General features: G+C 35.1%; 1 protein-coding gene and 3 pseudogenes across 1 annotated transcript; 1 reads left to right on the top strand and 3 right to left on the bottom strand.

The window, feature by feature from the left end:
- Positions 1-15,719: 15,719 nt before the first annotated feature.
- On the top strand, positions 15,720-16,193 carry LOC149570185 (uncharacterized). Its single transcript, XM_089817111.1, has one exon. The coding sequence runs from the start codon at positions 15,720-15,722 to the stop codon at positions 16,191-16,193; it is 474 nt and encodes a 157-aa protein (XP_089673237.1).
- An 11,510-nt stretch (positions 16,194-27,703) lies between these two features.
- On the bottom strand, positions 27,704-31,513 carry LOC149570184 (glucan endo-1,3-beta-glucosidase-like; annotated as a pseudogene).
- Positions 31,514-36,416: 4,903 nt separating this feature from the next.
- LOC149570183 (glucan endo-1,3-beta-glucosidase-like) lies at positions 36,417-37,445 on the bottom strand (annotated as a pseudogene).
- A 486-nt stretch (positions 37,446-37,931) lies between these two features.
- Positions 37,932-47,550, bottom strand: LOC149570182 (glucan endo-1,3-beta-glucosidase-like; annotated as a pseudogene).
- Positions 47,551-72,089: the final 24,539 nt, after the last annotated feature.

Raw genomic sequence — 72,089 nt, 5'->3', positions numbered from 1 at the left:
TTTTAGAGAACTTTCTAGTGATGATGATTGTTTTTCTAGATTTTTCTCTAGGCACATTCTATTTTTTTTTTGCATTTTTGCATTCTAGTGGATATCTTGGTTGTTTCAGGTTTGAGGATCAATTTTATTTCTTTAGATGATTCATAAGGATTGCACTATTTCATGTATTAATCTTATTTCTCTTCTGGTCTATTTAGACATTATTTGTATGTATTCTTTCAAACACATTAAGATAAAGTTACATATTACATATGTATTTTTGTTTCACTTATTTTTCCTTATTTTTCTTTCTAATTCGAGTAGTGTCATTTGAGGACACTCATGTAGATTATTATATTCTTGGGATTCACTATATCTTGTGCCTTATTTTACATGCACTACTATAATTAAAGTGTTATGGGTGGTTGATTTTTTTCCTTTGTTTGTCATCTACCTTTGTCCAATAAGTTTTTCTTCCATGACATTAGCCTCATGACATGTCTGAGATTGATCACCTCATTCACACATATGTATTGTTTTGTGTATCTTGATCATGGTTCCTTGACATGTAGTTCTTTTGGCCCACTTTCCCAGTTGTTTTTCACCTCACCCTTGTTTGCATTAGGGGCGGGAGGGGGAGGGCAGTTCTTCTGTTGATTCTTATGCTTCCTTGGTTCAACAAAGTAAGCTATGTATTTAGTTTTTGTTCCTATGTACTAGGCGGATACAGTGGTTGGGTAGCTATATATTTTGGTGAGATGGGTCATTTACCATATAGACACTCTTCTTTTTTATCTTACTTTGGATATAACTTTCCATGTTCAATCGATCAACTCTTTAGGGTTTTGTGTTTTATGTCATTTGTATCTTCAAGTTCAGTTGTTTGCCTTTGTGTGCCTCCTGATTTGAGTAGTGTCTTCTAAGAGAACTCATGTAGATTACAATCTTCTCTACCTAGTCTTTTTCTATTTCCATGGAGGTTCTTTAGATCAAAAATTATTTTTGACAGAGCTTTGCAACTTCTACATAATCATCTTTTGTTCGTATCTTCTGGGACATTCCCTAGTTTGGAAGCTTCTTCAGTCCTTCACAATTCCTTTCAACATTCTTTCCATCTCTTTTTGGAGTAGGGTTTTTCCCATGTTGTTTTCTCTATTTCTTCTCTTTTCAGAGATTTCGTTATGCTAGGGTACCTCATCAAACTTTTATTTTTTGGGAGTCAAATTTACGTTTAGGAGTAGTTTCTAGGTTTTTAGCTCTTTCTATGTTTATCTTATGCCCAGGGGGGGGTGTGGGTGTTAGAGTAATAAAGTATTTTATTATTAATTAAATCATATTTATTCAATTATTAAGTCTCTTATTATCTCTAGTTTACTTAAGCTAAACTTTGGACATATAATAATTAATTCAATTATTGATTCTAATCATGTAAACTAGGTTAGCTTCTTGTTAGGCTTTTGATCTCTTTTATAAGGATGATATCTCTTTATAATTATTACATTGATTTATTTTTTATTATAGAAATCTCTCATTTTTCTCATCAAGAAATTCTCATCTATGGATCTATGAGTTCCAACCTCCATTGGTTTTGCTCCTCTCTTTCTGTGATAGGTGTTTTCATTCAAGTTAATCTTGGGAGCTATGGGGGTTAATCTTGGGAGCTATGGGGTTGATCTTTCATCAACTTCAACACTTTCAATAAACTAACCACTTCCTCTTGCAATTACAAGTTTGATCTTGACATCCCATTGTTGACACCAATCTTTTTTTTTATGAAGAAGAATGTTTAAGAGACAATCAAAACCACATTCATGGTGTAGTCAAGGGAACTAGATGGAATGCCCTCCAAAATAATCCTCCATTGTCTATACTCAAGTATAGTTTAGCCAATTTAACCTCACCATAAAAACATTTAAAAATAAAAGCTTATTGTTAAGAGCCACAATGCAAATTTACAGTCACTGGAAACCATCCACTTAACTAATATTTGAACTTTGATTAACTTTATATCCAACATTATAAAAGGTTTATCAAAAACTCATTAACTAACAAGGTTGTAACCCAGGTTCTCAAAGATTGTTGTACTTTGCAAAAATATACAAAACTACAAACAACAATATTTTTAAACTTCTAAAATGGGTACAAAAGTCAAATTTCAAACAAAAACACCATACAAAGTTAATTTGCCCTTATACAACAAAAACCTAAGCTTATCACAAATAAAAATTTACCATATATAGCTAAAATCAAAAGATTCTACAAGATTTTTCTGTTCTTGTCCTCCCTTCCTAATTTTTCAAAAATTTCAACAGAAAGATCTTTTGCTTATTTTTTCATAAATTTATCCATAGCTTTATAAATAATCAAATTGTATTGCTCCATGATAATTTGTCTGGGAAAAAATTATAGATTCTCACAAAAGATCTATTACTTGTCTCGTATTTTAACTCTCTTGCTTAAAGAAAATCGTCCCTTGTAATATGCTTTTGGATATTCCCTAAAAATCAAAAGATACAACAAGATTTATGATTTTGCAGTCACTTACTAAATTTTCCAGATATATCATCAAAAAAAGTAGGTTTAACCAGAATTGATAGATATCACAAAAATTATGCTAGTCATTCAATTTAGATGCAAAATGTAAAAATATCCACATTAAGTCTTTTCCAAGTGATAGTTGCATAAATTCTTAGCATATATTAACTCATGCATAAAAATAACATGTTCATTTTCAAGTGTCAAAAGTGTAGAAGGTCTCCTACAAATTACTACATCACTATCTATTTGATAATCAAAACTTTGTAACCAAGCCTTCCTCAGCTTAACTGCCTATACAAGTGTTTCCTGTATCAACAAGAAAACATATGTCAGTATAATATTTTATGACCAACTCTTTAGGAATCCTCATTCTCCTTTTCATCATTTGCTTAAATTCATCAAAGTAAGCATTCATTACATTTTTGAAATTTTCTCCCAATTAAGTAATGTACTCATTGATCTTCCTTGTCATTGGTTTGTCTTGCTCCCATATAACATCCCCAATACTAGGAAAATAATTGTAGATATAAAAGAAATACAAACAATGAGGGATCCAAACTTTGATGTAGGAGCAACTTGACATAGTTGGCTATCTTGCATGATTAAGTGATTTTAGTAGGGTTGAGTGGACCTATCTAGGTCTTGGGTAATTAATTTTGATGTATTCAATAAGTAAATTTTAAGACTTTAAAGGTATTGGGTATTTAATTTCTATTGGAGGCTGACTTCTGGCTCTTCAAGTATTTAATGTTAAGTTTATTTAGTTTTTAGCTTTATGGGCTGAATTGTGGCTCTTCAAGTATTTAATGTTAGGTTTATGTAGTTTTTAGATTTCTGGGCCAACTTGTGGCTTAGATTGGTATAAGTAGGGGTTGTAATGAAGTCTTTAGTCATTATTTATTCATTTTGGAGAAGAGGAGGTGGTAGAGGAGAAAATTTTGAGAAAGGCTAGTAGTTCAGGCTTGGCAAACAAGCAGATTGCTTGGTGGGCTTGTGAGTACTAGTTGGATCTTCCTTAGAGGTTTCTACTAGAGTGTGGATCTAGACTAGCTAGGGTTTGGATTCTATCTTGAGAGATCTTGCAAAACTATTACTTTCTTTATATTTGGCAATAACTAGGAAGGCCTTACAACTTAACAAATTGCATGCAATCAGTTATATCTATGAATAAATTATTGTGACTTGGCTTCAAATCTTGCATTGTGTGATTCTTTGTTGGGGGCTAGGACATCTCCTTTGGGGATTCTCCTACCTTGCACTACATCAAGTGGTATCAAAGTGAAGGTTGTTTCGAGTGTGTAGACTGAGTGCCAAAGTTGAGGCAGTTTGCACCAAGGCCTTGTGAAGTGGATTTATTAGGGTTTGCAAAAAAATATTTGAAGATTCCTCCAAGAAGATTAGACCCTAGGGCGATTGATGATCTTAGTGGTATTGTGGAAGAAAAGGATATTAGAGAAGGTTAAAGAAGATTTTAGATTTGAAATGGAGTAGGTTAAAGCCCCTTTCAGATCTGAGATGAGATTGATGAAGAGTGATATGATCGTTGAGATTATAACTACTATAGGTGGTGTACCTTGGCATATGGGTACTGAAGATGGTTATGAGGAAGCTATTGAAGACTTTGAAATTGCTAGATTGAATGGTGAGGCCAAAAACTATCGTGTGGAGAGACCTATGGTAAATAGGCTTGGTTACTTTGCTAGACCTGGATCTCAGTTGAAGTTGAAGCATAAGATGGAGGTTTCTAATTTCTCAGGTACTTTGAATTTTGAAGACCTAGTTGATTAGATTGGTGAATTAGAAGACTACTTTGAGCTTAAGGATATTGAGGATCCACTCAGAGTAAGGTTGGCACAAACTAAGCTGAAGGGACATGCTACTCTTTGGTGGAAGGAACTGCAAAGGGATAGAGAAGAGGAAGGTGAAATAAAGATCACTAGATGGAAGTTGATGGTGACTAAATTGAAGGCTAAGTTCATTCCTACTAATTATGAACTTGAGTTTTTTAAGAGGTTGGAGAATCTAAAGCAGAAGGATATGACTATGAAAGATTATACAAAGGAGTTCCACAAGTTGATTATTCAGTTTGGGCATAGAAAATTGTCAAAGGAGAAGGTAGTGTGGTACATTAATGGTTTGAGATTCAATATTTAGGATGAGGTTGGTATGTTGAATATTTCATTGATTGAGGATGCTTGTTAGTATGCTTTGACAATAGAAGAGAAGCTGAATAGGAAGAATCAAGGTAGTTCTTGAGGGAAGGAGAAGCAAGACTACTCAACAAAGGCTAAACCAAGTACAGAAGATGAACCAAAACCTATTAAATAAAAGAGAAGGATAAGTAGAGGTGAGTTTAAGGGCACTTTTTTTAGATGTCATGATGAAGGACATAGATCTTATGAGTTTTCAAAGAAGGATGGTGATAGAAGAGTTGTTGTTGTGAATGAGTTTGAAGACCATAAACCTGAGTAGAGAGAGAGTTCATTGGCTCAACAAGTATTGGTTGGTCAGAGGGAATCTTATCAAAGGAGTACTTTGCTTAAGACTTGTTGTAAGTATGGTGGTAAAGTCTACAATGCCATTGTGGATGGTACTAGTATTGATAACCTTGTTGCTGAGGAGATGGTTCAAAAACATGGTTTGAAGAGAGTGAGACATCCTTATTCTTGTAGGATTGGTTTGTTGTGAGGTGAACATGCTTTGGAAGTGAGAGAGCAATGCCTTGTTAATTTCTAGATTGGGTAGTATAAGGATCAAGTGTTGTGTGATATTGTGGACATGAACAATTGTCATGTGTTGCTTGGCAGACCTTGGTAATATGATTATAAGGTTGTGCATAATTATGTCAAGAATTTTTTTTACAATTGAGAAAGGAGGCAGGAAGCATTCCATGATTCCTTTGTAGAATGAAGGGGTTGGTAGAAGGAACTTGAGTATTGGCAGCCAAGTTGACTTGGAAAATTTTGAAAGGGTTAGTAGTCAGTGTGGACAAAAAACTTGTGGAACACTAAGGATGGAGGCGAAGAACCAACAAAAGACCAAGGGAAAAAGTGTACAAGTTGAAGACTTGGAGGACATGTATTTGAAGAAACAATTTTGGATTTATGTGTTGAATCCTAGAATATGTTCTTCCAGCTACTGAGAACATCTTTTCATACCTTGGGAGTCTAATGCAGGAACATCCCAGGGTAGTTGGCTATCCTACATGATGAAGCAATTTTAGTAGGGTTCAGTGGATCTATCTGGGTCTTGGGTAATTAATTTTGATGTATTTAATAAATATCGTAAGCCTTTAAAAGAATTTGATATATAATTTCTATTGGAGGCCAACTTGTGGCTCTTCAAATATTTAATGTTAGGTTTATTTAGTTTTTAGCTTTCTAGGCTAACTTGTGACTTAGATTGGTATAAGTAGGGGTTGTGGTGAAGTCTTTAGTCATTATTTATCCATCTTGGAGAAGAGGATGTGGTAGAGGAGAAAATTTTGAGAAAGGCTAGTAGCTAAGGCTTGGAAAACAAAGAGATTGCTTGGTGGGCTTGTGAGTACCAGTTGGATCTTCCTTGGAGGATTCTACCAGAGTGTGGATCTATACTAGCTAGGGTTTTGATTGGATCTTGAGGGATCTTGCAGAACTATTACTTTCTTTGTATTTATCCATAAGTAGGCAAGCCTTATAGCCTAACACATTGCATGTAATCAATTATATCTATGAATAAATTATTGTGACTTGGCTTCAAATCTTGCATTGTTGTTTATCTTCTATTGTGTGGTTATTTGCTGGGGGCTAGGACATCTCCTTTGGGGATTCTCCTACCTTGCACTACATCAAACCTACACATTGAGTTCTTTTCTTTTCTTATTGATGATAGATTCTCTACAAGTTGTAACCTCTATATCTTGGCAATATCATACTCATGATATTTTATCACAATCTTCCATGCTTGATCCATAGCCATAGAAGGCACACTGTTCAATCTACTTGATTGATAGAATTTGTGATCAATAACTCTTACTGACAATTCAATTAAGGGATTAGAGATGTTTGTAATGGACAGACCATGTCCATTCCACTTGTCTCCTACATTCTTCTCAATTTCTTCATGGCTCAAACATTGCATGGTTTTCTTCTTGTCTAGGGTTGAATAGCCCATACCCTTATGTATCATTTTCTTTGTGATCTCCACTAGTCCATTTTGTAGCCAATAATTCATGTCATGAATTTTACTCAAAATAACTTTAATCCACTCGATTTTGAAGTTTATCAAAAATCTTAGGGCACGAGTTGACCCTTTCCTCTCAACAATTTGGAATTTGTCTTTCAAGATTCCTTTATTTCATAACTTCTCATAAGCTTCCCTGATTTTATAATCTCCCAATTTTCCAATTTTTCACATATAAAATCTTCTAGCATCATGGATCAAAATAAATTTAGTTGGAATCAAAGATAATGCACCCATTGAGTCTCCTTTCATAGCAATGTTTGGAATAGCACACAACTTTGGTGGAGGACAAGTGTCACTCTTCACCACTTGGATTCTACTAACCTCTTGACTCATTCCAATGGTTGATGAAGTTGCAATTAGTAGCTAGGGTTTGAAGTTCTTGATTGTCTAGATACTCAACACAGTTTAGATTCTCCACTCATTCAAGTTTCTTGATCAAATCATTCTTGAAATCTTTGTTGGTTGCTAATAATTTCCAAATTGCTCTATGCTCTAAAAGATATTAATGCAAGGTGTGAAATAATGTCTTTGAAATTTTCTATATACCTTCTTTTGATCAATTTAGAGTCTTCATTAATGTTGTGTACTTAGGTGAATGGAAGCTAGCTATCTCAGTCAATATTGATGCCTTTCAAATAGGTCTTTGTATTACAACTCAGTCTCTTTCATATTACTTGCTCTCTATCATTCCTCTTTTGAAGTGCTTGGTCTATGTTGCAATGCTAAGTAAACATAGACAATTTTATTGACACTTAGTAACCTTTCATAAATTTTTTCTTATGTATATTATGTATGCAGATATGAACTTTTGGCACATTTACATGTAAGGAACTGATGTATAATATATTAATTAAGTATACAATTCCCATAAATACCTCTCTTGCTTAGTTTGAGATGAAATGATCACCTTCTCCATTGGATTGGGTGACCTAAGCTCCATTAGCTCCATCTTCTTATTTCCTTTTCCATTTCTATTTCATTTCATTCCTAATTTCCTCAATATCCACTTTGCTTTTTCCTTTGTCCTTTATCCAATTTACTGAATGTACTTGAACCCTGCAATTCTTGCTTTGATGTCCAAACTTGTGGCATTTGGAACATAATAATTCTTTCTTTGATTTGTCTAATAGGATTTTTTCTATGATCTTCATTCATATGCTCTATGCCCATATTTGTGACAATTATAGCAATATCCTTCAAATCTAGGTGTAGCAGGTGCATTCCTTGTTCTAGACCTACACTCATGTATTTGTGTCCTTATTTCTTCTAGTAAAAATAGTAACCATTAAAATTAGGTTTAGGATTTTTCATACCATGTTTTCTTTGACAAATATTTCTAGTATGACCAATTTTTCCACAGTGATAGCATGTTGATTTTTCCTTTGACTTTGCATTCCTTAGTTCTCCATTTTCGGATGTGTTGCTCCACCTTTTCACCTTGTACCAATTTTACAAAGTAGAGTACCTTGTGGCTTGTTTTATTCAGTTGGGTCAATAAATCTTTACTCTCTTAGGTGATGAGTTTCCTCATCGGGTTTTTACCTTTGGCCTTCTCCCTCACGATGCATAGCCGGGTGGGTTGCTTTGATTATCATGAGTCGTGTGGGTAGTTTAGATCCTTACTGGATGAAGACTCTCAGACTGTGCTATATCATATGGTCTACTTGCAGTCTTTTCCAATCTGGACAAAGAAAGTGGGATTGGCAAAAAATCAAGTATTGCCTTCTCCTTGGCAGATTTCACACCCCGAAGGTTATTTTCCACAAGGCCTTGTATATGCAGTCAAAAACTTAATCAGTGTGAAGTAATTTGTGTTTTTTTTTTTGAAACATCCTTCACACATCGTCATGATCTCATCACCTGGATCGATCAAAATTCAATGAAATGATTGAAAGGATGATCGGCAAAAAACGAGGAGAGAACCTCTCTGTGGCGGGTTTCAAAGTCAAAAGTCAATTTTCTGCAAAGGCTTTCACAAGAAGGGAAACCGACATGATGGGTCCCACCTTTTCCACGGTGAAGTCACTTTGGGATTTTCTGAAAGGATATAAATAAAGCAACTAAGGTAAGGTGAGAAAAGGAAAGGCATCGGCGGAAAATCAGAAATCGGCTTCTCCATTGTGGGTTTTCTACCCTCATAGGCAATTTTTTGCATTGGGTGAGAAATCGTAACTGTAAGCATGGTGAGTATGTGAATTGATCATGGATTGTTTTTGGGAATGAATTGAGAGAAGATCAGTTGAATTCGTCGAGTTATCTCAAGTAGAATTAGATCGTGTAGATTTTTCCCTAGGGAGTACTCTGTTTCCATTTTTCTGCAGAAGGGTTAAAACGGGAGGTAAGACTGTAATTAATGAAAGTTGTCGTTAAAGCCAACGGGAATAGTGAAAGGACAAAGATAAATTCGTTAGAATTTTTACCTTCACTGATCCAATAGATTCAACCTTAAATTCACTCATGTGGTGCGATTTATGAAATTTAATGGACAAATCTAGGGTTTTCTATAAAGAGCAATATAAGAGACTTTCAAACTCCTGCTTTACTGTGATACTATTTTGATTGAATAGTGTTTGCAATAATTTTCAAACTGCTGAGTGTTCTTCTTATATCATTTTCAACTGTCGATATCTATTACCACGCATCAAGCAAAATGGCAGTAAGATTTGCGGGTTTCGATGGATTGGGCAAAATGAAGTCTGCGTGGTCGACAATCACGGATACTTCACTCCGTTTCTACAACATGCAGGACTCTCAAAGGAGATTGAGAATAGAGCTCGTTCATCCTATCATAGAGACACTTAAAGGAAGAGGATTAGTGGAAGTAGTCAGATTCCCTGTAGTAGTACAAGCCCTGGAAATGATTCTAGAGTGCATCAACCATTACAACCCGGACACAACGCAGATTCTCTTGCCCGATCAATTAGTTTTGATTTCAATTGATAGGCAAGCAATCGTAAATTGTCTGTGAATTCCCGAGAGAGAAATTTTTTTTGACTTAACAATGATAGGGGCCATGTCAGAATTCTCTCTAAAGAAGATGGTCTGGACGAGGGAGATCATGAGTTCTTGGTTCCAGAAACCAAGGGGAGAAAAGAGTAAGGTTCCTAAAACCCTTTTTGGTACTAACCTCAAGCCAGAGATTGTGGACATCCTAGCTCTGTTGCATCGACTCAAAGGTGAGGTAGAAACCTTTAATTTTGTAGAATAGTTTTTCTTTCTAGTGCAAGTTATCTGCTCGGATACACAGTATATAGACTGGGCGCATGAGGTCAGTGAGCATCTTGCTAGGGCTCTTGCTGCAGCTAAGTTTTACAATTCTTTTTACATGTCTTCTTTCCTAATATACATGTTGGCTTCCCTCCAATTATGGCCGAGACTCCCTAGAGTTGAAGAGTTTCTTAATGATGTTAAAATTTTTGAGTTTTACCCATGCTTATAGTTACAGAATAGTTATGCGGACTTTGTCAGAGTTAATGATGCTTTCACTATGAGAATTTGCAGGGAACTTCAAGGACGCCCAGAACGAAGATTCATCCCAGAAGGAATGGTGGCCATCAGCCAATTTGGCTGCTATTTCATACAATTCTCATCCTTTTCTTATCTTCATCTTGCAGCTTTTGATGGCTTCCCTATGAAGCTTCCCAGGTACCCAAATGATATGATCGTGCTCGAGGAGATCGTGAGACAAGCTATTCAGGTGAACGTGTTGAGCGCAAGTCTGCGGAAGAAGGGATATGAATTCCCCATTAAGGTCGAAGCTTACAGCTACGAGGCCAGAACAGATGCAAAGAATATTCTCAAAGTATTTGAGAGTAAGTATAAATTGGAGGAGTATGGCATTGAAAGGCCTATGTTCGATCCAAATGGGTATGCCCGAGATGTGCTTCAAATTGGGAGCATGATCAAACATGTAATCACCATGGAGGATTACTGGGTGGACTGCAAGAACGAGTTGGAAAGTCGTGATCGTGCATTTTCTAGATTCATAGTGGACCAAGTGAAGATGTATGGCATCAATTTGGACGTGGAAGGAATAGAAGATGATGGTCAAAATATGTATAGCAATACATATTTAACCAAATTGAGAGATACACTAATCAGTTTTGAGCCATATGTCAACATTGAAGAAGATTTTGATGTTATGATGGCAAGAATCATCAACAGAACCGAAAAATGGGTCGAATGGATAGCTAAGAAGGGTCGAAGCAGAAGTAAAGCTACTCAAGCTTCTCCAGTTGCAGCTACCCCTACTTCATCATAGAGTGCTACTCCAAGTGCCACAAGTACAGTGGTTCAAGGACCAACTCAGTCTACAGGAGGAGGCGATCAACCCCCGAAGAGGAATATTCAAATAACTCCAACTTGCCAAGGTGGATCGCTACTAGTCATCGGAGCTCAAACTAAAGCAGAGGAAAAAGGAGTCGAAGAGCCGAAGGATGGAGCTACTGCTCAAATTTTACCCTCCTCTGCCACTCTACCTCCATCTCCACAATCTTCCCCAATTCCATCACCTCATGTAGCTCCTATTTTACCTTCTCATCAGAGCCCTATTCCATCTGTAGCTACTCCCCTTTTAAAGCCTACTAATTGCCCTGTTCAAATTGTGGAAGTTGGAGATGATCAGAGTAGTAGCAACGAATCCAATTAGTCTAAAGAAGCTACAAAGAAGACTCAAGAAGAAGGAAAGGCTCCTGGTTCATCCCAGCTTCTCTCTCAAGATCCGAAGAATCCTTTTTCAGCAGCTGCAGTGGCGACAACTCAAGTAAAGAGGAAGATGTTCAGCATAGAGTCTCTTGGAGCTGCCTCCAAAATAATTAGCACGGAATCTTGTCTTGAAGATACTCTGGAGAAGAAAAGAAAGAGGAAAGAGGAAAGTTCTCCTGCAAAAGATATTGTATCTCAGGCAGTTCGCACAGGATCTGCAATAGTGAAAACTAAGAAACAGAGGACCCTATCGATACTAGGATGGAATGGCTTTAATTGACCAAATTGGCAATGCAATCATCTGGTTAGAAACGAAGAAAGATAACATTATGACCAATAGTAATATCTTAGCTGGAGAAGAGGCGATAGGTGTTGAGTGCGTCTCTCTTTTAAAAGTGGTCATTCAAATGAAAGCCAAATACGTAGTTGAAGTAAAGATTTTGAAGAAAGGAAACGAGCCCCTGAATGAATGGCTCCAAAGCATGCAATTCAAGCTAGAGATGATTCAAGAAGCTGAAAAAGGTCTCAGAGGAACATTGGATAAAGCTAGCAAAGCCCAAGAAAAATCATTTCAGCTCATGGGAAAAATGCACACTGAATCACAAACCAGTGGGCAAGGGAAATCCCTCACTAACATAGAAGTAATGAAAAACAACTTTTCTATGTATTTGAGCAACCTGTCCGGGATCACTTCGAGCAGCCAAAATAGAGTATCAGAATTACAAACACTTGGTGGGTGTGTGTACGTGGCTACTAAAGAAACAATAAATTTGCAGAATAAGGTAAAGGAGTTAGCTCAAGAACATGCAAGATGGCTCCTGAGATTCACTAATGTACACGTACCTAGCCATTATGAATTAATTCCAATCATGGTAGCTGCTAAAGCATATAGGGCGAAAACTGAAAAGGGAAAGAAGTCCAAATGATTCAAGATTCCCCTCCTTCTCTTTTCCATTATTTAACTTTGTAATTATGTCAAAATGATAACATTGGCATCTTTGCCATCTATCATCTGGAGGAGATGAATCGATTAAAATTCTTTTGTAACAGTCATCTCTCTCACCCTATATGTAAGAAATTGAATGATTAATAAAGGGTTGACAAATTTTTGGTGCGAATGGGGTTGCAGAGACAACGAAGTTTTGTGCCATTTCTTTACTAGCCACTTTCCCATCTGTGTATGTTGTATTTCATTTGATATTAGATTGGAATGGTTTCATGAACAGAGTTTCATTTCGTTATTTCAGTTTGATAGGGCTAGTAAATCAATCAGAGAATTGGAACTGGTTGTGGGAAATGTTTCTATTAACTTTCGTTTCTATGTGCATTTTATCATATCTTTCTAATCTGTTCTAAGTTAATTTCTTAAGCATCATGTTACTCTGTTGTGTATCAAAAACCATAAGATTGTGAGATTTCGAATACAATAGTATCTGTCAGTTTCTCCATCTGCATTATCATACCTTCATACTCTGCATTTCATATCATCATGTTATGAAATTCATAAGACTATGAAGATCATCAACATAACACCCTTACATTTAAATCCCTGCTTGAGTTTCACTTGTCTAGGTGAAACTTGGTTTCCTCTCCTGCTCTCAGGTTAAGAGCGTACCCCAGATTAATCTTGGGAATAAAACATAATTCCTTGCATACCATTCATATAGGGAGCTGTACCTACCAATTTAGAGAAAATCCAGTAACCATAGAACGGCTTTTTCATCTGTTGTAAATAGATATTGTTCATTGATTGGGCATTAAGAGTCACATTTCCACAAAAGATTGAAGAGAACAAATCTATTTACCAACAAATTTTGGCGACTCTACCGGGGAGACGAAGAGTCACTTGATCAAAGGCTTATGTCATGAGGAAAAATGGTACTCCCTCATGAAAACATTATCCCAATTCTCCAACTTAACCTTGGTTTTCAAGACAACCAAGAGGATGTAATTTCTTCACTTAATACCTTTGTTTGGAGACATAGAAGGAATATAGAGCATTATAGGAATGCCAGCTAGGTTTTGGAAGAAGAAGAAAATAGAGCTAAAGCCTTAGAAAGAGCTATCCTAAGAAGAAATAACAGAAGAGTGGAAAGATAATTGAGGTAGGAAGCTCAGAAAGAAAATAACCCAGCACCCTGGAAAGTTTTAGGTTCCTCAGAAGTACCAAGGGACAAGGTAGGAAAGATCCTATATTTGACAAGCTTGAAGAGCTCGAATTTCCTATCTTAGAAGTTCCAAAGTGGAAAAGTGAAAATCAAGGTCGAAGCAAGCCATCTTCACCTATCAAAGATAAAGACGCTAGTACCTCGCACTCTTCCTGTCAGGTGTTAGCATTACACAAGGTAACACCTCCAACAACTATAAGTTTTCCTCCATATAAGGCTACAGTAGTTATGGCTACTCCATGGGCTGCAGCAACTGAACCCGTAGCCTTGAATGCTTATCATCCACTCCCGTCTGGGTCAAGGAAAAACTTCCCTAAGTTTTCAGGAGATGGGAAGGTTACTACTGATGAACATATTAAAGCTTTCTTTGCAGCTACCCACATCCTTGGTATTGGGCATGAAGATGTTGTTGTAAGATTATTCATAGAAACTCTCACTGATAGTGCTACGGATTGGTTTTATCACCTAGCTGATGGTTCAATTACTGATTGGGACACATTGAGAACTACATTTGAAGATAGGTTTAAGACTGTGGAAGATGAACATGCCCTGTTGACACATCTTACATCTATCAAGAAACAATAGACTATGAGTATGAGAGACTTTGCTGCAAGCTTTAATAAAATTGTTAGCAGGATCCCAACTGCTACCAGACCAACTACAAGTAATTTAAAAACTTTCTTCATAAGTGCAATGCCTCCCAATATTAATTATGATCTAAGAAGAGCAAGACCCACTGATTTAGCTGATGCACAAAAGAAAGCTATTGAATGTGAAGATGATTTAATTTCTACGAGAAAGTGGAAACGTGAACTTCATGCTAAGGGAAGTTCAAGAAACTCTACATCATCTGAAGAGATGATACAAAAATTATCAAATGAGCTTGTGGCTATAAAGAAACAATTGCCAACATTGAACAATCCTTACCAGCGGGGTTACTAGAATCCACCCGGGAGTAACAATAAGAGTAAGTTTCCACAACTTACAGGACCGCAACCTAGGTTGCAAATCGAAGCAGCACCAAAGAAGGGAAATATGTGCGTCTTTCATCTAACCATGGATCATGACAATGAAAGTTGCCAGGAAACAGCCCGCATGATGCAATTACTGTCTACCAGTGAGCTAAGTAATGCAACTAATGTTTTAGAAACTGATTCCTATCACAATGGAAACTCTAGAAATTTATTCTTGGAATATGAATCAGATTCTAAAACCAAGGGAGAATGTTACGCAACCATTGATGGGACTTCCTACACAGTGCTCACTCGAGGATAGAAATAGAAGAGTCTGTCTTCAAGTCATGCTCAAAGAAGTGGCTCTGGACCATCAACAAGTAATGCACCTGCTAGCGATGAGGTACCTGCTTCACATGTGGGTAAGTTTGAATCATCTTTTGACTTTATCCATTTCTGTGAAGAATCAAAGATTCAAATTTTTGCCATTGATTATTTAAGGACACATCCTATTGAGCTTAAGAAGTTAATAGACTATTGTAAAGGAAATTCAATGGATGCAAATTATAATGTAGTGGTTGAAGAGGAGGAAACCTTAACATCTGGTATATTTGATAAGAAAGACCCAATAATTTTGACAACTTCACCTGGGCAAAAACCTGAGCCTTTTTACATTTCCTTGTATATTAATGGGTGTAAGCTCAGTAATTGCATAATAGATTCAGGTGCCTCAAATAATGTCATGCCTTATTCTGTAGCCAAAGCCTTAGGTCTTAACCTTACTAAGGTGCATAGAAGATGTTACTCAATGGATTCTAAGCAAGTCCCTTTGCTTGGACAAATCAAAGATGCACAAGTAGCTCTAGCTGCACACCCAGAAAAGAAATTACTATTAACTATCCTAGTAGCTGATATTCCAACAAGTTATGGGCTCCTTTTGAGTAGAAGTTTCTGTCAAGACTTAGGAGGAGAAATCAAGCTAGACTGGTCTCAAGCTGTGATACCCATTGGTAATAAGAAGGTCAAGTTGGAACCCGAGGAAAAAGTGAAATTTACGGTCTTAAAGTCGGATGACCCCAAGGCCCAAATTCTATATCAGGAAATGGATTTTGGAAATTATATGTTGTTTAATGAGGAAGATTCATGTAAAAAAATGAATGAAAGTCTAGATGAGAAGGTCCCTGGTGAAAAAAAAGATGTTTCTGGCATTTGGACACTTGAATTTGATAAGAGTTGTGCTTCCTCAGGTTCTGGAGCTGGTGTAGTATTGATATCCCTAGAAGGAGAAACTGAGCCCTCAGCCTTCAAACTAGAATTTGGGAACACCAATAATATAACGGAATACGAAGCTTTGATATTAGGGATAGCTACTGCAAAAGAAAAGGGAATAAAAATCCTAAAGGCTCAAGGTGATGCTGAGTTGATAGTAAGGCAGGTCAAGGGACAATATTTAGTGAAGAATCATAAGTTGAAGAATTACAAAAATAGGGTGTGGGACAAGATAGAAGGTCTGGACGCTTTCTCTATTAAAGCTGTGCCAAGAGAGATGAACACAAAGGCTGACTCACTTATTGTTTCTGCATCCTTGTTGTGGCCTCATCCAGATTTTAAAGATAAGAAATACTAGATTGAAATTATATATCGATCTGCTATCCCAAATAATTCAAAATCTTGGAAAGTATTCAATGATGATAAGAGTTTGTAACTATTCTTGGAGAACGACCAGTCCAGTTCTGAATCTGAGTCTAGTGGAAACGAAAAACAGAGCAAAAATGGCAAAATTCAGTTGAAAGGAAACATTATTCCCCCATATTTTGTAGCCTTGGAAAAGCTATTCAACAGACATGATGCTTATATTAAATAGAAAAGAATAGAGAAAGGCTCTACCTCAAGCGAATATGAAGGAGTTAACATTGGAGATGTTGATAATCCTAAAATAATTAATATTGGCAAATGTTGTACTCCAAAAGAAATTGAGGTTGCAAAGGAGTTATTCGAAGAATATAAAGACATCTTCGCTTGGAGCTATGAAGACCTGAAGAGCTACAGGGGAGGAGAGGTGAAACATCAAATTCCCCTCAAACCAGGTGTAGTACCCTTTCAAAAAAAATAGAGAAACTATAATCTGAAAGTCACAAATTCCATCTTCTGAGAAGTGGACAAAATGTTGAAAGCAAGGATCATTTATCCCATTCATCATTCCACCTGGATTTCCAATATTGTGCTCGTCAGGAAGAAGAATGGAGAGATAAGGATTTGTGTTGATTTTCAAAACTTGAATCAAGCATCTCTCAAAGATAATTTTTCCCTTTCGAATATGGACCATTTGTTACAAACTGTCACTAGATTGGAGATGATGTCCATGCTCGATGGCTTTTCAGGTTATAACCAAGTTGAAGTTGAAGGGAAAGATCAACACAAGATGATGTTCACTACCCCTTGGGGTACATTCGCTTATCACAGGATCCCTTTCGGATTGATTAATGCTGGAGCCACATTCCAAAGGTGTATGAGTAAGACCTTTGCTGATATGAAAGACAGGATTATAGTCATATACCTAGATGACCTTACTGTGTTCTCAAAGAAAAGGAAAGATCATATGGAGGATTTAAGAAAAGTGTTACAGAGATGTAGAGAACATGGTATTTCCCTCAACCCAAAGAAGTCAGTTTTCTGTGTGACTGAAGGAAAACTCTTCGGACATTATGTGTCCCAGGAAGGCATTAGAATTGATCTTGATAGAATAGAGGCCATCTAGACATTAAGTTTTCCCATAAATAAAATAGGGGATAAGTCTTTCTTCGAACAAGTGAATTTCCTCAGGAGGTTTGTTCCTGATTTTGCATAAACCACTAAACATATAGTGGATATGATGAAGGGGAATTCAAATTTCAAATGGAATGAGGCGGGAAAATGAGCTTTTCAAGATATTAAAACTGCAATTGCTACTGCTCCAGTGTTATGCCATCCTAATTATAAACAAGACTTCATTATTTATTGTTATGTGTTAGAACATACATTGTCAGCTATCCTCGTGCAGGAGAATGATGAAGGAATCCAAGCCCCCATTGCTTTCATGAGCGTACCCTTAAAGAGTCACGAACAAAAGTATTTGCAGATTGAAAAGCATGCTTTTACAGTGGTAAAAGCTCTTAAAAATTTTTGTTTCTATATTTTGCATTCACATTCAATAGTCCATGTCCTAGATGTAGCTATGAAGAGCGTGTTGACGCAGCAAGATATAGAGTGTAATGCAAGAGGAGCATGGGTGGCAAAGATACAAGAATATGATATCGAGATTAAACCTACTAAGCCGATAAGAGGGAATGCTCTATGTAGAGCAATTGCAGAGAACAAGACCACTAGAGAACCTAAAGAATCGAACGGGAAGCAGTTGGTGCTCACAGTAGGCCTATACGACTCTTGGTTTGAGAATATTTCTTACTTTCTAACATATGATGAATGTCCAGAAGGTCTAAATGCAAAGCAAAGAAGAGACCTTAGATTGAGAGCTGCCAAATATGTGATTTTGGATGGTAAGCTTTTCAAAAGGGCTATTGATGGTATATTCCAGAGATATGTAGACAAGCCACAGTAAGAGAATTTGTTGAAGATGTTTCATGATGAAGCTTGTGGAGGAGACTTCTCTTCTTTAGTCACGGCCTTCAAGATATTGAGACAATGTTATTACTGGCCTGGGATGTTCAAAGATGCATATGCCTAGGTAGCAAGATGTGAAAAGTGTAAATTATTCTCTGGACGTCCTCAGTTAGCCGCCTTGCCACTGAGACCCGTTGTTATTGAAGGCCCTTTCCAACAATGGGGTCTTGATTTCATTGGTCCAATCACCCCTATATCTAGTGTCAGTCATCAATATATAATCACTGCTATGGACTACTTCACCAAATGGGTAGAAGCTAAAGCAATGAAGAAGACTATTGCAGAAGTGGTGTGCAAATTCATAAAGGAGAACATTCTAGTCAGGTTTGGAATTCCCATTAAGTTAGTGATGGATAACGCATCCTATTTTTCATCAGTGGAAATCACTAACTTTTGTTTTGAGTATGGGATTACAATTAGCCATTCATCTAATTATTTCCCTCAAGGAAATGGTCAAGCGGAGTCTAGCAATAAGAACTTAATCAACATTGTCAAGAAGCTAGTCTCAAATAATCAAAAAGTCTGGCACAAGAAGATTCATGAGGCACTCTGGGCAGATAAGGTGACACCTAAGAGGGCAATTGGCATATTCCCATTTGAGTTGGTTTACCGGACTAAGGCCAATCTGTCTTTACCTTTGGAATTAGCTACAAGTAAACTCAGAATAGTAATCAAAGATGATACTTATAAAGACGGTCTGGAAAAGAGGATCCCATATCTGAGTAAATTGGAAGAAGAGAGAATGGAAATGGTTGATCACATCACACACCACCAAATGTGAGTGAAAGAACTTTTTTGATAAAAGGACAAGGCCTCGAAAGTTTATGGTAGGGGACATGGTGTTGCTTTGGGATAAAAGAAGGGCTCCAAAAGGAATGCATAAGAAGTTTGACACCCTATGGAAGGGTCCTTTCAGAATTCAACAGGCATTTGAAAATAATTCTTTCAAATTGGTGTATTACAATGGCGAAGTACTACCCCTAACTTATAATGGTCAGGATCTTAAGCTCTACCAAGTTACCAATTGAAAACAAGTAACCCCTATGCTGTGCTATAGTAGGTTAGTGTTTTGTGTGTTTCTTACTTAGCGTTTTCCTTTCAGTTTCATTTTCCTTGATGTTTGTTTTGTTTCAGTTTTGTTTTTTTGCCACCTTTTATTCCTATCCTTTTGCGAAACCAGAGATCCTAGGTCCCTAGCTTGGGTATAGTTCTACCCAAGTCCCCAGTCAGAGCCAGATGTTGCTCCACCTTTTCACCTTGTACCAATTTTACAAAGTAGAGTACCTTGTGGCTTGTTTTATTCAATCGGGTCAATAAGTCTTTACTCTCTTAGGTGATGAGTTTCTTCATTGGGTTTTTACCTTTGGCCTTCTCCCTCGCGATGCATAGCCAAGTGGGTTTTCTTTGATTATCATGAGTCATGTGGGTAGTTTAGATCCTTACCCGATGAAGACTCTTGGACTGTGCTATATCATATGATCTACTTGCAGTCTTTTCCAATCTGGACAAAGAAAATGGGATTGGCAAAAAATCAAGTATCGCCTTCTCCTTGGCAGATTTCACACCTCGAAGGTCATTTTTCGCAAGGCCTTGTATATGCAGTCAAAAACTTAATCGATGAGAAGTAATTTGTGTTTTTTTTTTTAAACATTCTTCATACATCATCATGATCTCATCACCTAGATTGATCAGAATTTAATGAAATGATCAGAAGGATGATCAACGGAAAATGAGCAGAGAACCTCTCCGCGGCGGGTTTCGAAGTCAAAAGTCAAATTTTCACAAAGGCTTTCACAAGAAGGGAAATCGACATGATGGGTCCCACCTTTTCCACAGCGAAGTCACTTTGGGATTTTCTGAAAGGATATAAATAAAGAAACTAAGGTAAGGTGAGAAAAGGAAAGGCATCAGCGGAGAATCAGAAATCGGCTTCTCCATTGTGGGTTTTCTACCCTCATAGGCAATTTTCTGCATTGGGTGAGAAATCATAACTGTAAGCATGGTGAGTATGTGGATTGATCACGGATTGTTTTTGGAATGAATTGAGAGCAGATCAGTCAAATTCGTTGGGTTATCTCAAACAGAATTAGATCGTGCGGATTTTTCCCTAGGGAGCACTTTGTTTCCATTTTTCTGTAGAAGGGTTAAAACGGGAGGTAAGACTGTAATTAATGAAAGTTACCGTTGAAGCCAACGGGAATAGTGAAAGGACAAAGATAAATCTGTTAGAATTTTTACCTTCATTGATCCAACGTATTCAACCTTAGATTCACTCGTGTGGTATGATTTATGAAATTTAATGGGAAAATTTAGGGTTTTCTATAAAGAGCAATATAACAGACCTTCAAACTCTTGCTTTACTGTGATACTGTTTTGATTGAATAGTGTTTGCAATAATTTTCAAACTGCTGAGTGTGCTTCTTATATCATTTTCAACTGTCGATATTTGTTACCACGCATCAAGCAAAATGGTAGTAAGATTTGCGGGTTTCGATGGATTGGGCGGAATGAAGTCTGCATGGTCGACCATCACGGATACTTCACTCCGTTTCTACGACATGCAAGACTTTCAAAGGAGATTGAGAATAGAGCCCGTTCATCCTATCACAAAGAAACTTAAAGGAAGTGGATTAGTGGAAGCAACTGGATTCCCTATAGCAGTACAAGCCCCAGAGTTGGTTCTAGAGTGCATCAACCATTACAACCTGGACACAAAGTAGATTCTCTTGCCCGATTAATCAGTTTTGATTTCAATTGATAGACAAGCAGTCATGAATTGTCTGCAAATTCTTGAGAGAGAAGATTTTTTTGACTTAACAATGACAGGGGCCATGTCAGAATTCTCTCTGAAGAAGATGGTCTGGAGGAGGGAGATCATGAGTTCTTGGTTCCAGAAACCAAGGGGAGCAAAGAGTATGGTTCCTAAAACCCTTTTTAGTACTGACCTCAAGCCAGAGATTGTGGACATCCTATTTTTGTTGCATCGACTCAAAGGTGAGGTAGAAGCCTTTAATTTTGTAGAATAGTTTTTCTTTCTAGTGCAAGTTATTTGCTCAGATATGCAATATATAGACTGGGTGCATGAGGTTAGTGAGCTTCTTGCTAGGGCTCTTGCTGCAGCTAAGTTTTACAATTCTTTTTACATATCTTCTTTCCTAATATACATGTTGGCTTCCCTCCAATTATGGCCGGGACTCCCTAGAGTTGAAGAGTTTCCTGATGATGTTAAAAGTTATGAGTTTTACCCATGCTTACAGTTACAAAACAGTTATGCGAACTTTGTCAAAGTTAATGATGCTTTCACTATGAGAATTTGTAGGGAACTTCAAGGATGCCTAGAATGGAGATTCAGCCTAGAAGCAATGGCAGCCATCAACCAATTTGGCTACTATTTCATACAATTCTCATCCTTTTCTTATCTTCGTCTTGCAGCTTTTGATGGCTTCCCTATGAAGCTACCCAAGTACCCAGATGATATGATCATGCTCGTGGAGATCGTGAGACAAGCTGTTTAGGTGAACGTGTTGAGCACCAATCTACAGAAGAAGGGATATTAATTCCCCATTAAGGTTAGAGCTTACAGCTGCGAGGCCAGAACAGATGCAAAGAATATTCTCAAAGTATTTGAGAGTAAGTATAAATTGGAGGAGTATGACGTTGTAAGGCCTATGTTCGATCCAAAGGGGTATGCCCAAGATGTGCTTCAAATTGGGAGCATGATCAAACATGTAATCACCATGGAGGATTACTAGGCGAACTGCAAGAATGAGTTGGAAAGTTGTGATCGTGCATTTGCTAGATTCACAATGGACCAAGTGAAGATGTATGGCATCAATTTGGACGTGGAAGGAATAGAAGATGACAGTCAAAATATGTCTAGCAATACATATTTGACCAAGTTGAGAGATACACCAATCAATTCTGAGCCATATGTCAACATTGAAGAAGATTTTGATGTTATGATGGCAAGAATCATCAAAAGAATCAAAAAATGGGTCGAATGGATAGCTAAGAAGGGTCAAAGTAGAAGTAAAGCTACTCAAGCTTCTCCAGCTGTAGCTACCCCTACTTCCTCACAGAGTGCTACTCCTAGTGCCACAACTACAGTGGTTCAAGGACCAAATCAGTCTATAGTAGGAGGCGATCAACCCTTAGAGAGGAATATTCAAATAACTCCAACTTGCCAAGGTGGATTGCTACCAGTCATCGAAGCTCAAAATATAGCAGAGGAAAAAGGAGCCGAAGAGCCGAAGGATGGAGCTACTGCTCCAATTTCACCCTCCTCTACCACTCTACCTCCATCTCCACAATCTTCCCCAATTCCATCACCTCATGTAGCTCCTATTTTACCTTCTCATCATAGCCCTATTCCATCTGTAGCTACTCCTCTTTTAAAGCCTGCTGATTCCCCTATTCAAATTGTGGAAGTTGGAGATGATCAGAGTAGTAGCAGTGAATCCACTAAGTTCAAAGAAGCTACGAAGAAGACTCAAGAAGAAGGAAAGGCTCCTGGTTCATCTCGACTTCTCTCTCAAGATCCGAAGAATCCTTTTTTAGCAGCTGCACTGGCGAAAACTCAAGTAAAGAGGAAGATGTTCAGCATAGAGTCTCTTGGAGCCGCTTCCAAAATAATTAACACGAAATCTTGGCTTGAAGATACTTTGGAGAAGAAAAGAAAGAGGAAAGAGGAAAGTACTCCTACAAAAGATATTGTATCTCAGGCGGTTCGCATAGGATCTGCAATAGTGAAAGCTAAGAAACAGAGGACCTTGTTGATACTAGGACAAGATACAGAAATAGGGCATTTGACTATGGAAATGGAAAAACCAAACAAGGCAGGGAGAATTGAAGATATGACACCAGGAGACTTCACCCTACATTCTATTGATCTCAGAGAAGCCAGGCACAATACCAAGGTGGGCCTATGGAGATCGACCAATGATGTAATAGAAGAACAACTAGAGAACCTCAAGTTGTCAAAGATCAAGATGAAAGCAGAGATTGAGGAATTAAGGAAGTTTATCAGACAGCTGGTTGTACCATTGGCAACTATTACTAGTGTGCCCGCTACTAAGAATCCTTCAGCAGAGGAGGTGCAATCTTTCATATCTCAGTTACAAAAAGATAGGCATTTAGGCCAAATTGGGAAAGAATGGATTGAGAAGCTCAATGTAGATGGAATGGCTTTAATTGACCAAATTGGCAATGCAATCATCTGGTTAGAAATGGAGAAAGATAACATTATGACCAATAGTAATATCTTAGTTGGAGAAGAGGCGAAAGGTGTTGAGTGTTTCTCTCTTTTAAAAATGGTCATTCAAATGAAAGCCAAAGACGTTGTTGAAGTAAAGATTCTGAAGAAAGGAAACGAGCCCCTGAATGAATGGCTCCAAAGCATGAAATTCAAGCTAGAGATGATTCGAGAAACTGAAAAAGGTCTTAGAGGAACATTGGATAAAGCCAACAAAGCCCAGGAAAGATCATTTTAGCTCATGGGAAAAATGCACACTGAATCACAAACCAATGGGCAAGGGAAATCCCTCATTAACATAGAAGTAATGAAAAACAACTTTTCTATGTATTTGAGCAACCTGTCTGGGATGACTTCAAGTAGCCAAAATAGAGTATCAAAATTACAAAGACTTGGCGGGTGTGTGTACATGGCTACTGAAGAAATGATAAATCTGCAGAATAAGGTAAAGGAGTTAGCTCAAGAACATGCAAGATGGCTCCTGAGATTCACTAATGTACACGTACCTAGCCATTATGAATTAATTCCAATCATGGCAGCTGCTAAAGCATATAGGGCGGAAACTGAAAAGGGAAATAAGTCCAAATGATTCAAGATTCCCCTCCTTCCATTTTCCATTATTTAACTTTGTAATTATGTCAAAATGATAACATTGGCATCTTTGCCATCTATCATCTAGAGGAGATGAATCGATTAAAATTCTTTTGTAACAGTCATCTCTCTCACCCTATATGTAAGAAATTGAATGATTAATAAAGGGTCGACAAATTGTTGGTGCAAATGGGGTTGCAGAGACAACAAAGTTTTGTGCCATTTCTTTACTAGCCGCTTTCCCATCTGTGTATGTTGTATTTCATTTGATATTAGATTGGAATGGTTTAATGAACAGAGTTTCATTTCATTATTTCAGTTTGATAGGGCTAGTAAATCAATCAGAGAATTGGAACTGGTTGTGGGAAATGTTTCTATTAACTTTCGTTTCTATGTGCATTTCATCATATCTTTCTAATCTGTTTTGAGTTCATTTCTTAAGCATTGTGTTACTCTGTTGTGTATCGAAAACCATAAGATTGTGAGATTTCGAATACAATAGTATCTGTCAGTTTCTCCATCTGCATCATCATACCTTCATACTCTGCATTTCATATCGTCGTGTTATGAAATTCATAAGACTGTGAAGATCATCAACATAACACCCTTGCATTTAAATCCCTGCCTGAGTTTCACTTGTCTAGGTGAAACTTGGTTTCCTCTCCCGCTCTCGAGTTAAGAGCATACCCCAGATTAATCTTGGGAATAAAACGTAATTCCTTGCATACCGTTCATATAGGGAGTTGTACCTACCAATTCAGAGAAAAGATAGTAACCATAGAATGGATTTTTCATCTGTTGTAAATAGATATTGTTCACTGACTAGGCATTAAGAGTCACATTTCCACAAAAGATTGAAGAGAACAAATCTGTTTACAACTAGGATGATTCTCCTTGCTAAGTGCATGAATGTCCTAACCCATTAGAACAACTTGATGACTTCATAAATTATTCAAAGTTCTTCATTGCTTCCTTTGGTTTATTGAATTTTTCTATGGATTCTTTCTTAGTTTTCAATTCATTCTTTAGTATTTCATTATGTGATTTGGCATTTTCAATTTCCACATCTTTTGTGATTCAATTCTTGAATTGCAAGCATTAGGTTATTCATCAGATCCAGTTGAGTGTTTGTGAGCTTTTGTAGATCCAATATTCTTTTTTCAAGTTTGGTAGCCATTACCCTATTTTCTTCTTCATCCCTATTCCTTTCTTATTCATCATTCTTTCTTTGTTCAGTCACTACACATAGTCTTACGGATTGGATTTCATGTTCTCTTTTCAATGCTCTTATTTCTTCATTCAAGAGTTTGTTTTTGTTAAGTAGATTTGTAGATGCTTTTTCATTTGGATTGATTGATTCAAATAGTCCTTCAGTCTCAAATTATTAATAGGAAAATTGTTTTATTTGGATGTAAATTTCCTTTCTCCTTTTTAGGGAATCCTTCAAATCTTTTCTTGCCTTCTCAAGTTTTGCAGTGTGAGTTGGATGTCAATTAGCTGATTGTTAATAACCTTGTCTAGTTTGAATGCCTCCATCTCTAAGCTTTAATCTCCAAGCTCTTAAGCTTCTCTCAAATAACCAATGCTCTGATACCAATTATTGATTTATGGAGGAGTAAATAGGATAAACAAGATACTAAGATGAGGTGGCTGAGGTGGGGGAATGAATCAAAATCTTTAACACTTTTAAACTTTTCATCAATTCATTCACATCTATCAATAACTTGTGCATGTAAAACTTGTAATGTAAATTTGCTATAACATTTGATCAATCACATGCATGAAAATAAAACACATAACACAAAATTTATTACCTAGAAACCCTCCAAACTAAAGGTAAAACTGGGGTGGGGATGAAACCCACAAATCTTTAGTACTACAGTAATAAAGTTAACTAGTTAATATTACAATGTTTGATCATAAGATATGATCTACACTATGAGGAGTCTTCCATATTAAAGGCTTAAGAGACTACTAGGTCTCACCTTGTTAGAGGATTTAACACTTAAAACAAAGTAAGAAAACTATTAGGAGATTTAAAAATTTTTGTTAGTACCACTTTTTTAAGAGATTTAAACCTCGATTCAAGTCGATTAAAATTGATTTACTACTTGATTCTCAATTTTCTCTATAAGATGATTTTGAGTCTTGTCCTTGCTAAGTAGTCCTCTCCTCTCATCTGGTATCACTTATCTTTCCCTTTCACTTCAGTACCATGACTAGGTCACTTTCTCTGTTAGATGATAACAAAACCCTTCACTGACTTTTGATCTATTCTCAATCCTTCTCTTGCATATTACTTCTTTCTCACATGCATACACCTCTCTACCCTTTCTCTTACTCTGCATTCTTATGATCTATGTTAATATCATTGTTACTTAAAGGGTTTCGTAAATATTTTCTAGATGGTTCCATGTTTTACCTCTTCATCTTGATCATTGAACACACAACATAGGGATATGTGTTCCACGTCATGTAAATTTTTTGTAACAACCTTTTTAAGGATTAAATTTTCTATAAAAAAACTCTTCAAAACTTAAATATTCATTCCAACTCAGCCTGATATTCATTTTTCCTCAAACTCTATTCCATCCCTGATTTTTATGTAAACTCTGCATTGCTTGGTCTTTACTATTTCCTAACACTTGACATTGTTGTTGCTCAACCTATATTACCCTTCTGATGCTTAACGTGTATTTTTCTAGGCACACACACTATATAACTTGACACTTTTATACTCATAACTTGATTGTTCATTTTTGAGCTTCACTCATAAATAATTGATGACCATAAACTTACTTGACTCTTGTAAAGCTTGGTACATACTCTCTTATTTACATGACTCAACCTATATAGAGTAGCTTGGTCACAGTGATGACCATTTGACTTTGACTTATAAATGACTAAGTGGATGATACTAATAGACAAAAATGGTTAGAGATACCAACAACTAATCCATATATCTAATTGCTAAGGGAATCTCTAGATTCTATAAGACATCCAAATCATGTTGTTTAGCATAGTTATTTTCCACATAAAATGACACCTCCAAACACGTGTACAAAAACTCATTTTTAGATACTACAATGGATTTTGTAAAAAAAATTATTAATACAATCATTATAATCCACCTCTACAATTCTATAAATGTACAAAAAAATAGATTAAAAATACAACAAATTAAATTGATTTGTATTTTTTTAAATTGCATCATTTTATACCAAGAATAGTTAGAACTAACATCGTCTTCATAAATGAACCTATACCTATGTTTTTTTTCAATCACATAGCTAAATAATCTAAAATAATGTATCTATTCACTAATTAATATTCATAATATTCATATAATCATGATCAAGTATCATTCGATTTGATCTATATCTCTTTAATCAACTCCTAGCATATATTAACTGATGCATAAAAATAACATGACCATCTTCAATAGGTACATCAAAATAGAAATCCAATCTAAGATTTGAAATTAAACATGCATATTTAATTTATAATAAAAATTTCAAACATTACAATGTGTTTATAAATGACTTTCCAATAGAGAGTCTAGAGTAGAGACAACCTACGATTGACTTATAATGTTATTTGGGGTTTTCTTTTTTTTCTTACCAGTTCTGTAGTGATCATAGATAGATTATAGTTAAGCACGAGAGCCACCTAGGTAGTAAAGTTAATAGATCAATAGAGGATTTGTTAGGGTAGAAGAGACCATAGCATTCCTATGTCTCATCCCCTCCCTTTAAGTTTTCATTTGAAAATAACATAGATGAATGTTTTGATGCTCTTTCTTGGCCTTCTTGGCATACTTGCATTGGACAACACATGTTTGATCATATTTTTTTTCTAATCTTGGGCATTCTTGATCATAACTATCGAGGGCTCCACACCAGTCTCATAAGATGACCATCCACTTTCCATAACCATGATTAGAATATTCAAGTACCCCATGTCTTCAATAACTAAATACACGATGTCAACCATGGAAATAAAAATACTTGTGTACTAGGGATCTCTATTTTTGTTAGTAGGAGTGGAGGGCTTGAACATAACATTATCCAAGGTATATGAGTCTCTATTGATTTTATAGGTGAAATATGTCTACATATTCACCATGATCAAAGACCCATTATTTGTCAGGAATTGCAATATAGACTTCCTTTTGTTTTGCACTTTAGCAGTGAAACTTCCCTTTATTGGATTCAGAGGCACAAGTTATCTGATTATGTCTATGAAAGAATTATTGGTTTGGTTGCTTAGACAATTGTTCATCCACGTGCTATTATTTAGGAAATAATTGTTTTACTAATAAATTGGTTAGAGTAGCAATAATTAGTGGTTAATTAATTGACCACTTTTAGAAGCAACTAGAAACCAATTTTATTATTGGTTGTTAAGTTGTTTTAGATCTTAGCCATTGATTAAGAATCAATCTTGGCTGTTGGTTTTCCAAAAAGAGTAGTATAAAAGTGGGTCACAAGACATTTGGAGAACAACAAGCTAGAGAAGAATTTGCAATGATATCAAATAGTCTTGCATTGTTAGCAAGGGCACAGTGATAGTGATGAGGATAGTTGTGGGGGAGTATCAACAGGAGAAATTGGGAGATTTTTGGGGTTCTACTAGTAAGAGGAAAGGAATCTTGTATCTCTTGATTTGTTGAAGTTTAATATAATTCCTTATCTGTAGAACTAGTTTTCCCTTAGGAGTTTTTCCACAGATAATTTGTTTGAAAATATTGTGTCATTATGTTGAAAAAAATTCCATTTTTTTTGGGTGAAATTGTGGCTATGTTATTTTTTAATATTATATATGAATTAATTTTTAACAATTAAATAATCATTTAAGATTGGAGATTAATAATTAGTGACTACAATAGTAATTTTCACAAGCATGGGGTCATCAACACCTTTATCTTTCCCTCCAAATTGTTATTCCCTGCCTCTTTTTGGATGTTGTTCATCACACCTACTAGGTACTGACCCCTATCAATCTTTCCCAATAATGCATTTCCCATTGCAATGTTTTTGATATTGCAAGCAAGATAATTGGCATTTATATTCTCATCCACCCACTTATTTGCTTCGTTATGGTTCAACATGATGTTTTACAAGTTATCGATTGCGACTTCCACAATTAATTTGATCCCAACATTGGCAAAGGCTTTAAATACAATTTGTTTTTATTTGAAAATATGATATTTGCCATTGTTGTTAACTTTCTGTTAGAGTAATAAAGTATTTTATTATTAATTAAATCATATTGATTTAATTATTATGTCACTTATTATCTCTAGTTTACTTAAGCTAAACTTTGGGCATATAATAATTAATTCTTTTATTAATTATTATCATGCAACCTAGGTTAGTTGCTTATTAGGGTTTTGATCTCCTTTATAAGGATGATCTCTCTTTGTAATTATTAAATTGATTCACTTTTGATTATAGAATTCTCTCTTTTTGCTCATCAAGAATGTCTCATATGTGGATCTGTAAATTCCAACCTCCATAGATTTTGGTCTTCTCTTAATGTGATAAGTGTTTTTATGTAGGTGATTCTTGGGAGCTGTAGGGTTAATCTTTCATCAACTTAAACATGGTATCAGAGCTCCAGATCTTCATGCCCTTGTCATAGTCTTGAGGTTTTTTGACTTGGTTTTTAGATTTGAGCTTTCAAAGATTTTCTATATTAGATTTAGGGGGACCTATTTTTAAGATCCCTTTGACCTCAAATGGACATCATCGTTGAGTTTAAAGAACTTTTAAACCCCCATTTTCATATAAAATACATCCAGTTTGGATACTATTGAAATCTAAGGCAATTTTTTTCACCCAGACTGTTTAGACCTGGGCACGATTATCAAGAGGGAAAAATTGATCTTTTTTTTCAAAAAATTTGATCACATAATTTTTAAAAAAGAAATGCATGATAATTTTTGGAAGTGCATGCAATATAATTTTTATCTAACAATTTTTTTTTTGTAGTTTGAGAGTCTCACAAGCACAGTTGTACTCTACAGGCCCACTAGCTTTAATAGGGCCAAACTGTGCTACTCGCATGCTACATTGGACTTGGTGCACCAATATTTTCTTGGGCACCGCACCTAGACTCCTGTGACCCTATCATAGCTTGTTGCTGATGGAGGTTTGATTTTTTGAAAGGACAGGTTGTTTGGGTTGGCTTTGGAGATAGACCCCTTTCTTTTGGTGAACGTGGCCTCCCTTGTGCTTTCCAAGGCCCATGTCCCATTCCCATTCATTTTTTTTGGGAGGCTCGAGCATGCAAAGGTCAAAGCATGTTGACATTTGGATATTCCACAAGTATTTCTTGGGTTCCACATGTAATTTTCTTGGAGTTGGGAGCATAATTTTGGGAAAAAATTTGGTGGGAGCATCTTGTGCCACATCAATTGTGGACTTGGCATGTCCTTTCAACTCCTAGCGATGATGGTTTTTGGGGTAGCCTAGAGGTGAAGATTGAATGGTGTATAGTTTTAAAGACCTTCACTTGTCCTTGCTTGTTTCCTGATTCCTCTGTCAGTGCCTTGAAGGCCTTTGGTTATGGGCTCGCATATTGTTCACTTGGAGAAAACATTTTGTTTCCAAAAATACAGTTTTAGCCATTTAATGGGCAATTTGGGTACCATTTTTTGGTCCTTCATGCTTAGTGACTAGTCTGATCCTCTGTGCTCTACCTTGATCAGTGCACTCATCCTTTGTCTAACACTCATCCTTTGGTGTGCTCGTCCTTTCATGAGTTGACTGCACCATTACTTTTGTGCATAACCTTGAAACTCAGGGGTCAAACCACACTTACAATGGACATGACATGATTTCTAGAAGAAATTTTGTTTATAGGCATCATTTTTTGGGAGATCAAATTTTGATATGGAAGGTTTTTTCTTTACTCGGGCACTTTTTGGTTGGGCCTTGTATTTTTGTGAGCCATCCTCCATTCTCAATGTTTTTTATGTTTTGGGTTGCCTTTATTTATTGACACTATTTCCAAAGTGTGGGAGGGGTGCTCAAATATGTTCACCCTCGATCATTTCTTATCAGGGTTATGTATTTGGAATTATGAGACATTCATGACTGCCTATGTAGCCATTTGGGCTAGTAATTAACATGTTGGGTTTTTTCTCAAGCCTTGTCTTGAAGTTAGTGGCACATATTTTCACCTGCCTATTTTTCTTGGGCCCATGCTCCCATTCATGAACTAATTTTAAGCAAGATCTCTCACCAATGTTTTGGTGTTGATGATGCATGTGAATGTGTGCCTCATTTCAGTCTACATGCACTGATTTTGAATGCAATCACATGTTCCCACACCATTTTTCAAAGAAAAATTTGGCAATATTCTTTTGGGATCTGTCATTTGATTACCAGTGACATTAATGTTTTCTCTGCCTCATTGGATCTGCTAGCGCCATGTGGCATCCCTACATCAAAAGTTTGTTTCATTCAATCAAGGTTTGGGCCCTTCATTGTGTACAATTTGAATTTTCCCTTGGTGTTTTAAAGTTATAGAATTTTTTCATGCTTGAAAAGATTTCATGCTTACTGGTGGTTGTTGCGACTTAGTGATGGTGGTTTTGCCTTATTTGGAAACCTTTTTTCCACACATGTTTTTCTTGGCCACCAAATATTCCTTCTGGCACCGACCCTTTAATTTGACATACTATTTTCAACGACTAGAATTTTTTCCAATAGGGGTCATTTTTCTGGCATTTTTTTGCCTTGACAACCATTTGACCGTCAAATATATGCTTGTCACTTATTGATGTCAGCATTGCATCTAATCTCTTGTCACCCCTTTAGGCCTTGTTTGTAACTACCTTCATTTTTTTTCTCATATTGTGGGCATATGAACTTCATTTTCCAAAAAAAAGGATTTTACCAGAAAGCTGGTTCTCAACCCATCAAAGTGGTACAGGTAATTTTCAGTTTTGATGGTCTTTTCTACTATCAAAGTTAGGGTACAATTTTGCACTTTGGGAGACATATCTTGAGCATCTAATCTATTTAGGAATTCTTCATATCGGTGGAAAGGTCTTTCAGAGCACTTTCCAATGATGATGGTTGTTTTTTTCAAATTTTGCTCCAGGATCATTCTATTTGTTTTTTGCATTTTTGTATTCTAGTGGATATCTTAGTTGTTTCAGATCCAAGGATCAATTTTGTTTCTTTAGATGATTCATCATGGATTGCACTATCTCTTGTATTAGTCTTATATCTCTTCTAGTCTATTTAGACATTATTTGTATGCATTCTTACAAACACACTAAGATAAAGTTACATATTACAGCTGTATTTTTGTTTCAATTGTCTTTCCTTATTTTTCCTTCTAATTCAAGCAGTGTCATTTGAGGACACTCATGTAGATTATTGTAATCTTGGGATTCACCATATCTTGTGTCTTATTGTACATGTACTACTCTAATTAAAGTGTCATGGGGGGTTGAGGTTTTTCCTTTGTTTGTCATCTACCTTTGTTTAGTAAGTTTTCCTTCCGTGACGTTAGCCTCATGACATGTTTGAGATTGATCACCTCATTTGCACATATGTATTGTTTTGTGCATCTTGATCATGGTTCCTTGACATGTATTTCTTTTGGCCCACTTTTCCAATTTTTTGTCACCTCGCCCTTGTTTTCATATTGGGTGTGGGGGGGTGTTTTTTTATTGATTCTTATGCTTCCTTGGTTCAACAGAGCAAGCTATGTATTCAATTTTTGTTCCTATGCACTAGGCATATGTAGTGCTTGGGTACCAATACATTTAAGTGAGATGCATCATTTACTATGTAGACACTCTTCTTTTTTATCTTACTTTGGATGTAGTCTTCCATGTTCGATTGATCAACTCTTTAGGCTTTTGTGTTTTATGCCATCTGTATCATTGAATTCAGCTATTTGCCTTTATGTGCCTCCTAATTCGAGTAATGTCTTCTAAGAGCACTCATGCAAATTACAATCTTCTCTACCTGGTTAGGTTCTATTTTAGTGGAGATTCTTTAGATCAATAGTAACTGTTGATAGAGCTTTGTAGCTTCTAAATTTTTAGTTCTGTCTAAGTTTATCTTATGGGGGCTGTTAGAGTAATAAAGCATTTTATTATTAATTAAATCATATTTATTTAATTATTAAGTCTCTTATTATCTCTAGTTTACTTAAGCTAAACTTTGGGCATATAATAATTAATTCAATTATTAGTTATAATCATGTAAACTAGGTTAGTTACCTGTTAGGGTTTTGATCTCCTTTATAAGGATGATCTCTCTTTATAATTATTACATTGATTTACTTTTGATTATAGCAATCTTTCTCTTTTCTCATCAAAAAATTCTCATCTATGGATCTGTGAGTTCCAGCCTCCATAGGTTTTGCTCCTTTCTTTTCGTGATAGGTGTTTGCATACAGGTGATTCTTGGGAGCTGTGGGGTTGATCTTTCATCAACTTCAACACTTTCAATAAACTAACCACTTCCTCTTGCAATAACATGTTTGATCCTGACATCCCATTGTTTAGGCCAATCTTTTATTTTATGATCTCTTATGTTTAAGAGATAATCAAAACCACACTCATGGTGTAGTTAAGGGGACTAGATGGAATGCCCTCCAAAATACTTCCTCCATTGTCTATAATCTAAGTATATTTTAGTCAATTTAACCTCACCATAAAAAAAAATTAAAAATAAAAGCTTACTGTTAAGAGCCACAATGCAAATTTATAGTGACTGGAAACCATCCACTTAACTAATTTTTGAACTTTGATTAACTTTCTATGCAACATTGTTAAAGGTTTATCAAAAACTCATTAACTAACAAGGTTGTAACCTAGGTTTTGAAAGATTGTTGTACTTTGCAAAAATATACAAAACTACAAACAACTTCTTTTAACTTCTAAAATGGGTACAAAAGACAAATTTCAAACAAAAACACCATACAAAGTTAATTTGTCCCAATACAATAGAAACCTAAGCTTATCATGAATCAAAATTTACCATATATAGTTGAAACCAAAAGATTCCACAAGATTTTTCTGTTCTTGTCCTCCTTTCCTAGATTTTTCAAAAATTTCAACAGAAAACTCTATTGCTTATTTTTTTCATAAATTTATCCACAGCTTCACAAATAATCAAATTGTATTGCTCCATGATAAAATTTATAGATTCTCACAAAAAAATTATTGCTTGTCTTGTATTTTTAACTCTCTTGCTTAAAGAAAGTTGTCCCTTGTAATATGTTTTTTTATCTTTCCCCAAAAATCAAAAGATTCAACAAGATTTATGGTTTTGCAGTCACTTGCTAAATTTTCCAAATATATCATCAGAATAAGTAGATTTAACTAGAATTGATAGACATTGCAAAAAATATATCCTAGTCATTCAATTTAGATGTCAAAGCTACAAATATCCATGTTGAGTCTTTTCCTAGTGACAGATGCATAAACTCTTAGCATATATTAACTCATGCATAAAAATAACACGTTCATTTTCAAGTGTTGAAAGTGTAGAAGACCTCCTACAAATTATGAGTCACACAAGGTGGGATGTGACATACTCAAATCCCCATTTCAACCTAAATGCATACCCATCCCATCATACTTAATTCCAATGCCAAATCTTTATAACCAAACTACTACAATAGTCCAAGTAGAAATACAAAAATCTAGGTGCCCATTTGCAATAGACCCATGGCGTGCGAACTTCATAACACATCTTCATCAACCAATATATATTGTTGTTCAATCATGTAACTAAATAATCTAAAATAACCCTATCTCTTCACTATTTACTATTCATAATATGAATGCACTTATTATCAACTATCATTCGATTCGATCCACTTCACTTTTAATAAACTCTTAGGGCATGTTTGATAGTGAGAATTGGACTGAAATATGCATTTGTAAATGTCTAAAATTTTGAATCCTCCATTAGGGTGTGCCAAATCGGAATTGAGAATAGGAACATGTATTCTATTTTGGCCCCAAAATGAGCATTTTCTATTCCACCTAAATAGGTGTTAATGGAATTGCAATTCCTACTCCAATTTTGAATATTTCATATTTGATGAAAATCTCAAGTCCAAACCCATAAGTATAGCCAACAAGAGTCCTACAGTAGTAGAAATTAGGAAAATGACATTTCTTCACCATTGTAGAGCCACACCGATTTAGCCAATTTTCAACAGACATTATAATCAACCATTACAAGAAGGCAACAAGATGTGTGACTAAATGAAGAAAATACATGCAAACTCCCATGACCACCATGAATGAATCTTCATGCTCTATCGATAAAGAGATATTGGCACCACTAGTTAGCTTCCCAATTTGAATTTGTACTACGAAGAAATGAGAATCAATGAAGAAATCCCAAAGACAAGGTGTCTCTAGCGCCTAGATCATGATGGTTGAAACACGGTTATACTAAGGAAAATTTAAGAAACATGTATTCGAGTTATATGAAATATAGAGAAAACACATGAGACTTCCCTATCACTACAGTCAATGAGATCATAAGCACTTGAATGGTTTGTCTTATTGAAGGTCACAACTAAGGATCAAGATGCAAGCATGCTAAACCCAAAGTCAAAATCCTTTGTATCTCCTCTCCATCATAATCATGCCCTTCCAATTTGGGATCCACACACTGCAAAACCCTATCCTTACCATGCAGTCCTCAAGTTGGGCATTAAATTCCTCATTGAGCATCAAATTGCTTTGGTTCACATCTCGATGAATGACCCTTTGCTCCCATTCTTCATGTAGATACAACAAAACAGAAGCTAGGCTACACAAAATCCTCTAACGTTGTAGCCTTACCAAAGCCACTCCTTCTACAAACCTCCTCATAGCCTTGCCTATATCTTTACACCCCCACACAAAAGGGCACTAGAAATTGTGCTTGTTGATGAAATTGGTGTTATCTACAAGGCTCATAATCTCGCTCTCATCTACCAAATCTATACTTCTTTAGTTTATCAACATTGTTCTTCTCTTATTCAAATTCCAATTTCAATTTTGTCTAACTAAATAGACAATAGGAATACGTACTCCCATTTTCTATTCTAGAATAAAAAATTCCTATTTTCTATAATGGTGGTCAAACATGCTCTTTACATATATTAACCAATGCATAAAAATAACAAGATCATTTTAAAGAGGTACGTGAATAAAGGAATCCAAGCTAGAAGGTGAAACTCAACATGCATATTCAATTTATAATAAAAGTGTCCCAAGTAGCAACAACCCATATAATGTTATTTGGGGTTGGCTTTTATTCTTACCGCTTCTGCAGTGGCTATAGCCAGACTATAGTTAAGCAAGGGAACCACCTAGGGAGTCAAGTTAACAAGACAAATAGGGGACTTGTTAGGATAGAAGAGGCCATAGTGTTTCTCCATCTCGTCCACTCCCTTTAGGTCCTCGTTGAACAAAGCAAAGATGAATGTTTCGATGCTCTAAGTTCCCAGTCTCTTTGGAGTCCCTACAATGGAGGCCTTCACGCCAGTCCCATACGATGGCCAACTACTTTCAATGACCACAATTAGAATATCTGAATATCCCATGCCCTCCATGGCATAATACATGATGTCAACCATGGCGACAAACAAACTCATGTAGCTGGGATAATACATGATTGTCCAAGTTGTACAAGTCTCTGTTGTTGTCATAGGTGAAATACGTGTAACTACAGAATAGACTTCATCTCGCTCTACACTTTACCGCCGAAACTCCCCTTTGTCGAATTCAGAGGTGCAAATTCCTCAATTATGTCTGTGAGAGCATGTGTCGTCAACACCTTTATTTTGCCCTGCAGAGTCGTATTTCCCAACGCATTCTGGATGTTGTTCATCACGCCCACCAAATACTGGCCCTTGTTAGTCTCTCCCAACACCTCATTTCCCACTGCAATGTATTTGATATTGATAGCAGGGTAGTTGGTGTTTATGTTCTCTTCCACCCACTTATTTTCTTTGTTCTGGTTAACTCGATCCTGGAATTGGCAAAGGCATTAAATATGCTCAGCTCTCATTTTAAAATATTGTATTTCCCAATATTGTTCGCTTTCAACAAATTCAACACTTCTTCCTACGATGGCAAGCTTGATCTTGACATCCCATTATTCACGCTAATCTTCTATCTCTGTGCATGTGTATGCTCAAAAATATGTGTTCAGGGACAGAAATTGAGATTGAATTTAAGGAAACAAGATTAATTCCCATTAATCATGCTACTACTAATTATTTGATTGTACAACACTAAAATGCAGAGAGATTAGAATAAATAAAATTAGTGAAATTACCTCCATGGACGGAGAAGCATAGGATTGAAATGCACGAAATCAGGATAACGTTCATCTGCCCTATTTTGGACCCCATTTGTAGATACAAGGAAAGGTGATACAAGGAATACATGGCAAGGAAGGGCCTTTATGAGGAGGTTGATGATGACTATCACCTCTACCAGGGAGACTTTCAGGGTTAGCGTGTTTCACAAATAATAAAAGTAAATAATACATAAAAAGAAAGTAAATAATAAGAAATACCTTTTTTTAATCCTGCACTTACATTTGGTTTCAATCCAAACAAAATGCATGCAATATTTTTCAATAGATCATAAGTACTTAAATAGAACATAGAATCAGTCAATCATTATCATAATTAAATGATACACATAAGAAGACCTGCTTAAACATTACATCACCATTCATAGTTCATATTCCTAGAATCATTATGATCAATTCCTATCGGGAACTAATCAATCAATAAGACCTGCAAGTATAAATTGGTTAGAAAGGCATTGTACAAATAACCACACCCCACTTTTTGCATAGTGCCGCACCCACCCTATTCATCAATTTCAATATAAATGAGGAGGGTTAATGTTTTAGAAAAGCTAGGCATGAATAAGACAGGATAGATAGCAGTTTTGTCGGGGTAGAAGAGGCCCAACTCCTACCCATTTATTCTGCGGTTCTCATTGACAACAAAGTATATGAAAGTCTTGATGGTCCTCATAGGCCTTTTGGGTGTCCCTTCCTTTGTCAAGACATGCTTGATTAGATTGTTCATGGTTCAAGAATTCTCAATAGTAGTTACAACACCGTTGCCCGCGGAGGGCCTGTTGAGATAATGGGTGTTGCACACATTGCATAATATTGTTATATTGTATTATTTTATTTTATTATGTAATGTTGTACCTAAATGGACATGCAACATGTAAAGATTTTCATGGGATATACTTGATGAGTTGTATTGTAACGTTGTGATAATATTTCATGTAATTATTTAATATTGGAGAAAATAATTAAATGCCAATATTAAATGTAGGGTCAATGGGTTAAGTAGCACATGGTTTATGCAATACCAGTTGGTAGTTTTGTGGGACTTGCTACTATATAAGCAGCCACAAGGGTAGTTGTTGGTGAGTGAGAAAGGAAAGAGTCGAGTGGGACAAGGCTTGACGGGTTAGCCAACGGAGCATTTGTGAAAGTTGGAAGCATGGCATGGGATGTGTGGATTCATGTTTATTCATATGGATTTCTTGGTGGTGGCTATGGCTTTGAAGGCTTCCATGGTTGTATTGCAATGATATTTTTTACTGAATAATATATGGTGATGGATGCTTTTGGAGGCTAGATTTTTTCCTTAATGAGGGTTTCCTAGGGTACATCTTGTGTCACAATTTTGTGGATATCTTGTCTATTCTCTTGCATATGGATTTTATTTCTGTGTTTATTTTAGATCTATTATGGGTTATGTGAAAATGGTTATATTCTTTATTACAAGTTTCCTTACAAGTGGTATCAAAGCTATGGTTTTGTTGTCGTAACCCTAGATTGAATCCATAGGAATGCGTGAGAGGATAAAAGAGAGGGCAAAATATATGAGTTTTTATTGCAGATTTGAGGGTTTTAGATTTGTTGTTATGATGGGATATTGTTAAAAGATTTTGGGTATGTGAAATTGTTGGTCAAAAGAATTTTTTGGATGTTTCACTTAAATGAGGGTTTTAGGGGAAGCTTGCAAAAATGACCTCCCGGGTAAAAATAGACCTCACCATTAGATCCAAGTCAACATTTTCATAAATTTTGATATATAATATGCCATAGTTTGGCCATGTTTAGAGGAAATGAAAGAGTTTTTTAGTTTCAGCCTGTGATGGCCATCAAATTTAATTCCATGGAATTTTTGTCACAAAAAAAAAAAATCATAGTGAAAATGGTAAAAAGACTATCTTAGTAAAATGGTCATAACTTTCTCTCAGGATATCAAATTTTAGAGTTTTTACAGGTATTGGAAAGTTAATTCAGAGCACTATAACTTGGTGTAGGTTTGGTTCTATGATTTTGAGATTTTGTCAGGTTTAAGAGCCTGAAAGTCAGATGTAGTTTATTTGGAGCATAGATTAGGGCATAACATGGGCATACTGAGTTGGATTTTAGACTTCAAGTAGTCAACAGAAAGCTCTTGGAGAGCTCTACACATTGGTTCACATTTGGTGTAAGTTTGGCATGATTTATTTGGTGATTTATTAATCTGAACAATTTATGGTATGCATTTTGACTATGTAGTATTGTGAGTTTATGACATTATATGTTTGGAGATTTAAGATTTGATGTCATTGTATACTTAGTTCATATTTTAGATTGGTCGCATGATGATATACTTATCAGTATTTGATTTGGATATTTATGATGACTTTGTTGGGTCTATAAGTTGTGCAGTGTTGTAAGCAGTCTATACTTATAGGTTGCATTTATAGCTTGGTTATGGGTTGTCTTTGCCCATTGATCTTTTATTATTGATTCATATTCAGATTGGTGGCTTGGATTTGGATTGCCTATGCCCTAAGTCACATGATTTGCTGATTTTTTCTCATATAGAAGAGATGAGATGTTGTTACTAGGCACAGTCATGGTGGATGATTGTGGTTGACTATTTTATGCTGACAGGTTGGACACATTGAGAATCAGATACTCAGTTCATGGATGTGATCATAGTGTCATAGATTTTGGCATGACATGATTAGATATACAGGTACATTCTTGATATTCATTGGTTTGGATTCTTCATTTTGGTTATGGTGGTATATGTTCTTGGTTGAGGATCATGGTTATTTTGTTTCTTTTAAGGAGCTCATGATGTGCACTTTGAATTTTTTGATGGTTTGATGCCTTGGTTGATTCTCATAGTTAGAGAATGGATTTTTCATCATGTGTCATGGATAGCTTGGATACACAGTTTAGTGGGAGCTTGTGATAGTGATGGGTTGACAGTGTAGGATTAGTTCCTAGTTTGGTTTGTATCTTCTTGGTTTGGAGATCTTAGTTTCACTTGGTACTGACACTTTGGTTGTGAGTGTAGAGCTAAAGGATCTTGATGTAGGAGATGGATTTTATGATGCCATAGGTGACTTGGTACCATAGTTGAGTGGAAGTTGTTGGCAATGATTTACGTATTGAGTGTTTGCAAATGTTGGAGGTTTTTCTTAGATCTTGTTGTTGCAGAAGCATCTTTAACATTTGCATGGTGCACTTGGTTATCTTCATGGTATGCAGAGATGGTTTTCTTCATGGTGTGTGGAGATGGTTGCATCTTCAAGACTCACAAGGTTCTTGGTAAAGGTGTGATTTATGCTTTCATTTGACATGTTATCCTTGGTGTGGGGTGTAGACACCTAAATTTGATTACACTGCTTTAGTAATCCTATTTAGTTATCTCTAAAGACATCATTAATTAAATTTTTATTTAATTAATCCTTTTCCATCCCTAGTTGATTAATTTAATTAATCATCTATAGTCCTAATTGATAAATCAAATAACCTATTATTTATCAATTAAATCCTATTCTTCTATCTATTTCCAAAAATTCTCATTTATTAAATAAATCTATTTGATAAATAAAATTCTCAAATCCAAAAACCCCTAACCTATCCCTAATCTTCCATTTAGCCTAATCCACCCTATCCACCCATACTAACCAAGCTTAACCACTAACTCACCCAACCTCATTAATGCCATCCACTTGCACATCTCTAACATCTCTAATCTAATCCTAAACCCAAGCCTAATCCACCCCCTAATGTTGTCACATTCCTTAAACAAGTTTAAGACTTTCCTAATCCAAACCAAAGTCTCCCCTCAAAAATTTCAACCACCAAGTCATGAGTGCTCTTACAAACCATAAAAGACTCTTACAAGCCCACTCATGACTCTTACATCCATCTTCCACACTCTTCCCTCTTCCACACTCATTCCTCTTACATATCTCTTACATACTCAACCCCACTCATCATGCCTTTAACCAACCCTTTACCCTACCCTCTCACACTCATCCTCCTTGTGACAAGTTTCACCTTCCCATTGGTGCTAAACAAGCACAATCCATGTGCTCTTCTTTGAGTGCATCCTAGCCCTCCTTAAGCCTTCATCCATCCTTTCATCTAAGCCCTCCATCCCTCTACCCCTTGGCCTATAAATTGAATCTCATCCCAAGCCATTTAATCAACAATCTTTGAGCTAAAGTTACCATGCCCTTTTGAGAGCCAAAAGCCATACCCATACCCTTATAATGCAAAATTGAGAGCTCACAAAGCTATCAATTTGCTATTATCCATCTCCACCATTGAAGCAACTTTGAGCATTTGAGCATACATCCACATCAAAGGACACATCTACAAAATCAAGAAAGCAATGAAGTGCTTCATCCTTTGAGGTTTGCATCTCTTGTTTTCTTTCTTTGTCTAAGCTTATATGGAAATTTAGTTTTAGTTTGTGAATGTTTCTCTTATTGCTAATGTTCTTTGCACACTAAAATCTTGTTCTACATGGGGATGGTTTCATTTTTATGTCATGATATACTCTTGATACACATTTAGAGTTGTGACATGTTATAGTATGTTCACATAGAGCATGTTATCTCTTTTGAGATGAGTGAGATTGTGTTGTCATGTTTATGTTTCTAAGGCCATGGTTGGAACTTTGACATTGATTGTGGTTTAGCTTCTTGGTATTGAGTACACTGGTTATAAGCTAGATACTTCATGATATTGCTATTTTGAATTTAGAGTTGGAATGGATTGATTGGTTACAGATGCTCATGGATACTTAGAGACGGTGGTGATGCTGAGTTCTCTTGAATTAGAGAAGTATTTATTGGGATGGTAGATGGTTTTAGTAGGAAGTCTGAGGGGCAGTCACCTAATATGGACTTGATAGGTAATTGTTCTTAGATGAGTCTTGGTTGAAGACCTGGATATCTTGATGAGCATTCTCATTCCCCACTCTTGGTCTACTCGACGGTTTTTTGCTACTTGAAAGGTATAGCCCATTGTGTCTCTCAGTTGCATTATGTTTTATGCTTGTCTTTCATGGATATGGATCTTGGGCTATGGTACATGAGTTAGTTCTGGAGGGGTTCATTTGAGAGATGGTTTAGTATTTTTTATCTCCATTTGCATATGTTGTAATGTTGGTTGAGTTTGGGAGATGGTTTTATATTGGGCATATTCCTTGTTTTAGGAATGGTTTATGAGTTTGATCTTCTTGTGAGAGGATTACATCCATAATTAATTATATGGTATGGTTTGGGTGTTATTACGACTTCTTCTTGGAGTTTTATGGAGGAGATCATACTTGTACATTTTACATCTAGAGGTGTGTGTAGAAGGATATGATACAGGTTATGATTTGCATGGTTTCTCTGGTCTCGGTTACCTTCTTGGATGTTTGGTTTCACTTACATTGGATTTGAGATTAGTTGGAGATTGTGATCACTAGTTTTTTCTCATGTATGTCATGTGAGAGATGACATGGTTATTTCTTTATCTCTTTCCTCTATTGGTTGTGGAGAGCTTGGGAGACTATTGGAGACTTGATATGAGGATTGTTCTTGCAGGATATCAATTTATGTATTGCGGATGTCCTTGATACTACATGGATTCACTTCTTTGAGATGTTGTGAGTGAATTGGTTATAGATTTGACATTATCTTTTGTAGTGGAAGCTTCTTGGTATATATGTGGTAGGTATTTCTTTTGAGGCTTGTGATTGTAGATTACAGATTGGATATGTTGATGATGTGAGATTCACTTGGTATACCTTTGGAGGTATGGATAGTTGGATGGGTTTGGTACTTGTTATGGGTGCTATTTCAACTATGGATATTTTGACAACTATGGATACATTTTATTACCTTTGGATGAGGTTTTTGTGCTTGGCATTTCAGTTGGTATAGAATTTTATGATCTTCTAATGTGACAGGTTGGGTGGCTTTCTCTTTAGATGGCTTCTATATATGTCCAGTGGTAGTGGCATAATAGTAGGTGAGATCATTCATATTTCATATGCTATAAACTTTGATTTTGTGATAGGTATGAAGATAGAGCACTTGGTCTACTTTGATCCATGATGGTGGATGTGTTTGGAGGGATTGTTCCCTTGTTCATTTATGTGGCTACTGATTGACCCTATGCAATGTATACAACAAGTGGAAAATTTTTGAGATAATGGGTGTTGTACACATTGCATAATATTGTTATATTGTATTATTTTATTTTATTATGTAATGTTGCACCTAGATGGACATGGAACGTGTAAAGATTCCCATGGGATATACTTGATGAGTTGTATTGTAACATTGTGATAATATTTCATGTAATTATTTAATATTGGAGAAAATAATTAAATGCCTAATATTAAATGTGAGGTCAATGGGTTAGGTAGCACATGGTTTATATAATACCACTTGATGGTTTCGTGGGACTTGCTATTATATAAGTAGCCACAAGGGTAGTTGTTGGTAAGTGAGAAAGGAAAGAGTTGAGTAGGACAAGGGTTGACAGGTTAGCCAAGGGAGCATTTGTGAAGGTTGGAAGCATGGCACAGGATGTGTGGATTCATGATTATTCACATGTATTGCTTGGTGGTGGCTATGGTTTTGAAAGCTTCCATGGTTGTATTACAATTATATTTTTTGCTGAAAAATACATGGTTATGGATGCTTTTGGAGGTTGGGTTTTTTCCTCAATGAGGGTTTCCTAGGGTATATCTTGTGTCACAATTTTGTAGATATGTTGTCTATTCTCTTGCATATGAATTTTATTTTAGTGTTTATTTCAAATCTATTATGGGTTATGTGGAAATGATTATATTCTTTATTGCAAGTTTCCTTATAGGGCCATCCTGTTTTAGCAATAACAATTAGTATTCTATGAAATCCCATGGCTCCCATCATAGAATAAATAGAATAAAAAATGGCATTGAACAAGTTCTTGTAGATCAGATCTCCATCTCTCACAACACTAGTTGAGCTCTTAAATAGAGCAAAATTTAAACCAAGGGAACTATTTTCAATATAGCTTTTGTATGGATGGACATTGGCCAAAAAAGGAGAGTCATTCTGGTTGCAAAATTCTAGAAGAGATGTCATCTAATCCTTCATCGTTGCAATGAATGTAACCTTGGATGGAGAGACCTTGTTTGGAGAAAGAGACATGCTAATGATGTCCATTGACACAGCAGTGGACACCTTTATCTTGTTATCCAGACTCACATTGACAAGTGCTTCTTGAATGTTTTTCATGGTAGGAAGAAGATATGGCACATAGCTGTCAGCTATGGGTACTCCCAATACTTTGTTGCCCATGAGAATGTACTTGATATTGGTAGTAGGATAGTAGGGTTTAATAAACTCATTCACCCATTCCATCACTACACTCTTGTTGGAAGACATTTTCGTTAATTTGAAATCAGCAACTCCAATCATTAATTCTATACCAGAGTTTACAAAGGCCTTATTTACACTGGGCTCCTATTTGTAAGTCTTATATTTCCCAATCATGTTCTCCTTGAGCATGCTTACCACCTCCTCTTCTAGTGGAAAATCATCTCCCATCTTTCCATTGACCACTCATATTCTCTCCCCATCTACTCAACCAACATAGGTAATCAGAGCTAGTTTACCAACTATAAGAAAATCCCTGTTATTTATGAAAATTAGTACAAATTGATTATAGCAAAGGAAAACTCAAAAAATGAATTTCCTTGAGAGCAACATCACATAAAGCTAGGAAATTACGACATGCAAGTTTTTATCAGAAGTAAGTTTAACTAAAAAGCACACTTTAGATAACAAATGCAAAATATTTGTTTAGCGCAAGTGAGTTTAACTAAAAAGGTGCACAAATAGATAAATCCATACAAGTAAGTTTAGCCTTCTCATGTTTTCCCTTGCATTTCATTTTTCATGCCCTTTTTTCCCCCTCCTATAATGTTCCTTATCTCTTTTTCTATTCAAAAACAAAACTTTTATAAAAAAAAATTAAAAAATAGGAATCTATTGCCTAGTGGTAGGTAACACAATGCATTCAGTGGTTGATTACAATAAACTAAAACTATGGCAAGTGATTTATCTAAAGATTCTATGAATTTCTCTTCTTTGATCTTTTTGTTTTGTAATAGGAAATGGTTGTATTTCATATATCAGATTCAATGGTTAAGAATTACTTTGGTTCATGGAATTTATTTTGGTGAACATTCAAATTATCTTCCATTATCTTAATAACCATGTTCAGAATAAAATGATGAGAAGAACAACATAAAAATAATTTTATAAAGAAAGGAAATTAATACATCCCATAAAGCTAGCAAATTAAGTGCTCACATAATACAAATTTAAAAACATGCTTATTTGACATAGTGAAGTGAATGAAAAAATTGTATGAAAGTTTTTAATTAAATCAACAAATGTAAATATTAAATTAATATAGAGATATAAAAAAAAGTCAATAATCTCTACTTTAAGACAATTGACTAAAAGGAAGAAATCTAAAGTAGCTATTAGGTTGAAGCTTGATTTCCAAACCACATAAGTGTCATTATTATAATCAGCAAGTTCATATAAAATTCGTAAAGGTTCAGGAGATGATGTTCCTTCTATTTATGTGTACCTAAGTTTTCTTTTAAAATGCATGTAGAAATATTAATTAAGGAAAAAGAATGTATAAGCGAGCGAATGTTCACATTGTAAGTAGGTGAGATTTTATGATCATAAAAATGTTCAAAATAATTTAGAGACAATTCTTATGGGTATTTAAAAGTGTGCATTTACATGAGCTGTAGATAGAGGAATGAAATCTTTTTAGACTTGGTCATTAGAGGAAATAATTTAGTATCTATGTGTGTTGTAATAGTCATGATATCAATTGTTGGTTTAATACCTGAAGTTGTAGATCAATAGACAAGCCCAAGAGACCCCTAAATATAAACTAGAAAGTGACCAAAACATACACAAAGATTAGTGTACCAACCCAAGGGACCTCCAGATATAAAGGAGGAAGTGACCAAAACTTAGATGAAAAATAATGCTCTGGCCGGAGAGAAGCCCCAATATAAAGTGTTAAGTAACCAAAACATAGACAAAAATTAATGTAACAACCTAAGAGATGCCCCAAAACAAGGGGGAAAGTAACCAAAAAATAGACAAAGATTAGTGCACAAGCCAAAGAGACACTCTATTGATGTGTGTTTTATGATCCAAGAGACACCCTCTTGATGCATGTTTGATAGCCCACCAAATAGTAGAACAAAATATTGAGATATATTTTCCACTCTTGAACAAAACACTATGATATCTTATCATTTCTCAATTGGAACAAAAGGAACATCTCAATATAGATTTTAAAGAGCTATTGAAATAACCAAAATCAAAAGGACTAAGTTAAATAAAAAGATAAGGTACCCTTTTAAAATGATTTTATAATCAAGATCACAACATCCTTTAACCAAAACATTATAAGCAAAGACAAATCATCTTGTACTACATCAAACACACTCAAGGAAGAGGGGACAACCATAGATCCCATATCAAACATGAAAGGAACCCCAAAACAAGCCACCCAAAGATGAGAGTAAAGTAGAGAAAAAGGTGGAAGTCCCCTTACTAAAACATACTATTCTATAAAGAAAACCCACCAAGAAAACATCTTGAAAATAGTAACTCCTAAAACAACCCTACCAGATCGACAAGGAAGGAAATCCAATTGCATATGAGCAGAGGAAGGGAACTTGAACATATACACCTAGGCTGAGCCGAGACATCTAGAGAGCACAAGCCAAAACAACAACTCTAGGACTCCCTACCCTGATTGGAACCCCAAAAAGTACTCGAACTGTAGGTCACAGGGCGGAAACCGATGAAAAGCATCCGGAACATAGAATCCCACCCAAGCTCCCTTAGTGAAATTTAATTCTCTACTTTGGAAATTTTCTTATACTCAAGGATAATATAGAGTAAAGTATTGTTTGAGTTCAATTTGAAATATGCATTAGCAAAGCTTCAAGCTTGATGTTATAAGAAACCGTAACTAAGTGTTTGTAAATTACCTCCAAGGATTGAGTAGCAAAGAATCGCGATACAAACAAAATGCACAATCTTTGTTAAATCATATTTTTGGAACACCATGGAAACAATATATAATTTTGCCTCCAAATTATTTTTCCTAAGCCAATGTTCCAAGGTTCTTGCCCGATCATTTTCTTATATATCAAACAATTTTCTTACACAAGAGGGAAAATAAAATAAATTTTACGGGACTAGATTGAATTAGGAGATATTTTCTCCAATAATCAAATTGTGATGTTACTTCAACTGGAAAATCTCATGGAAAAAAATGGAAATATGGGACAGAATGTGAATGACTCACAAGTGGTCAATTCTCAACTGTGACCAATCAAAAGAAAGTATTCTTGCCATTATTTGAAACAATTAGTCTCCAGAATTCATCCAACCTACAATCCTAGATTTTAACCAAAACTTGTGGCGTGGTTTGAATATGACATTTTACTTGACTCCTTTTAATTTAGATTTATAGAACACTATCTGATACGTTTCATGTGGTTTGGAAGCTTTCATGAGCATAACCTTCGAATCACGGACATATAAATAGTATATTTGCTTCGAAGCCATGAAACTTTGTGGGAACCTACGTATGTGAGTATGTGAATCTTTCTAGTCGAAATTAGTTTTCTGATCATTTTTTATCGTATTGCGTCAACAGAAATGGTTAAATCATAAACTATTTTGTGCATGCCTTTGCCATGTCCATACCTGTCCTTTCACCGTGCTATTTAGCTGACATGTCAGCGCCTTTCTTTTCACTAATGTACACATGAGTTTCATGAATCATTGTTACAATAAATTTCTTAGTGTTAAAGCATTTTTTCATTTTTATTACTTATTCTTTAATATTGTCAATTTTATAGATTTCTAAAATTATAATAGTTTAATTTTTAAAAAGTTAGTTTAAATATATATTAAAATATTAAAAAGTATATATATATAAATATAAATTCTAATAAAAGTTGATATCACTTTTGTATTTAATAAAGTTTTTAATTTTTTTATTTTATTAAAATCTATAAATTCTAAAAATTCCAAAAAATATTAGATAGTAAATTAATTAATTAATTAGTATATTTAATTTTTTAAAAATATATAATATAAATATTAGTATAAAAGATTTAAAAATATTCTATCATATAAATAAACAATATGTGATAAATCCATTTAGTTTTAAATTGAATTAATTATTGATTAGTATATTTAATTAATTATTTTTAAATATGTAATATAAATATTAGTATAAAAGATACTTAGAAATTGTTATTGAGCTCTAACTTAAAATTTTATATATGCTAAATTAATAACAAATTTATTTTAAAATAATTATTTTTAACTATAAAATAATACAATAGATTGTGTAATTTTGTTATCACATATCTAATTTTTTTTTATAGATTGTAAAAATTTAATCACAATTATTAAATTTAATCATGTAATTAAATTTTATACAAATATATATAAATTGTACAATTTCTTTTTAAAATTTATTAATTACTTTATTTTGCAATTAATTTCTACTAAAACAAGTGCAAAATCTTGAAATAACATATTTTCTTCTTAGTTTAATAGTTTCTTTTTCTACATATTTTTATTAAAAATAATCACATGATACCAAACTATAGAAAATTCTATACACACAAAATAGAATTAAAATGACAATTATAGGTCAAATTATGCTTCTTGTACATGAGGGGTTTAAAAAACAACAATTATGGCTGACAACAAATTAATTATTATTTTCTAAAGGAGAAAATGACAAATAAATATTTTTATCAATATTTATTATGTTACATATAATTTTCCAAAGGTATTTAGAGAAATAATTTCACTGAAGTCAAATTATTCGTGTTATACACAAGTATGGTGTTGTCTTGAAAAAATAATTTTTAAAATGAGGGTTTCAATATTTCCTATTGAAAATTGATTTGTATCACCTAGATATTCAAATAAATTACATTTTTGAAAAGTATCCTTCGAGTACTACAATTCTTATTACTATCTTTTTTCTAAGATTCAATCTCTAAGTTCTTCAAAAATAATAAGGTCAAACAACCTGAATTTGAAAGATAGAAAAGACAATTCTAGATTTTGGTGAAAAATTAGACTCTATTTCTTGCTGGTACCCTTACATAAAATATTTAGTAGTGGATTAAAATTATATATTTTCACTAAGTCAAATTTGTTATTAGATTAAAAATATTAATCACAATTATTAAATTTAATCACATTATTAAATTTAATCAATCTATAAAAAAATAATCTATACATAAATAAGATATGTGATAAGAAAATTACACAATCTATTGTAATATTTTATTTTATTTTATAGTAAAAAATATTTATTTTAAATTAAATTTTTTCTTAATTTAGCATTAATAAAATTTTAAGTTAGAGCTCAATAATAATTTTTAATTATCTTTTATACTAATATTTATATTACATATTTAAAAATAAATAATTAAATATACTAATAAATAATTAATTCAATTTAAAAATAAATGAATTTATCACATATAGTTTATTTACATGATAGAATATTTTTAAATCTTTAATACTAATATTTATATTATATATTGAAAAACAATTAAATATACTAATTAATTAATTAATTTACAATCTAATATTTTTTTGAATTTATGAAATTTATTGATTTTAATAAAATAAAAAATAAAAAAATGTTTATTAAATACAAAATTGATATCAATTTTTATTTAAATTTAAATTTATATATATAATTTTTAATATTTTAATATATATTTAAACTAACTTTTTTTAAATTAAAATATTATAATTTTAGAAATCTATAAAATTAACAATATTAAAGAATAAGTAATGAAAATGAAAAAATGCTTTAACACTTAAGAAATTTATTGTAACAATGATTTATGAAACTCATGTGTACATTGGTGAAAGGAAGGGCGTTGACATGTCAGGTAAATCGCAGGGTGAAAAGACAAGACATGGCAAAGGCATGCACAAATAGTTTATGATTTAGTCGTTGCTGAGGACAATCATCACCCTTCACCATTTTTAATACCACAATAGTTGTATTTTGCATGGAGTCATTGTCAGAATACTATCTCTTCCTCATATATTAACTATCACATCATAGGCAATGTTGAATGTTATAAATTCCTAGTAACTTAGATTTAGTCCATTGTCATTTATGCTCCTGCTACCATTTTATTTGGGACGAGCCTATCCTCCCTACAAATTGCATTATTGACTAAATTTCAAAAAAACTAAAACAAAATGATTTTTTTTGAAAATTTTGGCATTTGATCTTTATGATCTGTAATATTTGTGATTGAAAATAACAAAAAAATTGAGAAAATTTTGCCGAGTTTTCATGAATTTGAAAAAAATCATATTAGACTTTTTTTTTTGTTTTTAGTACATTTTGTCTAGAGACTAGCCAATGTCTTTTATTTGGCATTAATGTGTCGCTATGGTTTGCAATTGCCACCTCTTGAAATTTGATCGTTTTAAATAATTCGAGAATGGATATTGAAAAGCATGAAGTAGATGAAATGTCTATGATTGGTTTTCACATATATGGAAAGACTCCCATGACATAAGTGTCGAGATTGAAGAGACCACATATCAGATGTAATTTCACACAAAAAATTTTGAGTCTAAAACATCGATTGCCACAAGAAGTTTCCAGGTGACTTTGGCGAGGAAGGAAACATTTCCCAAATGTAAGGTGTTTTCAGTGGTGGGGATGAAGAAGATAGAGAAACTACTAAGGTTATGCCAATTAATGTAAGTTTTAAGGTTTACATTTATTTTGTTTCATTTAAATAAGTTTTCTTCTTTTGAGAAATCATGTCCTCACAACTGCAATCATTTCACTTCTATGTTGTATTGCAAGAAAGTTGCAACACCTGATATACCATGCCAAGTCACCATAATTATTTTGACATGGTACTCTTTGAAGCCATTGTTTGAGGATTGTGTAAAAATTATTTTTTTAAATTCCTAGATTATTATCTCCTATAGAATTCTAAGAAGCCAAGATTCATGCAGTGTACATACAACCTTACCAATTCACAACCAAAACATGCAAGGATGTGCAGGTTACAAGAGGCTCCCGGACCCCTGTTTACCCCTGTTTCACAAGCATGAAGTCAATTTTTGCTTTTCTCTCTCCATTTGGGTTGACTGGAAACCCTTGGGATTGCACCACTTGTTGATTTTTTGGGCCTTCATTTTACATTTAGTTCTTATATCATTGAATTTGGAAGGATTGTTATTTTGGTGTTTTAAGTTGGGTCTATTGATTGGATTTAACTTCTTTGTAACACCAGTTATGGTGTTATGTGCAGCAAGATGACATGTTGACTGTTGGAAATCTGATTAAAAATGAATACTATCAAAGAATAAGATTGTTGCAAAGAAGGAAGATGGTTGATAACGAATGTTTTCAATCATTGTTTTGTCATTGATGTCAAACCTATTATTTGCTAGAATGAAAATTGCTTATAAGATCCAAGTACTATCACTTAGTTGATTGATGGAGAGGACTTAATCAACAAGATGTAACAAAAGTACCTAAGGGAAAGGTTGAGTAATGATTTTGTAATGAAGTGCAAGGATTAGTTAAGACAATGGTAAGATGATGTATTGATAACATACTTGAAGATACAGAGGCTGGCCACAATTAGAAACACTCGAAGAATAAGCTGTAACAAGGCTATCTGTAAAGCTTAACTAAGTTCATTAGTGAGTGCTAAGCAAGCTAGTGTGAGCTGAGCAAAATTTCAGTTAGTGCCAAGCAAATGAAAAATCTAGTGTGTACCAAGTGATACAGAAGGAGTTGAGCATGTTCAGGTGCCGAGCAAAGTAACAGGTGCCAAGCATCAATAAAATTTAGTGGATGCCAAGTGAATCCACAGTAGGTGCCAAGCATCAGTAAAACGTAGTTAGTGTCGAGTAACACGGTATGTGCCGAGCACCAGAATTTCAATAGTGTTGAGCTGTTGCATTATTGGAAAAGTCAAAGATTTGCCAGATCTAAGCTGAAAAGTTTGTTGCCTTGAATTTTGTGAACCAGATGGTGGATAAGGATGATGAGCTGGTGGCACAGAATTTTATGTAAACCATTTTTAGGAAAATACAAGAGGATTCTTCATGATGTTTCTATAAGTAACAAGATATGGGTTAGATTCAATGAATCCTACCTAATCCATTCGAACTGAGATTAAAGAAGGGAAGAATTGAGCATAAAAAGCAATTCCAAACTTCTATTTAAGGAGCCACAAGCCAACAAGAAAGAATAGTTGGGGGTGCCACAATGTAAAGTTCCTGAAATATGTCAAGGAGAAGAAGAGAATGAAGAATAGAGCATAGAGACTCTGCTTCAATAAGTGCTTAGAAAGAAGATTGCACTGGTACATTGAGCATGAAGACTCAAGGAGATGAAGCTTAAAAGGAGGTCAAGCTGTCAAAGCTGCTGAGACTTAAAGCCAGGAAAATTATGAAGAGCTAAATTGTGATTTGAAATCTACAAGTTAAGTTGTAAGTTGTATCAGGTCAAAAGCCCTTGTTGTTACTCTCTAACAATTGTGCAAGCTAGGGTAAAATCCTATGGATTTAGGTTGGTTTAACAACCATTTGTAAATTCTTTAATAGGGTGGTGTAATACACAAAATTGGCACATTGCCATAGTAACGGACTTTGGTTTATTCAACTATTTCTAAGTCCTATTTTACTAGGCAATTATAATTCTAATAATCGCTACTTGACCTAGGTGTCAAATGTAGAAAACCATAATTTGCATTAATCACACTATTTATTTAATTCTTAAATATTGACTCAAATTAGCTACATAAACCTATTGATTTAATTTAATTTAATTATAAGTGTTCTACTTTAATTAAATTAAAATTATCTCTTTAGCTAATATACAAAGGAATTAAATACATTTAATTTAATAAGATATCTCCTCTTTTTAATCATTGAATTTAATTATTCAATTAGTTAAAGTTATCCATTTATGAGGTCATATTCTATTTTATTAAATTAAATATTCACTCAAAAAAAGGCAGTCAGTCAACTCCTTTTATCACTCAAAAAGGAGTTAGTTAGCTCCTTTTATCACTCAAAGGCAACCAATTAGCTCCTTTTATCACTCAAAAAGGAACCAATTAGCTCCTTTTATCACTTAAAGACAACTGATTAACTCCCTTTTCATGAGGAAGTTACCTTTATGACTGGCTCCCCTCTTCAATCCTGATCGTCCATTTCAGTTAATCTTGATCATCGATGATTTCCTGGATTCTATAAAAGAACCTCTCCATTCCTCATTACACATGATGAATTTTGGAATTTGTGTCGAATTTATGCTGAAATTCTTACTCACTTTGCTCACATTTGCATAGCTTTATTTTTTCATTGTAATATCATTTAGATTTTAAATATGCATCCATTTAGCATACTATGCTTCTTCATTTCTTAGATTAATAATTGCATCTCTCATTTAGATTAATTGTACTTTCATTTAGCTGCATAAATCCTTCATTCTAGAGGTCTGGTTGCCCACTTCTCATTCTGAGAGCAAAGGCATAATCCTTCTAGTTAGAAGGCAACAAGTCGCTCTGTTAGACTTTTCGAATAAACAATACAATGTTTATTTCGAGATGATCTCACAGGTAATGACCATGTTGAAGTGTATGTGAGGATCAAAGGCCCCCCCAATTTCTTATATACATTTCTAGCGCCCACCATGGGGCTCCAAAAATCAATTTTTCTAGCCTCATTTTCTATATTTTTTTCATTTTTAATTGTTCTATCTGTAAAAGTTTCTAGATTTTTGCTTGAGAAATCTAATTTTTGCATGAAGACATGAAGATTTCGCATCTTCCTCTACACTTTTTCGAGCAAAAAATTTCATAATTGCACAAATTCTTGTGCAGTGCACATCATTTCTTCACGCAGGTCTATGCATGATTTCACATGAAATTTTGCAACAACAATGTGAAATACAGTTTTTCAAATTATAGTTTATTATGACATTTGTTTGACTAATAGTTTTCTCTGAAGCATTTTATTTCTGATTTTTGTTTTTTTTTTTTCTGTAGCTTAACAGTGGTTTGTAGGACATTTTGAAAAATCTATAATTTAAAAAAAAATAGAGTATTTTTTGAATTTTGACTTTTGACTTTTTCATAGGTTTTGGCTTTTTTAAAGCTGTTTTATGGGTATCAAAAAGAACAAAAAAAGGTTAAAATTTATTTTCCCATAGTTAAGCTTCCATTTGACTAATGGTGTTTTCAAAAGTATTTTATTTCTAATTTCTAGTTTTCAACAGCTTAACAGTGGTTTGCAGGATGCTTGACAAAGATACCTTTTATCCAAACACTTCAAACATATACTGACTGTGTGAATACATGATGCTTGTCAAAGATATGCATGACAAAGATTTGTTTCAAACCCACATAAACGTTGTCTTCTTTTATTGTTTTTCACACATAGTACAAATAGGGTTTGTGAACTTCGTAGAGTGCAAGACAAGGGAATAGGGGAGTATGCTCTTTACCACTTGGAGGTCATGACCAAGGGTAAATTGGAAACCTAGAAGCCTCTGAAAGATGACATCCAAGGGAGGCAAGCAAGTTAGTGGTTCTCCCAAATGAAGCCTTTAATGAAGAGATGATGTTTTCCTTTTAGGGGATCAAAGTCTTGGAATAGGACAAGGTGGGATTGATTAAGCTAACTTGGTGATTAACATGTCTTGCATGTTTGGGCAAGGCAATGAGGTAGACGAGTATGCTCTTTCCCCTTGAGGGAAATCAAAAACTTTGACCCTTAGATCTAAACCACTAGTCCGAGTCAATCCTTTAGAGGGCCTGTTAGAGTGATCCAACCTCTGGGGATGACCCAAGTGAGAACACTCCTTTTGCCAAAGATTCCACCTCACTATAATAAAAAATCTTTGTTGAGCGAAAGACTCCAAAGCCATATTAATTTCCTCTTCTTCATTCTGATATCGCATATCAAGAAGAGGCTTTGTAAACTACATTGGTTGGCACTAGCCCCAATCTTGCTAGTCAAGAGTGTGCACTTATAGATGTTGGTGTGGGTTGCTGGCCTAAACTTTTCTTGCGAAGCCACTGGGGATTAGTATGAATGGAAGCCAAGTAAAAACCTCTTAGTTAGTTTCTACCTAGTTCACCTCTGAAAGGAGGCATAATCTTTGTGCAAGGAGGGGGAAGAATCTCTCTCGTAGAACTCACCATAGGCATGCAACTGGGCATTGGAAGGTGGTATACATGCTTGACCCCTACCACAAGGGTGTTCATTCACTGTATATGTTATTGAGCCCTTTGAATACACCAAAAATATAAACACTCTCTAGGGGGTGACGACTGTGTGAGGTGTGCGCATGCACATAAGTTATGGGACAAAGGTTTTCCCTTCTCTACCAATTTTCTATTTTAGGGATAAAAGTGTGTTTGTTATTGAATCTTTAAACATTTTCCAAACCTGTCAAACAAACTAAACCTCAAGACTCCCCCATCCCTCTGAGTTGCATTGTGCTCGGTTGGGTTGTTTGAAACTATTGCTTGCTTCTCGTGTTTATCTAAAAACCAATTGTCTTATTCAAAACAACCAAAATGTTGTCCAAAACTTGAAAAAAATCTTACTACCTATCTAAAATCTATCAAAACAACAATTTGAAACTTGCAAAAATTGCTTCAAAATTCAGTATCTACTTGTGCTCTAAATCTAGTCTATTATCTACAACATTTTACGTCTTTTCTGTCTGCAAATAATGTCAAACAGTGGCTTCTTGCTTAGCTGATGACTTGTAACCTACACATAAACTAGTCTTGTCTCTTGTTCACTTTGTCTTTGGTCTTTGGTGCTTGTCATATGCCGTGTCACAATAGTCATAATCTTTGTCTATTCTAGCCATTACTCAGATGACTCATACCTTAGTATACAATACCCTTATCTTGCTTTGTTTTTGAGACTATGTTCTAGTGTAGTCCTTGTTTAAGCTTTTTCTTTTTGTCCTTGTCTATGACTATGGCAACAAGAAGTGGCAAAGTGTTTTATCTCCAAAGACCTAGATGAGGTAGAGCTAGGGGTACTAATCACAATAGAGGTTGCTCTTCAGTCCATACATGGTCTATCTCTAGTTCATCTAGTGAGGAATATTCATGATCCCCCTCAGCTATTAGATCATCTTGAGTCCATAGAACATTCTCTATAAACTTGCAACAAACCAGGAATCCCTTGTATTAAGAGGATCCTAAAACTAGCAATGGTCCCACATCTCCAAACAACACATCTAAATTCTTTTTGAAAGGACCTTTCCAATCACAACATACTAAAATTAAACACATTCCTACAATGGTTGATTATGAACCTAAACATGGTGAACATAGCAAAAACCAAGACCAACCTAGGAATGACAAAGAAAAAGACCATGACATCGATGAGGAGTAGGAAGAGATGGAAATACTTCCTAAACACATAGCAAAGTATCGTAAAGACAAAAACTTTCAAAAGGTCATGTAAATCCTACTCAATGAAGAGAAAGAAAAATAATTTCTCAAACTTGCCCAAGGGGGAGCTAAGCTACCTCATCATTTCAATGTGGAAACTATCATCATGCCTGAAGAGGAAACTGAGACTTCCAAACTCCAAAAACAACTAAAAGTTATGCAATACCAACTAGCTTAGATGATGCATGACAAAGACAAACCCACAAAAACATACACCTTAGATGTGTTTTGTCCATTTCCATTTGATAAGAGCATAGACATGCCTCCTTTTCCAAGAGGAGTAGAGTTACCTAAGTATGATAAATACTTTGGAACTACTGATCCCCAAGATCATTTGTGGGAATTCAGTGCCTTATCTATGGAATTTATGCATAATCAGATGTATCTCATGTGTTTATTCCTAAGAAGTCTAGGTGGTTAGGCTATGGAGTGGTTTTCACACTTGCCTCTTGGTATCAAAACATTTGATGAAATTGCCAACTTGTTTGTCCAATAGTACTCTCCTAGCATTTAACACCTTGTTAACATATGAGATTTGTTTAATCTTAAGTAGAAGGTTGGGGAACCTTTCCTCACATTCCTTCAGAGGTGGAGACAACTTTATACCAAATACTCATGCAAAATACAAGAAATAGAGAAACTTGACATCTTTATGGATAACCTCTTATTTGATTTTGGGTATAGAGTCCAATTTCAAGGTCAACACACCTTTGAGGACATGGTCACATAGGCTATCCGCATAGAGGAATTCATGGTCAAGAAGGGTGAACTTACTTTTTAGAAGGACACAAAACAAGGCTCCACCTCTAACAAGGACAAACCCAAGTACATCAACAAGAACCAAGAAATTGTACATGATGGGGTTGTTGACAATGTCACTCCTAAGCCTATTAAGGCAACATTTAATCTCACGGATAGTCTCAATGCAGCCAAGAATACTAAGAAACCTCCTCCTGACAACAAGACATCCTAAACAGACCAAGAAACTCATGGGCTACATGCCTTAAATGAGAGTATACACCTCTAGGTGAACCTTTGGATGTGGTTTACAAAAACTTGTTATAGAACAAGCTTATTTCACCATTGGACAACTCTCATCCTTATGATCCGCAACCATGCCCACCATGGTGGAATGAAATTGCATTCTACAAGTACCACCAAAATAAGGGGCACAAAACTAGAAACTACATAAACCTACATCACAAAGTCTAGGACATGATTGATGATGGTGATATTGTGGTTGATGGACATAACAAGAACTCAGATCACAAGGATTTCAAAGAGCCCTTCCCGGCTTATGAAAAATGAGAGAGCTCAAAAACAAAACCTAACAACAAGGTCAACTATGCATACTCTAATGACAACAATGTGATCAACATGGTTGAACTTGTGGATTTTGAGTACTGTGACATCATTACCATTAAGGGCAAGCAAGATACCACTAAACCCAAGAAACCATTTGTCTTGAGGGGCCCTACTTCCAATGCAATGGACAACACATCTTTACAACACTGTGCCAACATTGTTACACGCTCTCATGCCAAGTTGGTTCTGAAAGGCCTTGCACCTTCTACTTTTGATCTTGAGCAACATAAAGACAAAACCCTTGCAGGTCCATCTGGCAAAGGTGCAAAACTCATGACAAATTTAGCAGCAACTAGGTATAGTGTTCTCAATCAATGAAAATGAACTAACACTCAAATCACAATCTTTGAACTACTTAAAATCTCGCCTACTCATAGACAGATTCTGGACAAATCCGTCACTGAAGAAAATGTTCGTCAAGATCTTGATCTTGAGTGATTTCAATCTATGGTAGGTCACCTGACCTCATCCTACTTTATGTCCTTCTCTAAGGAGGATGACAACTCACTGAGTCACCCACACAATCAACCTCTACACATTGAGGTCATGATACATCAGACCTATGTTCATTGAGTACTCATTGATAATGGTGTTGGGATAAACATTGTCTCTACTACTCTTCTTAGATAATTAAATTACTCTGAGGACTCTATTGATCCTCACCACAAGATTACTATCAAAGAGTATGATGAAGTTGATCAAAAGTCTTGTGGTCTTGCCCCTTCGCATCGGTCCTATAGAAAGGGATATCACTTGTCAGGTCCTCGACATTCCCTTGGCTTATAACATTTTGCTAGCATCGCCTTGGATAGATGAGATGCATGTCATGCCCTCCACATACCATCAATGCATCAAATTCCCATTTCATGGCTCTAAAGTCACCATTCCTGCTAATACTAGTTATACCTACAATATGCTCAAAGCTACTAAGAATTTTTCCCTGCTAATAGGGAATCTATTGATTATCATGACAACAAGCAGAAACAAATTGAGCAGTCAGTCAACCTGAAAGAAACTAGCATGGGTGAGTACCATATCGAACTAGTGCTATCATTAACATCTCTTCCTGAGTCTCCCCGTCATTATGGAAGACCATCTAAGGCAAAGAAGCCATTTGTGTTGACACCTCAAACCAAGTATAATGGCACTTTTGTCAAGGCTACAGTTCCCTTAGAAGATGAAAGAAAAAATAGAGCCATTTTTGTGTGGCTTTACAAAGAAGAGACTCCAGTAGACTTAATAGAACAAGCTCGTGAGATCACTCCAGAGAAGTATGGTCCTAGTCTTAGTCTCATGAAGCGCTTTGGCTATAAAGGAACTAGTCCTATTGGGTGCAGTAAAAATGGTCTAGTTGATCCTATCAAAGCAATAGCTTGAAGAAATAGAGATACATCTGGTCTAGGGTTTAAGAAGGTTCCCTTGCATTTAGGGGCTAGCAAATTCATACCAGAGCCTAAGAGTTCATCCAGAAATGAGTCACAAGCTGAGTTTGATACTCAAGAAGATAATACTAACAATGAGGATCCTTATCCTTATCCTATTCCTCATGATCTTTCTAAATTATTTATTGAGCTAGATGACTTTGTGCCACATGTCAGCACTATGGATGGTACTAGTGATTCTTCTAAGGACAATACTAATACACATCGTGCCCATTCAGAACAAGGTGAATCTAGTTAGGTGTTACATATTGAGTACCTATGTAAAAATCTAGATGATGAAGGAGAGTATGTCCCTATCACTGTTGGGGAATTCTATAGCTTGTTGCCATGTAGCACTAATTCTATGGAATATGAATTTGACTCCCTTTTAGAAGCAACTATAGATAAAGATATTGACCAAGTTCATGTCTATGAAAACCAACTTGAAGTGGGTGAAGTTTCTAGGGTTAGGTCGGATGGATTTGATCCAACTAGTGTCCTTGAGTCTTCAGTTGATGATGTTAATGCTCAAAGGCATTTGAACACACTTATGGATGAAGCTGCTCTAGGTCTCGAATTTCTAGTCCAAGCATTTAATGACTATACCATGAAAGCAACTGAACTTGCCACTACTCTTTTACTCACATATCCTAAGCTTATAGACTGAAATTCTAATGCATCTAGTGAAATCCCATGTTCTAGAATGACTATGCTCTTGTCTGCTACCTAAGTGCTATCGAACCTATAATTTCTTCCACTAGTGAATAGAGCATCAACATGACTAAAGCTGACATCAAATATCTTAGTCATACAATTAAAAGGAAAAATATAGAAGGTCCGATGGTGAAAACCACATTGTAGTAGTGTCAAAACCTAAAAAAGTAAAAACAAAAGATGTATCCAAGGGTGAAAACCTCTCTGAGGCACCTACGGATGAGATATTTGATGCACTTCCAATTCACTTTCAAGAGAGATCATCGGTGTTGATAGAGCCAACATAGTAAATCAACCTAGGCATAGAAGAACATCCTCATATGATACATTTAGCACAGTCACTATCTCTGGGAAAAAGAGAAGAATTCATTGCCTTCTTCTAAGAAAAGAAGACAAATTTTGCTCGGACATATTCTGACATGCCAAGACAAGATCTTGATCTCATTATCCATCATCTGTCCATTACACTAGGCATCAAACCAGTTAAACAAAAACTTTGAAAAATGCATCCTCATTTTGCATTACTTGTCAAAGCTCAATTGGAGAAGCTTTTGAAAGTCGATTTCATTCATGCAATTGATAATGTTGAATGGATATCTAACATTGTTCTAGTTTCCAAGCATGATAAATCTATTAGAGTTTTTACTAAATTTTGCAATCTCAACTTAGCATGTCCTAAGGGTGACTTTCCACTTCCCAAAATTGATATGATAGTGGACATGACAGTAGGATATGAGATGTACTCACTCATGGATGGATTTTCTGGTTATAATTAGATAAAAATTACACCAGAAGATCAGGGAAAGAATATCTTTACATGTGCATGGGGAACTGTCTGTTGGAATGTAATTCCATTTGGCTTGAAAAATGCTGGTGCTGCCTATTAGAGAGCGATAACTACAATTTTCAATGATATGATGCATAAGACCATGGAGGACTACATGGATGATACCTTGGTCAAAAGTGCAAAATGCAATACTCATTTGCAAGATTTGGGACCCATCCTAGATCACATGGAAAAGTTCAATCTTAGGCTCAATCCTAAGAAATGTGCATTCAGCATCACATCAGGGAAACTACTAGGATACATTGTGTCTACAAAAGGAATCAAGATGGATCTAGAGAAGGTTCAAGAAATTATGAATATGCCTCCACCCTATAACATCAGCCAAATGAGAGGTCTACAAGGAAGACTCCAATCTATTTGCAGGTTCATCTCATAGTTGGCAGATATATCACAACCTTTTACAAAGACTTTACATAAGGGTGTAAAATTCAATTGGAGTCAGGATTGTGAGAAAAGCTTGATACAAATAAAACAATATCTTGCTAATCCGCCAATCTTGATGCCTCCTATCTATTGGAAGCCTTTGATTTTGTACATTTCAGCAACTAAAACATCTCTAAGAATCTTATTAGCTCAAGAGGACAACAATAACAAGGAGAGGGCTATTTATTATTTGAGTTGCATGCTAATCTCTTATGAGAAGAATTACAACATCATTGAGAAAGCTTGCTTGCTAGTTGTCTTTGCTTAATTACCAAAAGTTTAGACACTACATGCTTGCCCACACTACATGGCTAGTGGCTAAAATAGATCCACCAAAGTACTTTCTTAGTAAGGTAGCTCTCATAGGATGATTAGCTAAGTGGGTCATGATTCTCAACAAGTTTGACATTCAATATGTTGAATGAAAAGTTATTAAGAGACAAGCAATTGTAGATTAGCTAGCATATGCACCTATGTAGAGTCTTCTCCTAATGAACATTGCTTTCCCTGATGAGTCAATTGTGACACTCACACAACAAATGTGGGTGATGTTCTTCGATGAGTCCTTCACCCAATAGGGATCTAGAGCTGGATTACTCTTCATAATGCCATAGAGATATTCATTACCCAAAGCATACAAGATTTTGTTTCCTTGTGCAAAAACCATTTATGAATAGAAGGCTTTAATTAATGGCATGAAGATTGTTGTTGAATGGAGAGTTGATCAGTTAGATATCTTTAGGGACACCCAACTCCTAATCAACCAGGTTAATGATGTGTATCAAACAAAGGATGTGAAATCAATCCCTTACAAATGCATGGTTGATGACCTAAAGAAGTATTTTGTGAACATCACCTTCCAAAAAATTCCTCGAGCAGATAACAAAGAGGTTGATGCAATGGCTACTTTGGCCTCCTTGCTATAGATGCCCAAAAATGATCTCTGACATGAGTTCCAGGTGGAAGCGTTACACTAGCTGACCTATGATACACCTAATTCTAGGATGATCTGTTCTATTGTAGGACAAGACTCATCTCACTACCATCATATTTACTCCTATCTCTATAACCAAACCATTTTGAATGGTCTAATCCAGAATGAAAAATGTTACCTTATCCATAATGCTTCACAGTATGTCATTATTGTTGACAACTTGTTTAGGAGAGGTCTTGACGAAACACTCCTTAGGTGTTTAGAACTCGAACAGTCCAAACATGCATTAATTGATGTTGACGAAGGCATTTGCGGATCCCACTCAAATGGCTTGACACTAGCTCGCAAATTCATTAGAGCTGGTTACTATTGGCCTAAAATGGAACAAGAGGCAATCAAGTATGCCAAGTCCTACAAGTAGTGCCAGCTCCATGGGAATTTGATTCATGCTCCAGCCAGGGAGCTAATTCCATCTACCACAATGTGGTCATTTCAACAATGGGCTTTCAACTTGGTGGGTCAGATTCACCCATCTACTTCTAATGGACATAAGTTCATTATTATAACTACATACTACTTCATTAAATGGGTAGAGGCAGTACCCCTCACAATAGAAAATGGAAAAACTATAGCTCTTTTTATCACAAATTACATCATATGCAGGTATGGTGTACTATTCTCCATCATTACTGAAAATGGAGGACAGTTCAAAAACAAAGACCTCAAGGAACTATGCAAAAGATTCAAAATGACACAACATTGGTCTTCTATATATTACCCACAGGGTAATGGTCAGGCAGAGGCATCCAACAAGGTGATCCTCAAGATCCTCCATCATAGTCAGCAAATCTAGGAGGGACTGGCACCTCCATATTAATCTAGCTTTGTGGGCATATAGGAAAAGCATTAGGACACTAATGGGTACAATGCCCTTTGCTTTGGTTTATGGAGCAGATGTTGTGCTTCCAATAGAGGTTGAGATTCCTATTCTAAGAATCTCTATGAAAGGCCTTATTACTAATGAAGATTATAGAATAGCTCAGCTTCAAGAGCTAGTACTACTAAATGAATGTCAACAAAGTGGCATGTGATCATCTGTGAGCTTATTAGTAGAAAATGTCTAGAAGCTACAATAGGAAAGTTAAGCCACGTGACTTCCAATTAGGTGATCTTGTCCTGAGAGAGAATCCTAAAAATCAATAGCAATGGGTCCAAAAAGGGAAGTTTGAACCAAACTGGCTTGGTCCTTACATAATTACTGCAATGTATGGATCTGGTGCTTACCAACTTTCTATAGCTGAGGGAGAAGTGCTCAAGGAACCTGTCAACACTCTCCACTTGAAGTGGTTTTATAGCTGATCTAATCTCAGAAGTTCTTTGTACATATCTAGATGTCTTGAAAAAAATAATCTAAAAATTCCAAATACTCTTGAAAAAAAAATCATTATATTGGTGAAAACCTAGCAATAGGCGCCTTGGTAATATCAAATTTTTATTTTGAAAAGTTTCAAAAATACAAAAAAAATCAAGAAAAGAGAAAAATACGAAAAAAAATTGAAAAACAAGAAAGTACCATTGGTGAAAACATGGAAACAGGGATCATGGTAGAAAAAAAAATGAAAACCCTGCCAAGAAGGTGAAAACCTCGCAAATAGGTGCCTCTTGTTCCCAATGCTCCATCTTGCAATGTATCTTTAGGCTCCCTGTATAGTTGTGTTCCTGCTTATGTTTAGTGCTTTTTTTCTCATGTATCCATGGATTGAGTCTTGTCATAGCTCAAGGGCACTACTCTCCAGTGTTCTAGAATCTCTTTTGTGACAGTCACCAGTTGTTTTAGCTATGTCTACCTACTATCACCAGTGTCACTCTTTGTCGAGATTCTCCTCATAGAATCTCTTTCATGACAGTCACTAGTTGTTTTAGCTATGTTTGCCTACTGTCGCTAGTGTCATGCTTTGTCGAGATTCTCCTCATAGAATCTCTTTCGCGACAATCACTAGTTGTTTCAGTTGTGTCTACCTACTGTCGCTAGTGTCACTCTTTGTTGAGATTCTCCTCATAGAATCTCTTTCGTGACAGTCACTAGTTGTTTCAGATGTGTCTTCCTACTGTCGCTAGTGTCACTCTTTGTCGAGATTCTCCTCATAGAATCTCTTTCATGATAGTCACCATTTGTCCTAACTATGTCTGCCTACTATCACTCGTGTCACTTTTCGAGATTCCTTAATGGTAGATCTCTCTTGCGTCAGTCACCAACCATTCTGGTGACTCCATCTATATTTCCAACAATTGGTATCAGAGCATTTGGTGCTTGTAGGAAGGATTTCAAGGATCTAAGCTAAAGATTAGGATGTCTTACAAGAGGGAAATTCCAAGGCTTAACAAGGATAAATTTTTAGCATGGCAAGGTCTTATGAGACTCCATCTAGCTTCTATTAGAGATATAGGATTGAAATATCTTGATGAAGCATATGTAACTCCTTTTGGTACACTATTTGTCAATGACATTGCTAAGAAGAAGACTCATAACACCATAATGAAAGACATTGCATCAACCGTAAGCTATAAAGAATTTGATGATGTCAAGGACTGCAAAACTGCCTCTGAAATACCTCAAAGCATTTCCAAATTTATTCCAACTTTTTTCCCACCCATTATGATACCAAACCAGAAAATTAATACTTTTACAAGGCCTATTATATCTTTGGATACCAACCCTACATGGTCAACTTAGAAAATGTCCCAATAAACATGTTTTTAGATTGTTCTTGTGTGTTTTTTTACTTCAAACATGTATCTGATGACTTTTTTCTCACCCAAATTTGATGAAACGAAAATAGTTTCTTAAGAATTCTCTTAGCTTTCAATGAGTGTAATGTTAGTCAAATTACAAGTTTAGTAAGTAATCATTACATATTTTTTAATGGAGTTATGTATAAACTATTGATTGACACATTGATAGAATAATAACTATAACTTTGAAATGGTACAAAATTTTTTAAATTCAAAAGATGCATCACATTTTATGCTTCTTCAACTATAAGGAGAAAAAAAGAAAAGCTAAATTTTGTTTTGAAAACAGATTGATACAAGTATGATAAATATGTTTCAATCATTATTTTGTCACTAATGTCAACCCTATTAGTTGCTGATAAGACAATTGCTTATATGATTTAAGTACTATCATTTATTTGATTGATTAAGAGGATTTGATAAAATGAGGTAACAATAAAACCTAGAGGAAAGGTTGAATTATGATATGAAAAGGAGTACAAGAATTAGTTAAGACAATGATATTATACTGTATTGATAATCTACCAAGCTTGATCGAGTGGACAATAGGTGTCAAGAAAAGTTAGTGCAAGCCAAGTCAAAATTAGTTAGGGCCAAGAAAAGTCAATTTTAGTGTAACCCAAGTGAAATAGTGTCAGCTGAGTAAAATTTACTTGATTCTAAGCACTAGTAAACTTTAGTTTGTGTCGAGTGTTTTGACAATGGATGCCAAGTAATGCAGTATGTGCCGAGCATTAGAAGCCAGTTAATGCCGAGTGTCAACATTATGAGAAAGATTAAGAATTTGATTAATTTGAGCTAACAAGTTTGATTTCTTGGATTGTGTGAACCTTGTGGAAGATAAGCTTGATGAGCTAATGGCATAGAATTCAAGATGAACCATTTTGAGGTGAATTGAACGAGGATTGAAAGGAGAAGTTTCTAAAAGAAAAAGTAATGAAATGAAGGGTAGATTCATTGAATCTTGCCTAATCCAACCTAACCCTAAAATGGACAATGGAGGATGAACGCCAAAATATCTCAATTCTCTATTTATAGAGATGACTAGTTAGAAGCAAGGGTTGTCATGTGTGAGAACCTAAGGACGAGAAGGAGTGTAGGGTATTTTCTTCATTTAGTGACCTAAGAGAAGAGACTGCATTGGCAAACAAAATAAGAAGGCTTAAGGGTATGGATGCTTGATGGGTGAACAAGATATCAAAGCTGAAGAGTGTGAAAGCGAAGCAGAATGGAGGATTGAAATAGAGATCTAAAATCTACAAATGGAGTTGTAAGTTGTTATCAAATCAAGCCTTACTATTACTCTCTAATAATTGTATCGGTCTAGGGTAAATCCTTTGAATTAAGGTTGACCTAACAATCATTTGTAAATCCTTTAACCAGGTGATATTCCAAGTGAATGATCTAAAGTCCTCTAACAAGGCCCACTCCTAACAAGGTGATTAAAATCCTTTAATTGGGTCACAATTAACAATTTGTATTATAACCTTTAACAAGGTTGGCCTTTCATAGGGCATCACTTCAGAAGAGTGAGAATGAGTAGCATGTTACTAGTGGTTTTTCTCAAATTGTGTTTCCACATTAAATTATTGTGTCAAATCTCTTATTGAATCTATTATGTTTTATGTTTACATTTCTACAAATTGATTTGACAGTAACCTACAAGTTTAAGTGATTGCATAATCTAATGGATGCATGCATGATGAAATTTTTTTATGGATACTAATTTAACTATTTATAATGATGTTGTTTTATGGATACTATTTTTTTCGATATACTAATACTAATTACATAATCTAACTGTTTATATTGAAAATCTCAACTGAAAGCTTTTTAAAATACTCTGATTAGTTTCTTTTCTTCGACTTTGCTCTTTCAAATGCCTCAATTTGCTCTTAATTCATTGTCAAATCTCTCACAAATGCTCCAAACTCTTTACATGAACAAATGGTACTCAAAATTTTGTTTGCAATCCTTAAATCATTTCAAATTAAACTACGCATTCAATGTGTATCTACTTCATCTTCAAAAGTTGTTTCTTATTACCAGTGAGCTTGATTTCTTCTATATGACTTAGTACAATCACAAAAAAATTTGAGCACTTAACCATAGCTTCCTCACTATGTCTTATACCTTCTACTAACTACACAAATTATAATTTTACTTCTAACCTCAAAACTGAAAAATTAATGCTTTGTCTCTTTTGTAAATTCTGAATTCAAGTAAGATGAATCACAAATAATTATTGACTTCAATTTTCCATTAGGTGCATCAAAGAATTCTTCTAATAATATTGTAAGTGAACATGATGGTGTTGAGTGACAACACTTATCTGCATCAGTATAGCTACCGAGCTCATCACTCAGTCTACAATGTATACTGAGCATTCAGTGGTTACCTTGTACACTCATCACTGAAGTAGTTTACACTGAGCTTCACAGTTCACATTGAACATTCTAAGTGTTAATCAAGCTTCGCAGTTCACATCGAGCATTCAAGTGTTAACCAAGCTAAGTATAGCTACCGAGTGAATGTGCCATCTAGCAGTGTCTACAGAGTTTATAGTGTTCACCAAACTTCATAATGTGTACCAAGTGATGGAAGCATCGTTCCTACCGAGTAATCAAAGCACAGTGCCTATCGAGTGATGGAAGCACAGTTCCTACCAAGTGATGGAAGCACAGTGCCTACTGAGTGATGAAAGCATAGTTCCTAGTGAGTGGTGCAAGCACATTGTTTACCGAGTGAAAGCAAGGTAAATGAAGGATTCAATTTTTACCAAGTGACACTACATCTATCGAGTCTCCAATGGTTGTTGAGTTTAGAACTACATTAGGTGATTAGTATGGACTGAGCCTTCACTTCTATCGAGTGCATGACGATGCCGAGTATCAGAAGGTCACCGAGTCAGTTTAGTGAACCTGAGTTATTTACTGTTTGGCCAACTCAGTAATATTTTGTTCACTTGTGTTTCAGCCGACCTTGCAATTGTAATGATTGGAATGGTATATATGTAATGTATTATATCATTTGCAAAGAGAAAAAGTATGTATGTAATGAAATGTAATGTTTTGAGAAGAATGAAAGTGAATCAACAGAAGAGCAGAGTATTCAGCAAGGTCTACAAGGAGCAGTAATGATTCATCAGTCACAAAAGGTGATATATACTTCAAGGATCTAATCAGCAAATCAAGTTTGTAAGTAGATCCACTATTCCATCCTAACAGGTGAATTCATTTTTTAAATCCTTTAATAAGCTAGACTTAATAGTCTTTGTATAAATCTCCTAACAGAGTGCATACTCAAGTGTATGTTTGTAAATCCTCTAACAAGGTGGACCTAGCAGTCCTTTTCGCTCCTAACAGGGCAAATCACCAAAAGTGGTCAATGTAAGCCTTAATAGGCCAACTTCATACTGCAATAATGAAGTTTTGTGGGTATCATCGCCACCCCAATTTTACTTTCTATTTGGAAGGTTTTTGGGTCACCAAATCACTATGTACATGTGTTATGGATGTTTGATTTCTCATATATGCTTTAGATTAGATGAATGAATGATGAATGGTTAAAGTGTTGAATTGTTTAAATATTTGAAGTCACTGATTCACCCCTCCCCTTTTAGTAAGCTATCATATCTTCAATATTTCCAACAGATGGTTCCTTTTCTTTGACAAATATTTCCTTGAATTCTTCTGCATGCTCTTTCAACGATTCCCTCTGACTGTCATTGTTGTCATTATCATTTCTCCTATCATTTTTGTTATTGTTCCTCTTATAGTTAGGATTCCTATTGAAATTTCTTCTTTACATTCTACCAAATCTAGCTATGGGCCCAAAGTTATTGCATAACTGACATACATGTGCATTCCTTCTTTGATTAGTTACATTTTGATTATCTGGGGCTCTACAATTTCTTGCAATATGTCCAAGGTTGTTGCATTTGTAACCTACAACTTGTTTTCATTCACCATTAGGTTTTTCTCCATCATTGGATATTCTTGGCAATCTCCTTATTTCATTACTTGTAGGGTTAGTATCCTTAAACATTCAACTATTTGCATTATTACTATCAAACTTAGGTTTCTTGCAATCTAATACTCTATGTCCATAGCCATGAGAATTATAATAGTATATATTAGTAATAGTTTTGAAAGACTTACATGTGCAATCTCTCTTCATATGACCAACTTTATTGCATATAAAACATCTATCTCTAAATTCATGTCTAGCTTCCTTAGGTGCTTCAAATTGCTCTGTTGTCTTATGGTCATCATGTTTCTTAGATAGATTAACTTGTTCAACTTCTTTAGGTACTTTAGTAGGTACACTTGACTCAATCATACTCTGATTAGTTTCTTTTGGCTTAGGATTTTCAATAATTGGATCTAATTCCTTCCTAGCTTTAGTTTTGTCGGTTGGTTTCTCTCTAATAAGATATCCAATATTTGTCTTATCATAAGAAGATCTTTGAAAAATAATGTATTCATCAATTTTCTCACTACTAGAATAAAGCTTGTCTAACTATTATTTGGCTATAGTTAATTCTCCTTTCACAATGGTATTGTACTTTTCAAATTCTACATAATATGATTTCACTAAATCTAATTTAGATATTACTTGAGTTAGATGGGATATTAGGTCTTCATTTTTAGATTTTAGATTTGGTTCAGTCTTGTTGTCACCTTTCTTAAGACTCAACTTAAGTTCAACAATTTTCAACTCATGTTTTAAGATCTCGTTTTCTTTCTTGAGGGTTCCTAATTCATCATTTTCATTAGTCTACTCTTTTGATTCCTTCCTAAATCTTAGATGGTCAATCTTATCTTTCAACTTACCAATTGTAATGCCCTACTTAGGAACCCAAAAGAAATAATCCTAATATGCTAAAGTTTACTAAAGTCTTTTCTTTTTAGGTTTAAACAACATCAAAGTAACAATAATGTAGAAGTTGTATAAATATACATCAAGAACATGTAATCAATTATAAATATAGTTTTAATTCCTCAAGGGTTCCTTCACGTTGAGTCACATTTAAGAAAGTTTTATTAACAAGTTTAAGTCTCAATTACAATGTCCATAATCATAAAATGAATAGACACATACATAACCATATAAGCAAATGCATTTAAGTACAACTAATAATATGAAAGCACATCTAATGAATAACATCGATTGCACATGTCATAGTGTATGTAAAAATAGATACAAGCACATAAATATACAATACAATATCCCATAAGATCTCAAAACACATGATACATAGATACATCAAATGAATTGAAGTCTTCAAAATAGGAGGAAGAATGATAATGGTAGCACTATATCAATGAGCATCCAACATTTCTCAATCTGAGGGGGACCCAAATGGTAAGAATACACTACCTTCCAACCGTGTGGTCACCTAATCAGAATCCCACTCCCACCATGTAGGAGAGGTAATGTACGATCCACACATAGGTAATCAAATCATAAAATAATCCTAGGCAAGGAATCCAAATAGTCAGAACTACCTCAAGGGTAACACAAACTACTCAAGAAGAAGAGATAATCAAAATTGAAAGGACACTCATTTCAATACTAACATCTCATACCAAGTCAACATACAAATACTAGGACCAAAAATATACAACCACCTCAAAATCAATGTCAAGTGTCACAAACACAATGACCAATAGATAACAACTTCCTCAATAAAAATAAACTACCAATCACTAACTCCAACGATAAAAGACCACCAATGAATAACTAATCAGTCATTAATAAAAGTCAAGTATCAACAATAAATAACATCCAATCAATGAGTAACAACTCACAATAAAAACACCATCAAAAGTAATATCCAACAAGTACATCACTAGAGGCAAATATCAAAAAATCATGAAGGAGACTCAAGCTACATACTATGGAGTGTCATTACATAAGCTGACTTTAAGGTTACCTTGGCAGTCTCTCAAGACCCTAGCCCCTTAGTGGCTCTATGCGGAACCAGAATACCCTCTCGTAATGAAGAGGAAACTAGTCATATCTCTCAAGGTATTATCTCCATCTCATCCTTAGTTTATACAAGCACTCAAGGTATGGATGAGGAAAAATCTCTAACTTATCTTTTTAATATATCTCAAAGAAAAGGGCTAGCCAAGATATTTTAATTACTATGTTATCACTTGTTACACAACTTACAATGAGTTACCTTGGCAGCCACTTTGGGCCCTGACCCCCATTGCAAGCCACTCTCATAGACATGCACCTAAACTACCTGCTCAGGAATCACAAACCACAATAGTGTACCATACTACAAGAGTAATATTGATCGAAATTAGTTCCTTAATAGGCAACCCAAAAAAATAGCATTGGTTCTTGAAACTCAAGTTCTCATAAATGCATAATAGCATAAAACTCATAAAACATGAATCTCAATTCAAATCATAAAGTACATCATGACATCTAGTCAAATAATCATAAAAGAAATCTCAAAAATGCCTCTAGTGCACATCCTAACTTGGCCAACTAAACAACTCAGAAAGAAAAACTATCAAGAAAATAAACATCACAAGACTATAAATAGAATATTAGAAAATGCATAGTTT

The sequence above is a fragment of the Cupressus sempervirens genome, chromosome 3 (genome assembly GCF_028749045.1).
Source record: "Cupressus sempervirens isolate cs-2001-9-10 chromosome 3, ASM2874904v1, whole genome shotgun sequence".
NCBI classification, from domain to species: Eukaryota; Viridiplantae; Streptophyta; class Pinopsida; order Cupressales; family Cupressaceae; genus Cupressus; species Cupressus sempervirens.
The sequence above is the reverse complement of the archived record's forward strand: the minus strand, read 5'-3'. Positions and strand labels throughout refer to the sequence as shown.

Bases quoted from the DNA above. Each gene is read 5' to 3' on its own strand.
- LOC149570185 (XM_089817111.1), top strand. From the start codon at position 15,720: ATGAATGAAAGTCTAGATGAGAAGGTCCCTGGTGAAAAAAAAGATGTT.